The sequence below is a fragment of the Oryx dammah genome, unplaced genomic scaffold, assembly GCF_014754425.2.
Source record: "Oryx dammah isolate SB20612 unplaced genomic scaffold, SCBI_Odam_1.1 HiC_scaffold_29, whole genome shotgun sequence".
In the NCBI taxonomy this organism is placed as follows: Eukaryota; Metazoa; Chordata; class Mammalia; order Artiodactyla; family Bovidae; genus Oryx; species Oryx dammah.
Window position 1 is genome coordinate 103,652,431 of NW_024070213.1, and position 72,089 is coordinate 103,724,519.

Consider the following 72,089-nt stretch of genomic DNA (forward strand, 5'->3'; position numbering starts at 1 on the left):
AAAACCTTTACAGCTAACAAAGCTCAGACTCAAAGTGGTAAAACTTTGGAAATACCTGACATATTTTTAAAATATTTGAAATTTCGACCCTTCAGCAATATGTGAACCGTGAACTCCCTGATGTTCAAGCTGGTTTTAGACAAGGCAGAGGAACCAGAGATCAAATTGCCAACATCCACTGGATTATGGAAAAAGAAAGAGAGTTCCAGAAAAACATTTATTTCTGCTTTATTGACTATGCCAAAGCCTTTGACTGCGTGGATCACAATAAACTGTGGAAAATTCTGAAAGAGATGGGAATACCAGACCACCTAACCTGCCTCTTGAGAAATCTGTATGCAGGTCAGGAAGCAACAGTTAGAACTGGACATGGAACAACAGACTGGTTCCAAATAGGAAAAGGAGTACTTCAAGGCTGTATATTGTCACCCTGCTTATTTAACTTATATGCAGAGTACATCACGAGAAACGCTGGACTGGAAGAAACACAAGCTGGAATCAAGATTGCCGGGAGAAATATCAATCACCTCAGATATGCAGATGATACCTCCCTTATGGCAGAAAGTGAAGAGGAACTCAAAAGCCTCTTGATAAAAGTGAAAGAGGAGAGGGAAAAAGTTGACTTAAAGCTCAACATTCAGAAAACGAACATCATGGCACCGGTCCCATCACTGCATGGGAAATAGATGGGGAAACAGTGGAAACAGTGTCAGACTTCATTTTGGGGGGCTCCAAAATCACTGTAGATGGTGACTGCAGCCATGAAATTAAAAGACACTTTCTCCTTGGAAGAAAAGTTATGACCAACCTAGATAGCATATTCAAAAGCAGAGACATTACTTTGCCAACTAAGGTCCGTCTAGTCAAGGCTATGGTTTTTCCAGTGGTCATGTATGGATGTGAGAGCTGGACTGTGAAGAAGGCTGAGCGCCGAGGAACTGATGCTTTTGAACTATGGTGTTGGAGAAGACTCTTTACAGTCCCTTGGACTGCAAGGAGATCCAACCAGTCCATTCTGAAGGAGATCAACCCTGGGATTTCTTTGGAAGAAATGATGCTAAAGCTGAAGCTCCAGTACTTTGGCCACCTCATGTGAAGAGTTGACTCATTGGAAAAGACTCCAATGCTGGGAGAGATTGGGGGCAGGACGAGAAAGGGACGACCAAGGGTGAGATGGCCGGATGGCATCACTGACTCGATGGACATGAGTCTGAGTGAACTCCAGGAGTTGGTAATGGACAGGGAGGCCTGGTGTGCTGCGATTCATGGGGTCGCAAAGAGTCAGACATGACTGAGCGACTGAAGTGAACTGAACTGAACTGCTCTAATCCAAATAGTAGTTGATATAAATTAGTTTCTGATACCAGTAATGGCGGTAAAGAATGTAACATGCATAAATTGAAAAATAAATGAATATAAAATAAATGAACTATCGGTGTAACAAAAGAAATAATATTGCTTTGAATCTGACCAATTTGGTGTTCTTCTGTAACAATATTTCCAGTGATTAAGCCTGCTTCAAAATATTAATTTGAATCATAAATAATTCTATCAAGCATTACTGGATTAGCACTCATCACTTTGTAAATCTTCTTTTTCTAATTTAATTGGGGAAGCTGGTATTGACTCTAATTGGTTTTGGTTTTAGCATTTTTTTAATCCCTTAGCAGTCATGTGACTTTCAGGAAATCAATTTGTCTAAGTCTCAGGCTTCAGTTCTGTAAAGAAATGTGTCTAATTTCTTTTGGGAGATTGCCAGTTATGTCTATAACAGCTTCCTCTTTGCCTTCCTTTGTTTTTCCAGCTCATTCATATTGGTGGGGTTTTTTTATTTTAAATTTTATATAAAGTCATTAAGAGAGGGATTATATGGGGAGAAGTGGAAGATACAATGTGTATGATTAAATACCTACACACTAGCAAGTTCCTTGTACCAGTTTCTGGAGCAGGGAAAGTAGAGATTAGGTATATTTACAGGCAGAACTAAGAGAGGACTCAAACCTTTTGTTAGATCTGGGCCCTGAAAAGCTTGGGACCAATGTGATACTGGACACAGAAGAGACACCCCTCCCCCTCTACTTTTACATACCAGCACTATTTTGGTACCAGAAGGAATAGGAAGTTGGGTACCATCAATCCAACAACCGTACCTGAGATGTCAGCATTCTTCTGATGAGCCCTGATGATAATGAAGCTTCTTTTGTGAGCATCTAAGGCAGCAGGCATGAATCAGTGAGACCATAGGTGAATGAAGCATATCAGGCAAAATCTGAGCTGCGACATTAGACACGAAGGAGATTTGTAGATCTGTGTGTAACATCTGTAGGGGAAGTCTAAAAGTGATTCTGAATCCTCAGATTAAGAGGAAACTCTCTGCTTTGGGTCCTGATTGCATATTTGTTCAGAAGTCTGCCTTTCAGCACATCATGTATGCTTATATTCTCCATTTAACAAGAATGTTAGCGTCTGGAAGGCAGATTAGTTTCTTAAACTTTGAAGTCCCTTAATATCTAGGAAAGGGGAGAGAAAAGTTATATAATTTTGTATTTAAGTGTGGATATATTTTAAGGCAGCAACAATGAGATAACTTATTTTCACAGAAATGATATAGTGGCAAACACCAAACTGTAAACATTACGTTATGATTATTTTGTTAACCTGAGGAGAAAGTTCAAGGAGGGGAATATTGGATGGTGTTTGTGAAGGGAACAATAACATTGGTGCCTCAATCTAAAATCTAAAAATAATTACATGCCTGATTCATTCTAGCTGAGACTGTACACTCCTGAATTTATCTTGGCAATAGTATGAGAAAAAGAAAAACCCTAAAAGACAGATGTTTGAGATAGAAATGGAAATTTTTCTGGATTAAGAGAGAGATGTTTCAGTTACAATTTTAGCTGTGCATTTACTGTTCTCAGATCCTTGATAAATTTCTTTCCCTCATTACGTTAGGTTTTCTTTGTTTGAATTCATAATTCATTCTTAATTTGAATAATAATTAGCTGTGGCACAAGTCATCGCCAGTGGTATATAGGCCAAAAGGATTCAAGGATCTATTTTGACTATGTTCTGAACTTGTGGCTTGATATTAGATTAACTCTGTGTCTCCAACTGCAAAATGACCAAACCATGTCCAGATTAAAAATGATTACATATAACAAAAATGGGGCTTCCCAGGTGGCGCTGGTGGTAAAGGACCTGCCTGCCAGTGCAGGAGTCATAAGAGGCCCCAGTTTGATCCCTGGGTCAGGAAGATCCCCTGGAGGAGGACATGGCAACCCATTCCAGTATTCTTGCCTGGAGAATCCCGTGCACAGAGGAGCCTGGTGGGCTACAGTCCATGGTGTCTCCAAGAGTTGGACATCACTGAAGCAACTTACCATACATAACGAAAATAGTAGATAAGAGGATAAAGTTGTTTTGAAAATGTCTGTGCTCATATGAACAACAAAAATTGATTGACTCTACTTTTGAAATTTTTCTGAGTTGAAAATTAGAAAAGCAAAATAGATAGATATGATACTATATCTCCACACTACTGTTTGTCAGATATTTGGTATTATAATTATGTGTTAGTATACCTTTCTATTTAAAATTTGAATATAAAGGATACATGCATATTCGGGTCAGTTTAGATGTACTTTTTGACTTCTCAAACTGTTTAGAAAATTAAGAGGAATAATGTCAATCAACTTCCCAGTTGCTCCCTTAATGCCTAGAATTGTGCTTACTATTGAGTAGTAGTTTAGTATGAATGAGTAAATCTTTAAAGTCAGAAAGATGAGCAGGTTCATATATGGTGTATATTCATTATATGTAGCAACAGAAGGCATCTTTCTAAAGAGTAACCAAGTTGTGGAGTCCCTGATCCAATATATTTAGAAAACTAATTATTGTTAGTTAACATTCATGATATATTTCCAGCATATTTTAATGCTGAATTAATCAATAGAAACCTTCTATTTAAAGGAAACTGAGGTCATATAGTCTTGCTACATCATTTTGCAGCTGAAGCTGGAATCCAGTGCCAATATGTAACTTACATGCAATCATCCAGCTAATAGCAGTACCGAGAAAGGAGGCTCTTGTCCTCTTTTCCACTCCAGTGTTCTTTTTATTAACCAACACTATAGACAAGCTAATAGGCTCTCATTTTTCCTCTGATTCTAGCTTATCTCCTGTTGTCCTTTTCATTTTTCCACATAAGCCAGAATCACTTAAATGTTTGTTTGTTTGTTTGTTTGTTTTAATGGTCTTCAACTATGGATGTGAAAGTTGGACAATAAACAAAGCTGGGCACCGAAGAATTGATGCTTTTGAACTGTGGTGTTGGAGAAGGCTCTTGAGAGTCACTTGGACTGCAAGGAGAACAAACCAGTCCATCCTAAAAGAAATCAGTTCTGAATATTCATTGGAAGGACTGATGCTAAAGCTGAAACTCCAATACTTTGGCCACGTGATGCAAAGAACTGACTCATTGGAAAAGACCCTGATGCTGGGAAAGATCAAAGGCAGGAGAAGGGGATGACAGAGGATGAGATGGTTGGATGGCATCACCAACTCAATGGACATGAGTTTGAGTAAGCTCCGGGAGTTGGTGATAGACAGGAAAGCCTAGCATGCTGCAGTCCATGGGGTCATAAAGAGTCAGGCATGACTGAGTGATTGAACTGAAGTGAACTAATGGGCATCTAACTAAAGGAAGTTTAGCTGAAGTAGTTCTTGAAGTCAAAAGCACATGGCTATCATTTTTATTCCTAAACACTTACTGTAGGCAGACCCACTGTGAGGGACAGAATGTTACTTTTCTGTGACTTAATTCTCACTCTAACCATATGAAGTTAGTTCTACATCATCATCAACTTTTCAGCTAAAAGAAATTGAAACTGGCTGGGGAAAAGTTAAGTGGCTTTTCTGAAGTCCCTGTGAATAAAGGGAAGGTCCAGGGGATACGGTTAGTAGAGCCAGCTATTTCCTGAAGCATTTGAGTAGCTTTGTTTGTGTAGCTAGCTTGGTCATCAAGCCACAAGCCAGAGGTTTCACACCCTGAATGCATCCTAACCAGTTCCTCTAAGTGTTTCAGCCCAGCCCTCCACAGGATATTTGGGTGGCAGCTAATGCTATATTATTGAGAGCTATTTTAGAATAATATGTAACTTTTACACAGTTGGAATACAATGACTGTTATAGAATATCACATTTTAAGGTAAATTCATGAACTTTTATTATTTCAAACAAAATTTGCCCACCTGGTTCAATGTAAAGGAAGTTTAAAACACTTTATAAACTGGTTATTGACTTCTTGGACCTCACAGAGCTCTTACAAAACACCATTTAAATAAACCAAGCACAAATATACTGGAAACATATGAATTAAATTTCCCTTGAAATGCACTGGATTTAAAAATTGGGAGGAAGAGTGCTTGGCCAAGGCATTTTATGTTTTGCCAAACCCCAAATGTTTGAAAAACTAGTTTTAAAACATTTTATTGAATCAAAATGCTACCGAGTATACACTTTCCTTAAAAATCTGTGTTTACTTATTGAATCATGAGCCATATTACATTGGTACATATTAAGTGATTATGGAGCAATGTGTCAAACTATTCAGAATATTAATATAAAATGTTTGATAATTTAGCAGTGATCAGAGATTAACAGAGCTATACAACATGTCCTCTGCTCAACTTAGCCAGAGAACAGCACAGCCATAGAATTATTTTCCATAGAAGTAGCACGGATAATTATTTTAGAGAACAAAAACATGTTCTCAAACTTAATGACTTTAATAATTACAAAAAGAACTTCAATGTACTAAAGGGGAAAGGAATCAATTTTAAGAATGTGACCTGGTCACAGCAGAACATTGATCACTCTGTGTGTATGTGTGTATGTAGTTTACTCAAATTAGAACCAAACACATTTTTGTATAATAAAAATAATCAGCAGTTTTCCAATTCCTTCAGTATATAAGTCTCAATTTTATACGGACCCTAATGTGGAAAAGATTTACAAAACTAGCTTCTGTAACAGTGCTTGGCATGACCTACCCAACTCACTTTTTGCTGGGTGATCTGTTAGCACTTCACTCCTTTGAATCTGAATGGACTGATAGTCTTCTTGAGTCCGTTTTTAAAGTAGAATTACCTCTGAGTGTTAGGTCATTGCTATCTAGGTTCTTAGCAAGAATTGCTTGAAACTACTGGTGTTTGGGTTGACAACTAGCTGGAAACAAAGCTTGGTGGGAACAGGCTTCAACCCGAGAGTCAGATGGGAAATGGCTGAGACATCTAAAACTGCAAGAGTAAATGGTTACAATATGAACAAAACTTGCCTGGCTCTTTTAGTCAGAAATCCATCAAAACGTTCTCCATGTGCAACTCTTGGCTGTTTATGAGATATAGTACCTACTCATGACTACATCAGAGTACATGCTAAAATGCTTTTTCCCACCCAACACCCCTCTGAGGCAGCAACTTCATTCTGCTTTCACTTTTCAGATTGTTTTACCTCCTATGTAAATAGTTGGATGACTCCATTTTAAGTAGGTCCTTAGTGGTCTCAGTTATCTCCTGTTTTAACTCCTTCTTTGTTCCTTTTATATCATATACTAAAACTTTGAATGTTTATTGCTTAAGAACTTTAAATCTACCTCCTTCACCAGAGGAGTTCTATGGAGAGAGGCAATGCCTGTCGAACTCACAGTTGACTCCCAGTACCTAGTGTTGTGCTTGGCACTGGATGAATACTTTGGAATGAGTGAATAAATGTTTGATGGCAGAGAGATGAGCAGCCTCATATGTGGTATATTCACTGTGTTTAGCAATAGCAGTCATTTGTTAAAATTGAAACAAATTATGGTGTTAACTACAATGTAGGAGATAGCAAATTAACTGTAGATGAACTGAGCCAATGTCTGCTGATATGATATTATATTTCTTCACTCAGCACTCAGTATATGAGCTTATAAGTCTATTTCCTGGAAAGAGTTTTAAGAAGGCTAGAAGATTTCCTAACACTTTTTTTTTTAATTTAAAGATTTATTAACCTGATCACCTAATGCCTGGAGAGAAAAAGTGCATTGAGGCAGAGGCTGCTATAGACAGAGGTCTAAGAGCTGGTCTTAAGGAAAAACTTAAGGAAAAAACTGTTGGCCTTCCATTAAAAGGAAGAGAAGAGACTGAGTAGGGCAGAGGGAAAGCATGGGGATACACTTTCTTTAAAATTTCCTGTGTATTAGTCTATTTTTTATTTTTTTTAATTCAATTTTATTTTATTTTATTTTATTATATAATTTATTTTTTTTACTTTACAATTCTGTATTGGTTTTGGCATACATTGACATGAATCCACCATGGGTGTACATGCATTCCCAAACATGAACCCCCCTCCCACCCCCCTCCCCACAACATCTCTCTGGGTCATCCCCATGTACCAGCCCCAAGCGTGCCATATCCTGCATCAGACATAGACTGGCATTTCAATTCTTACATAATATTATACATGTTTCAATGTTATTCTCCAAAATCATCTCACCCTCTCCCTCTCCCACTGAGTCCAAAAGTCCGCTATACCCATCTGTGTCTTTTTTGCTGTCCTGTATACAGGGTCATCATTGCCATCTTTCTAAATTCCATATATATGTGTTAGTATTCTGTATTGGTGTTTTTCTTTCTGGCTTACTTCACTCTGTATAATCGGCTCCAGTTTCATCCATCTCATCAGAACTGATTTGAATGTATTCTTTTTAACGGCTGAGTAATACTCCATTGTGTATATGTACCACTGCTTTCTTATCCATTCATCTGCTGATGGACATCTAGGTTGTTTCCATGTCCTATTATAAACAGTGCTGCGATGAACATTGGGGTACATGTGTCTCTTTCAATTCTGGTTTCCTCCGTGTGTATGCCCAGCAGTGGGATTGCTGGGTCATAAGGCAGTTCTATTTGCAATTTTTTAAGGAATCTCCACACTGTTCTCCATAGTGGCTGTAAAGAATCAATATAGTGAAAATGAGTATACTACCCAAAGCAATTTACAAATTCAATGCAATCCCTATCAAGATACCGGCGATATTTTTCACAGAACTAGAACAAATAATTTCAAGATTTGTATGGAAATATAAAAAACCACGACTAGCCAAAGCAATCTTGAGAAAGAAGAATGGAACTGGAGGAATCAATCTGCCTGACTTCAGGCTCTACTACAAAGCCACAGTCATCAAGACAGTATGGTATTGGCACAAAGACAGAAATATAGATCAATGGAACAAAATAGAAAGCCCAGAGATAAATCCACACACATATGGACAACTTATCTTTGACAAAGAAGGCAAGAATATACAATGGAGTAAAGACAATCTCCTTAACAAGTGGTGCTGGGAAAACTGGTCAACCACCTGTAAAAGAATGAAACTAGATCACTTTTTAACACCGCACACAAAGATAAACTCAAAATGGATTAAAGATCTAAATGTAAGACCAGAAACTATAAAACTCCTAGAGGAGAACATAGGCAAAACACTCTCCGACATAAATCACAGCAGGATCCTCTATGATCCACCTCCCAGAAATCTGGAAATAAAAGCAAAAACAAACAAATGGGACCTAATTAAAATTAAAAGCTTCTGCACAACAAAGGAAAATATAAGCAAAGTGAAAAGACAGCCTTCCGAATGGGAGAAAATAATAGCAAATGAAGCAACTGACAAACAACTAATCTCGAAAATATACAAGCAACTCCTGCAGCTCAATTCCAGAAAAATAAACAACCCAATCAAAAAATGGGCCAAAGAATTAAATAGACATTTCTCCAAAGAAGACATACGGATGGCTAACAAACACATGAAAAGATGCTCAACATCACTCATTATTAGAGAAATGCAAATCAAAACCACAATGAGGTACCACTTCACACCAGTCAGAATGTCTGCGATCCAAAAATCTGCAAGCAATAAATGCTGGAGAGGGTGTGGAGAGAAGGGAACCCTCCTACACTGTTGGTGGGAATGCAAACTAGTCTATTTTTTAAAACATTAATATATGTCCCTTCTGACCTGAAATCAGGTCATTTTCTAAGCAAAGAGTTCATTGAACATGGTAGCCAAAAATAAGTGAGACTTTATGGATCTTTCTTGCATGAGAACAAATTCTGATTATTCTCTCAACACAAGAGGTCTATTTGGACATTCATCTGAAAAATTAATTCCCAGAATTCTTTTTTCTCTAATTACTACAGTAAAGATCTGTCTTCTAACTCTTTCTCCTATTGTTGTTGTTGTTCAGTCCCTAAGTTGTGTCCAGCTCTTCCTGGACACCATGGTGTCTGCTCGAACTCATGTCCATTAAGTCAGTGATGCCATCCAACCATCTCCTCCTTTGTTGTTCCCTTTTCCTCCTGCCTTCAATCTTTCCTAGCATAAGGGTCTTCTTCTATACTCACACCAATTTTATACTCATGTCTTATTTTCTCTCTTCCTTAGAAATATTATTTTAGCATCTAGTGTGTATCCAGAATTGGGAGTATAGAAGAAAACAAGAATCATTCCCTTTTCTCTTGGAGAATATACCTTTTCCTATGAACCTCCAAAACCTACCAGCATATTCATGGGTTGGAAAATATCCCAGTTGTTTTATAACTAAACTGGTTTTGAGGTAGGCCCTTGTACTTTTTTACACTGAAAGGGCTAGATGCAAAGAAAGGATCTGAGAGACTGCCAATTTCCCGCACAGTGTTCTGTCATTTATTTACCATAAAAGGGAAAAATAATAGCCTCAATGGGTGATGAGCAAGAGTATGGCAGGGACATGTCAGTGACTGCGTGAGGGGAAACGAGGTACCTGCTAGAACAAGTTGTCAGTGAAGCCAGAGGCCTCTCCAGAGTCAGCTGTTAGATTGCCAGCATCACATGTTTCTATCTTCAGTTTTTTCCCCCTAATTTACAATTTTTGGATACATTTGTCACACTGAGTTAGAAATTCAAATCTTGACATTTTCTAATGGAAAATGCTATAATTTCAGATTGAACTGAAACTGGCCCTTAGATTCTCCAGAGAATATCACACATTATTTTCCTGGTATGTTTTGAGATGCCTGATATCACATGGACAAGTGAGAGAAGAGGCCAAAAGCGTAAGAAAGAGGCAGGAATTCAATGGGTTCTCTATAGCAGATATAGTGAAAACTAAAAACCAGTTAAATGGAAAATATTTGTTTGACACATAAGAATACCTTTATAAAAGAGGAATTTACCAAATGTTTGATACTTCTGATTGGCTTGTAATTTATTGGTTGTATTAGCTCAACTGTAACATTTGTGTTAGCAAATATCAAAATGAGGAGAGTGATATAGTATAAACACATTTTTGGTGTAAGATGGTCATGTTGAAAAATAAACTATTTGAAAATCAGTTTCTTTGTATAGTCTTACAATCATTCTGCATCTTGCAAATACGTATATTGTTGCCACTGATTTTCTCATTGGCCCCATGAACTTGCTCAAATTGAAGTTCATTATAGCAGTAAAAGCCTTGACTTCCTTATTGTCTTGTTAACTAGTCTAAATTCATTACCCCCTGGAATGGAAGAATTTAATCATTTCTAGAACCATAACATAAAGGACTAACATGATGGGAAATTGCTACGGTATGCCTGACAGGTCCACATATATGTATTAAGTTTTCGTTAAAATTCACTTAAGTGTATTTTATCAATGCATGTTAGTCAGTAGGGAAACCACCTTTCTCCTCCACTCAGATTTCCAAGTAAAAGTACTTTCTGGCTCAGAGCAATTCTTGCCTCTTTCCCTGTTACTCACATGCTCATCTTCATAAAGAAAGGATGAATTATCTTTTAGGCTTTGTAGAAAGAATTGTATATATTCAATCTCTCCCCCTTTCTCTTCTCTGTTTTGGTGCCAACCGCAAAAATCACAAATTGTTGTGCCTTTAGTAAGACACTTGCCAGGAGAAGCTTTGAATTTTTCAGATCTATGCAAGCATGTTTAATGGTTTGAAATATTAATAAGCCATCTATGCTGCAGATTTGTAGTAAATTCTCTAAGTAGCCTTACTGTGATTAAAAACTTGATATTTTCAGCTCAATGTCTTTGACTCTTCAGCTGTTTATCGTAATGAATTCCCAACCCAAGAGGAAGAGAAAAAGATGTTATTCAACCTTAAAAACCCCAACACAAAAAAATAGATTTCAGTTTTAATTTTCATTTATAATAACATGGTGGATATTTCATATATTCACCTAAAGCACATGTGGAAACACTAAAAAGTATGTGTAAACATACTAGGCATCCACACACTTAGGAATCTACATAAAAACTTTCTGTGAGATAATATTTTTTCCATATTAAGGCAACTCTCAGTTGAACAATAAGTTGTAAGTTTCTATTCTGATTGAAACTTGATTTCCATAGATTTCAGTTATATATAGCTTAAAGGTGACTTTGTTTTGCTTTCATATGAAATGTTTAAGATCCTGAAAAGATTCTGCATATTTAAATTGTACTTAGATTATGAAGATAAGGCAAAAGAACTTAGATGAAAATATACTTAAGAAGAATTTCACAGAGAAAGTTGATTCATCAGTATAATCTTCATCTTTGTGAACTATTTTGACTAAATTTACTTAAATTATCTTACTTAATATCTACCTCTAGCTTTCAATAGAAAACATTAAAACCATTTATATTAATTCACAATGTTTTTCAAAGATAAATCTGTGTTTACATAAAGCAATTGTTTTGAAATTATTGAACCTCAAAGATTTGTATTCTTAATTCTCTCTCATAACTTTTTTCCTTGAAACCAGTTTACTAATGCTTAGATGCTGAAGAGCTGATGGAATTTACCATTAATTGTCCAGCATAACACTATTACAGTAAAAAATGCCAAAAATACATTAATAGGCTAAGTTGGAAACAAACATAAATATGTAATCTTCTTTATAACTAAATGAATATTTCAGGCCTCAACTTTTATTTTTAGCAGCATTTAACTTATTAAATGTTCTCTCATTTTGTATTCCTCTTTACCTAGTGCTATAATTGGTGGGATTATATCAGTTTTCCTCCTATATCTCTGGTATCTCCTAGGTCATTGACTTTGTAGACTCGATCTTTGCTACCTGGTCAATAAAACTGGAGTTTTGTAAATGTTAGTCCAAAGTCTGCTCTCTCCTTACTGTGCATTCTCTCTCTCAACCATATGAACTTCTCTAGCTGAGGAAGTTTGCTTTGTGTTACCAGCCCTAATCCTTCCTCTCAGAATGGATGGATACAGCCACCCCTTATTTGGTTTTACTGCCTGGTTATTTAAAATCACCTCACACCTCATTCGCTTTCAATTTTCTCCTCTTCATTATATTCTTTATCCAATCCTTTATCAAATCTCATCAAATGTCACTTTCAAATCTCTTTCATTTATTTGCTTTTTCATTGTGACTTTTCTAGTCCAAATTATCATTATTGCTGACATTAATAATGGTAGTTTAATATGGATATATTATTAATGTCTATTATAAATATTCATAAGTTAATTCCAGTAAAATCTAAAGAGAAAGCCTAGAAGACAGACAATTTTGGTCATGTAATACTATGTCATTAACATTATTTTAGTCAGGAAACTGGGGAATACTGATTGATTCATTTTACAAGAGTAAGGATTTCTATCGACCATAAATAATCAATAAATCATTTATTTTGGTGACTTCTTAGGCCAATATAATGTAATAAATTTACTTAAGTGAAGATCTTTTGGTTAGAATGTAATCGATAGTTCAATAAGGACCTTAAATATTATATTTTTTATTATTATTATTAGACTTTCTTCTCTCCATGTATTTGTGGCATTCCTTGGAGGACTTTGTGACTTAACAACAGTGTGTTTCAAGAGAAATCACAGAGGGACATGTTAAGTAGAGCAAAAGAGCTTTGCATTTGAATTAGGATCAGAATTTAAATCCTAACTGTGGTCACTTCAGTTCAGTTCAGTTCAGTCGCTCAGTCGTGTCCGACTCTTTGCGACCCCATGAATCTCAGCCCGCCAGGCCTCCCTGTCCATCACCATCTCCCGGAGTTCACTCAGACTCAGGTCCATGGAGTCCGTGATGCCATGCAGCCATCTCATCCTCGGTCGTCCCCTTCTCCTCCTGCCCCCAATCCCTCCCAGCATCAGAGTCTTTTCCAATGAGTCAACTCTTCGCATGAGGTGGCCAAAATACTGGAGTTTCAGTTTCAGCATCATTCCTTCCAAAGAAATCCTAGGGTTGATCTCCTTCAGAATGTACTGGTTGGATCTCCTTGCAGTCCAAGGGACTTTCAAGAGTCTTCTCCAATACCACAGTTCAAAATATGCATGCTTTCTTTGTTTCCCACCTCAATTTCCCATCTGTAAAAGGGGACAATAATACTTTCTCTTGGGTTATGAGGATTATCAACTAAGATACAGTTCATGAAACACATTATGTGGCTTAGAGCATGGCCTCATATGTTTTTGAACAACACAAACTATATGTTACGTGAAAAGTGAAAGTAACATCGCTCAGTCGCAGCCAACTTTTTGCGACATCATGGGCTGTAGCCCACCAGACTCCTCCATCCATGGGATTCTCCAGGCAAGAATACTGGAGTGGATTGCCATTTCCTTCTTCGGGGGATCTTCCCGCCCCTGGTATTGAACCGAGGTCTCCCACCTGCAGGCAGACGCCTTACCCTCTGAACTACCAGGGAAACCCTGTTATAGGAAATGTTATTTTAATTTTAAATGTGCTTTACATAAAGATTAGAACCTACATTTAGCTCTAAATAATTTTAATCCCATGAACAAAAGTATTTGTGTGGTTTACTTCATTAATATATATTTATAACACTTAATGGATGTGATCCTTTTATTTTAAGCTACCTTAAATTCTTTGTGGGAACTATTTAGTGCATCCACTGTAAAGTAATGTATTAGATAAAATCTTGCCCCTGGTTTATGTGTGATTCTTAATCTGTCACACCTGTGTTATAAGTTGCCATAGAAAGTATGCCTCCTGTAACACATGTTTATCATTACAAACCAATAGTAAAAGACCAATTATGTAGTTTTTTTCTAAATTTTTTTATCTCCTGAATTTTGAATCTGAAAATTTAAACCTAAAAAGACCAATTAAATATCTTTGTCTGTTCAGATGGAAAATTCATGCAATTGTTCTACTTACTTTTTTCTAAGTAGACAGTTTTGTGCCCAATTTTCTCCATTCAACACATTTTACACAGAGCATATGAAATAGTTTTTTTACATCTTCCATCAGGCATGTGGAGGTTGGTGAGAAAATAGATCATAAGAAAACATTAAAAAAAATACATGAAATACATTCAAGATGTGTAAGGAAAACCAAACACAGATTTTTCAAGGCCTGGCAAATTTAGGAGTGAGAAAAGCACTGGATTCAAAGTCGTGATCTCACTTTTGCTTGAACAATTAAATATGAGTAAATAGAAAAAGAAACATTTATTTTTTTATAATTTTCATGAGGTAAGAAAAAAAACCAATTGAGATTTGAGTTAAGCTATTGATTATATCTAACTTTTAAAGAATCTGGTAATATTTACATCAAGTAGAAAAAGAGAGTCTAAATTCCTTTGGAGCAACATCTATGTAAAAATCATATAGCATTATTGATTAGAAATGATAGATCTTACTATACAAATAATAAGAATAGAAGTAGAGGAGATGTAGGGGAAATTTAAAAAGTATTTCATGTTCCTTTAGCATGGTGTCTGAACATGTTAAATAATGCTTAAATGAACACTTCTGTAAAATAAATAGGATAATGAACTCATTATAACTTCTTAAGTTCAAAGTACTAAGGTACAATTAATAAAATTTCCTCATTTTCCAACTGAAGAAACTGAGGTTTAAAGGTAATAAGAATTATGTCTAACGTCACACTTTGATAAATTGATAGAATTGAAATTTTATTTGTTTTTGGTTTTGAGAGTTTAGTTTTTAAGTCACTAACATATGGAGAAGGGAATGGCTACCCACTCCAGTGTTCTTGCCTGGAGAATTCTATGGACAGAAGAGCTAGGTGGGCTATAGTCCATGGGGTTGCAAAGAGTCAGACATGACTGAATGACTAACACTAACTAACATATATTACTTTTTATATAAGAAGGTACTGATAACCTGAGAGAAGTTATTATTGTATCATTTTCACAAGCAGTGACATATCTATAATTACATATATATTGCCTTATTTTAGTTTTAAAATGATCTGTAATTCATCTAAGTTTTATAGATAACATAGTTTAAATTTTACGTTAGATTTGTTTTAGATCAAATAAAGAGTAAGTAACAGAGTTGAAATTAAAGTGCAAGAACTGATTATTCATGTCTTGGAATGGGTTTTATTCTTGTTGTATGAGTTGTTCAGTTTATAAGTTTATACTAATTGACATATATGTTTTTGTATATTTCTTCCTTTTGATTATGCTTGACATTTGAACATCACTAGATTATTAATCTTATAAGTGCATTCTATTTCAACAGAACTGTGTTTACTTCCAGATATATATTACTATGGTTAAAATTGTTTAAAAAAACTGAACCTAGCCTTCAAAATTTTAAAGCCCAATAAGAAAAACAAATAGAAATAAAAAACCAGTGGTAAAGCAGTAGGTTAAGTACTTTCCTTAGTAGTATTAAAAAAAACCATTATTAGAGAAATGCAAATAAAAACCACAATGAGGTACCACTTCACACCAGTCAGAATGTCTGCGGACCAAAAATCTGCAAGCAATAAATGCTGGAGAGGGTGTGGAGAGAAGGGAACCCTCCTACACTGTTGGTGGGAATGCAAACTAGTACAGCCACTATGGAGAACAGTGTGGAGATTCCTTAAAAATTTGCAAATAGAACTGCCTTATGACCCAGCAATCCCACTGCTGGGCATACACACAGAGGAAACCAGAATTGAAAGAGACACATATACCCCAATGTTCATCGCAGCACTGTTTATAATAGCCAGGACATGGAAACAACCTAGATGTCCATCAGCAGATGAATGGATAAGAAAGCAGTGGTACATATACACAAAGGAGTATTACTCAGCCATTAAAAAGAATACATTCGAATCAGTTCTGATGAGATGGATGAAACTGGAGCTGATTATACAGAGTGAAGTAAGCCAGAAAGAAAAATACCAATACAGTATACTAACACATATATATGGAATTTAGAAAGATGGCAATGATGACCCTGTATACAGGACAGCAAAAAAGACACAGATGTGTATAACGGACTTTTGGACTCAGAGGGAGAGGGAGAGGGTGAGATGATTTGGGAGAATGGCATTGAAACATGTATAATATCATGTAAGAATCGAATTGCCAGTCTATGTGCGATGCAGGATACGGCACGCTTGGGGCTGGTACACGGGGATGACCCAGAGAGATGTTGTGGGGAGGGAGTTGGGAGGGGGGTTCATGTTTGGGAACGCATGTACACCCATGGTGGATTCATTTCAATATATGGCAAAACCAATACAGAATTGTAAAGTAAAATAAAAAATAAAATTATAAAAGAACAATAAAGTAAAAAAAAAAAAAAAAAGAGTAGGGCACTTCTCATTCTGCCTAACTTTGGAACAGTATGGTAGAAGAGATTATACTGAAGCTCTAGCATAGAGTAGATCTAATTAATTACTAATTTGGTTTAATAGTAAGCCAAATGTTCCTATCCTTTGAGTTAATCAACTACAAGATTACTTAGTCAATAAATATGCTTTGGGAAGTGCTGAGAAATCATGACACTAGCTCTATCACTTGGCTGTTGGTCTATCACTTGGTTGCTGACCTCAAAGAGTTTACGGTGAAGCCAAAGAACAGGGAGGCCACAGTTCAAAAGGATCTTTATTCCATAAAGGAAAGGACTTTTCTGCTGCATCCATGAGTGTATCCCAAGCTTTTGTAAAGCCTGGTTCCTGATAAGCAGTCACATAATTATTGAATTCAGTTCAGTCGCTCAGTCATGTTTGACTCCTTGTGACACCATGAACTGTAGCACGCCAGGCCTCCCTGTCCATCACCAACTCCCGGAGTCCACCCAAACCATTGTACATTGAGTCAGTGATGCCATCCAACCATCTCATCCTCTGTCATCCCCTTCTCCTCCTGCTCCGATCCCTCCCAGCATCAATGTCTTTTCAAATGAGTCAGCTTTTCGCATTAGGTGGTCAAAGTATTGGAGTTTCAGCTTCAACATCAGTCCTTCCAATGAACACTCAGGACTGATCTCTTTAGGATGGACTGGTTGGATCTCCTTGCCGACCAAGGGATGCTCAAGAGTCTTCTCCAACAACACAGTTCAAAAACATCAATTTTTAGTCCAACTCTCACATCCATACATGACCACTGGAAAAACCATAGCCTTGACTAGATGGACCTTTGTTGGCAAAGAAATGCCTCTACTTTTTAATATGCTATCTAGGTTTGTCATAACCTTCCTTCCAAGGAGTAAGTGTCTTTTAATTTCATGGCTGCAATCAGCATCTGCAGTGATTTTGGAGCCCAGAAAAATAAAGACAGACACTGTTTCTACTGTTTCCCCATCTCTTTGCCATGAAGTGATGGCACCAGATGTCATGATCTTCGATTTCCGAATGTTGAACTTTAAGCCAACTTTTTCACTCTCCTCTTTCACTTTCATCAAGAGGCTTTTTAGTTCCTCTTCACTTTCTGCCATAAGGGTGGTGTCATCTGCATATCTAAGGTTATTTATATTTCTCCCAGCAATCATGATTCCAACTTATGCTTCCTCCAGTCCAGCTTTCTCATGATGTACTCTGCATAGAAGTTAAATAAGCAGGGTGACAATATACAGCCTTGATGTACTCTTTTTCCTATTTGAAACCAGTCTGTTGTTCCATGTCCAGTTCTAACTGTTGCTTCCTGACCTGCATACAGATTTCTCAAGAGGCAGGTGAGGTGGTCCGGTATTCCTATCCCTTTCAGAATTTTCCACAGTTTATCATGATCCACACACTCAAAGGCTTTGGCATATTCGATAAAGCAGAAATAGATGTTTTTCTGGAACTCTCTTGCTTTTTTGATGATCCAGAGGATGTTGGTAATTTGATCTCTGATTCTTCTGCCTTTTCTAAAACCAACTTGAGCATCTAGAAGTTCATGGTTCATGTAATGCTGAAGCCTGTCTTGGAGAATTTTAAACATTAATTTGCTAGTGTGTTAAATGAGTGCAATTGTGCAGTAGTTTGAGCATTCTTTGCCATTGCTTTTCTTTGGGACTGGAATGAAAAGTGATCTTTTCCAGTCCCATGGCCACTGCTGAATTTTCCAAATTTGCTGGCATATTGAGTACAGCACTTTCACAGCATCATCTTTCAGGATTTGAAATAGCTTAACTGGAATTCCATCACCTCCACTAGCTTTGTTCATAGTGATGCTTCCTAAAGCCCACTTGACTTCACATTCCAGAATGTTTGGCTCTAGGTGAGTGATCACACCATCGTGATTATCTTGGTCATGAAGATCTTTTTTGTACAGTTCTGTGTATTCCTGCCACCTCTTCTTAATATCTTCTGCTTCTGTTCTGTTCATACCATTTCTGTCCTTTATTGAGCCCATCTTTGCATGAAATGTTACCTTGGTATCTCTAATTTTCTTGAAGAGATCTCTAGTCTTTCCCATTCTGTTGTTTTCCTCGATTTCTTTGCATTGGTCACAGAGGAAGGCTTTCTTATCTCTCCTTGCTATTCTTTGGAACTCTGCATTCCAATGGTTATCTCTTTCCTTTTCTTGCTTGCTTTTCACTTCCCTTCTTTTCACAGCTATTGGTAAGGCCTCCTCAGACAGCCATTTTGCTTTTTTGCATTTCTTTTCCATGGGGATGGTCTTGATCCCTGTCTCCTGTACAATGTCACGAACCTCAGTCCATAGTTCATCAGGTACTCTATCTATCAGATCTAGTCCCTTAAATCTATTTTTCACTTCCACTGTATAGTCATAAGACTTATTTTATTGTTGTAAGGTTTGTTTATTTAGTAAAGGACTAAATGATTGAGTAAGTGTGAAGGAAAATGTGGACTTTGACATTGGGTTCAAACCATTGCATCCTCCAACTACTAACTTTGACTTAAGGGATTTGGAATATATGCATCTAATTTATGTAGTAGCTCTGATGATTAAAAATAATGTATGTGAATTAATAGATTTTTGGGTTATCAGCATATAAAAATTGTTCAGCAGTATCATGAGAAAATTGTAAACAAACCCCAATAAATTGTAGAGAGTTTAGTACTGATTGAGTTGAAGAGAGAATGGATGAACTGAACTTGAGCTATATGAATAGAATTTCTTTATGTTTCTGGTTTCTGAACTTCCTTCCTGTCTTTCAAGCACATTGTTTGACTTTCCTATAAAGCTTAGACATTAATACTTTTAGGGATTAAAGGCCTGGAGGCTGACTAAAATAGAGCCTTCTTAAATGTTATTGTCACCCTGCTTATTTAACTTATATGCAGAGTACATCATGAGAAACACTGGGTTGGAATAAGCACAAGCTGGAATCAAGATTGCGAGGAGAAATATCAATAACCTCAGATGTACAGATGACACCACCCTTATGGCAGAAAATGAAGAGGAACTAAAAAGCCTCTTGATGAAAGTGAAAGTGGAGAGTGAAAAAGTTAGCTTAAAGCTCAACATTCAGAAAACTAAAATGATGGCATCTGGTCCCATCACTTCATGGCAAATAGATGGGGAAACAGTGGAAACAGTGTCAGACTTTATTTTTCTGGGCTCCAAAATCACCGCAGATGGTGACTGCAGCCATGAAATTAAAAGACGTTTACTCCTTGGAAGGAAAGTTATGACCAACTTAGATAGCATATTAAAAAGCAGAGACATTACTTTGCCAACAAAGGTCCATCTAGTCAAGGATACGGTTTTTCCAGGAATCATGCATGGATGTGAGAGTTGGACTGGGAAGAAAGCTGATCGCTGAAGAATTGATGTTTTTGATCTGTGGTGTTGGAGAAGACTCTTGAGAGTCCCATGGACTTCAAAGAGAACCAACCAGTCCATTCTAAAGGAGATCAGCCCTAGGTGTTCTTTGGAAGGAATGATCCTAAAGCTGAAATTCCAGTACTTTGGCCACCTCATGCGAAGAGTTGACTCATTGGAAAACACGACTGAGTGACGGAACTGAATTGCACTGAAATGTTATCTAGCTAGTGATTATTGTAAAGTTAAGCAATCAAGGTAAGATTTACAGAGGAGAAAGAAAGGTAAACCAAACAAAAAGCAAACCAAACCACCAACAACACAACTAGAAAAGTAACAAATTGAAAATGGAGGCACATAATAAATTTAGCATCAGTTCAGTTCAGTTCAGTTGCTCAGTCGTGTCCGACTCTTTGCGACCCATGAATCGCAGCACACCAGGCTTCCCTGTTCATCACGATCTCCTGGAGTTCACTCAGACTCACGTCCATCGAGTCCATGATGCCATCCAAGCATCTCAGCCTCGGTTGTCCCCTTCTCCTCCTGCCCCCAATCCCTCCCAGCATCAGAGTCTTTTCCAATGAGTCAACTCTTCACATGAGGGGGCCAAAGTATTGCAGTTTCAGCTTTAGCATCATTCCTTCCAAAGAAATCCCAGAGTTGATCTCCTTCAGAATGGACTGGTTGGATCTCCTTGCAGTCCAAGGGACTCTCAAGAGTCTTCTCCAACACCACAGTTCAAGAGCATCAATTCTTCGGCACTCAGCCTTCTTCATGGTCCAACTCTCACATCCATACATGACCACAGGAAAAATCATAGCCTTGACTAGACGAACCTTAGTCGGCAAAGTAATGTCTCTGCTTTTGAATATACTATCTAGGTTGGTCATAGCATATTTGTATGGAAAAAAATATTTGGGCTTCCTTGGTGGCTCAGATGGTGAAGAATCTGCTTGCAATGCAGGAGACCTGGGTTCCATCCCTTGGTTGGGAAGATCCCATGGAGAAGGAAATGGCAACTCATTCCAGTATTCTGGCCTGAAGAATTCCATGGACAGAAGAGCCTGGCAGGCTACAGTCCATGGGGTTGCAAACAGTCAGATATGACTGAACAACTTTCATTTCATTTCAAAAGTTTGTGCTGCTTAAAAATTTATAGATGCTGCTGCTAAGTTGCTTCAGTCGTGTCCGACTCTGTGGGACCCCATAGACGGCAGCCCACCAGGCTCCCCCGTCCCTGGGACTCTCCAGGCAAGAACACTGGAGTGGGTTGCCATTTCCTTTTCCAATGCATGAAAGTGAAAAGTGAAAGTGAAGTCGTTCAGTCATGCCCGACTCTTAGTGACACCATGGACTGCAGCCTACCAGGCTCCTCCAACCATGGGATTTTCCAGGCAAGAGTACTGGAGTGGGTTGCCTTTGCCTTCTCCATTGTAGATGCTAAGAGGCAGCAATTTTACATGGTGGGACAACTACAGTTATACTGCAGCCATAGCTAACTTTGCTTGAAAGAAAGAATTAAAATGTATTAATTACTTCATGATTAGTACTTTTAAAGTGTAATTTATTTAATCTGTTTAAAGTTAAAGATATTATATATTTTTATTGTTATGTATGTTTTGTGGATTAAGAAAATGAGAGGTTAAATAATTTAAATAATGTCATGCATCTATTGAATGGATTTCCAGAAAGGATTTATCTACCAACCTGGCAATTCTCCAAGTAAGGTCACAGCTATACTTGCATTAGTCCCTATGGTGTTTTTAAAAATGCATAGTTCTGAGCTCATCCCAGATAGACTAAAGAAGCTTGAGATGGACCAGGAATCTGTATTTTTAATTAATCCAGGAGAATTACAAATATATATAATATTTTGATACATGTATATATAATATATAACATTTGAAAACTACTCCATTATATGTAAGAATTCAGATACTAATCTGTTTGTTTACATGATGTTATGTAAGTTAGCTAGGTTGGCTTCAGTTTCCTCAACTATAAAGCAGAGATTTCAATTGAAGTATTTGCTTCAATCAATCAGTTACTTTGAGGATTAAATAAATAAGCATGTAAGAGCCCTCAGAACAGAGTCCAGCAGGTTTTAGAATTTAATAATTTTAGTTACCATTATTATTTGTCATTTCCTTCAAGATTTCTTTGAGCTAGAATGGACTTCAGAGACCAATTTACTTGTTTTAATCATTACTCTTTTCACATTCATTTTCTAAGACTGAAGAGCCCTAATCTTCTGGTTTTTCATGGAGGCATTCCATCATCTTGGCCATTTAAATTACATCTTCCTGAGCAGCTTCTGTCTACATTATATCTTTCATTTCACTAGCAATCACAGAACAGAATATTGCAGATGGGGCCTTGCAATAATTTCACAGTAGGATAAGCTTATGTTTGCGTTAGTTCCCTACCCTTCCTAATGCTTCCCAACCTTTTTAGTCTTTTTGTGCACGTTAAATGGAGGAAAAAGCTAAATCATTCAGTTTCCTTTTCCTAGATTGGAACTAAGAGCTCAGAACTCATCATCTAAAAAAATAGTGTTTACATTTGTTTTCTCCAGCTGCATTATCCTAATTAAAATAATAACACTTTATATTCTTAGTGCTTTATGATTCAGAAATCCCATTTGATCAGAAGCCATAAAGGTACCATCTCATTATGTATCTTTACTGTTATATAGCATTTCTTAAGCACGATAGCCACCCACACAGACATAAAGCCAAACCTAATAAATTTTACACCTTATTCCAAATCTTACTCTACAACTAATATGAGGTAGGATTTAGAAATGGCTTCTCTAATGTGAATAGCTTTTTGAATCTTGGCAGTGTTTTTGAAATGTTAAGAATCAAATGTATGTATCACCAACTACTGCTGCTGCTGCTGTTGCTGCTAAGTCACTTCAGTCGTGTCCGAATCTGTGCAACCCCATAAACAGTAGCCCACCAGGCTCCGCCGTCCCTGGGATTCTCCAGGTAAGAACACTGGAGTGGGTTGCCATTTCCTTCTCTAACTACTAGTTTGGATTAAACCAGAATCTCCCAATAAACAGTTACATTTAAAAAATTGTGCTCAACTAAGTCTTGGTAGAGCCATTCAGACGCCCCTGGACAGGCCAGCCAATGGGGGTGGGTAGAGCAATGAACTCTGAGCACCCAAGCCCTCCAGCCCCTTTATCAAAACAAGCCAATTTCAATTGTTTTTACCTGGCTTACAATTTCACTTAAAAAAAAAAAAAAAAGATACCATGGTTAAAACTGGATTGAAAACTTCTATAGCATGTAATTGGAGAAGGAAATGGCAACTCACTCCAGTATTCTTGCCTGGAGAATCCTGTGGACAGAGGAGCCTGGTGGGCTGCTGTCCATAGAGTCGCCCAGAGTTGGACACGATTGAAGCAACTTAGCAGCAGCAGCAGCAGCAACATGGTGTATAATAGGTTTTTTAAAAATCTCCATCCTCAGAAATTAATGAAATTAACAAAATCAACAAAAATTTTAATAAATCTAATTAACTGACAACACTAAAAATCTCAGGGGCTTAAAATCATGAGACATATTCATCAGAAGGCTATGTTCCATTTTGCCCATGTTTAGAGATCTTCCAAGAGCAACTATGTCTAACAGAGAAAGTGTTAGTCACTCAGTCATGTCTGACTCTTACAACCCCATGGACTATAGCCCACCAGGTTCCTCTGTCCATGGAATTCCTCCAGACAAGAATACTGGAGTGGGTAGCCATTCCCTTTTCCAAGGGACTTCCTGACCCAGTCTCCTGCATGGTACACGGATTCTTTACCATCTGAGCCACCAATGATAGGGGAATCTAACAGAGAAAGATAACATGTCAAATAAGTCACTACCTTCTAGGGGTGACATTGCTGAGTGCATCTGTGGGCTTTTCATAAACCAAGCAAATAACATAGTCATGCCTAACTTCAAAAGATATGAAAGTGGGCTCCTCCTCTGTACCACGATGGATGAAAACTGGAGGTATCAGCAAACAGAAATAATGACCACCACAAGAGCCAACTTTCAGAGAGTATGCTGAATAAAATGGAAAATATAAATGTCTACACAATTCCTAGCCTCATATATCTTAGAGAAGCAATTCCATTCATACAGGATTTATAGTTAAATCATGTGCATTTCACTATAACACGGCAGCAAAATATCAACTAGAGACAAGATTTTTTTAAACAAGTGCTTCCTTAGTTTTAAAAACCACATTCTTAGGTTAACAATTTGTGTCTTAAGCAAGAAAATAATTGGCATTTTTTTCATATACTGTCTACAAATCTGTTATTAGTTGTTTATCATTTCCACAGATCTGAACCAAATGAACATGTTTTGTGATATCCAAGAAAAATTTTAAGAGTTATTCATTGATTGAAACTTCTTCCAACATTCTTCTAATTACCAGTCTTGAGGCAAGAAATGATATAATTGAGCATGATGGATTTTTCTTACAAACAAATATCTCATATGAACTTACTACAAAATTTTAAGAAAGGGAAGTTTGATCTCAGAGAGTGGAGGAAAGGTACTTCTGCTGGTAAGTTTCAGCAGAATTTGAAGATTCAACTTTTTTTAGACTTGTCTGTCTTCTCAGTTTTTCACATTCCAATCTTCGATCTCCTTCCATAGCAGTACCTAAATTTTAACATAAAAATCATAGCAAAGGTGAGCATTTTTGAGTTATGTTTTAATTCCACTATCAGCCTAATTTAGTGGTGCGTCAGACTTTGAGTCTTACCTGCCTAACAGTGACAAACTAAAAAAAGATACTTTAAAGCCACAGTGAAAAGGTCTCTCTTGTTCTCCAGTCTCTTGAGGTGAAATTCTGAGCTTATCTTTATACTTTTTAAGGTCTTCACAATTGTCAGAAGCAGCCAACAGATACTTAACACCTCAGAGCTTTTCCCTAATTGGCATTTAATCTCAAATAACTAAAAGTAATAATATGTGGTAATACAGATAACCTCGATGCATCTGCAAGCCACAGGTAATAGCATTGCATTTTCCATTAGGAAAAAAAGCTCTTATGTGATCAAGCTCCAAGAGGAGAGAAACCCAAACCCCAAACCCCATGTTGAAAATCTCTTGTGGAACTATTCCTGGTACTAGGTCTTTATTAGTAAAAGCTTACTTATCAAAACAGCCCATCCTAAGTAGCTCAGCAGAATGAATTAATTACAAAGAGATAGAGATGTGCTGGAAAGCTGAAGGATGGTGAGGCAACCAAAAATAAACAGCAAGAGACCACAATCTCTTTGGATTTGGAGAAGCCAGAGGGGGCAATGGTGTGATCAGAATCAGGTCCAGCTACTGGAAATTGGAATTATGGTGGAGGCTGCTTGAGGAGGGCTGGAAAAAAGGAGAAGCAGGAAGTACTGGTTATTTTCCTTCTTCAGATCCTCCAAACTCCTTGTTGTGTTTAAATTGGCTAAACTCACCTAGAAACATCTTGGTAAATGATCCTTAGAGAATTTGAAGGATTCAGTGCCCATCAATGCAAATTAAGTTAGAAGTTCAAGAAATGGATTGAAAGAAAATGGGGGAATTAATAGGCACACTCATTGTCATGACCACTCTTTGAAGAAGATAGTAAGGAATTTGAGTTTGTAAGAGATGTCCAGATAGAAAGAAGATTGCTTCAAAACTTTCCTTGGTAATTAGTTACATGGTCTAATCACAGCTCCTTGAATCAAGATGTTCTTAGTTCCATTTCTGATTTGTAATCATTTGAAACCAGTATCTATTTTTCTTTGTTAAGAAAAATGATTATGAAACACAGCCGTGTTCATTTTTATCCTTTAATTCTTAGTATTGGTACAGTAGTACTTTGCACACTTATCTGATGTATGTGTCATATCTTAATCAATATTGTGGAGGCTCCCATTTTCTCTCTAATGCTTTTCCTGTGCTATCTTTGATTTCCTATATTGATTCTAAATTACAGTATCTGCCTTTATGAAACAGACATCACTTGCATGAAATTTTTCAAATGGCAGTTTCAGTTGGTCTGGCAACTTTGAAACATGGCATAGCAGACTTACAACAGCTCAAAATAATCATACTTTATGACAAGCCATCTCACCACTCCATAATGTTCATTAAAAGACATGTGAAAGAAAGCTCACAGCAGTGTTATTTGTGGTAGCTCAAAATTGGAAATTATCCAAATGTCCATTAGTGATAGAACAGATAAATTGATTTAGCAACACAATTTATTGTTCAACAGTATGAGTGAATTATCTACAATGATAAAAGGCATTGTAGATGAAGTGAATTGAAAGAAGCTGAACATGAAAGCACATTTGATATATGATTCCATTAATATAAAATATAAGAGTAAAATACTGAATCTATGCAAATAGATATTAGCATAGATTTCCCTTGATCATATAGGGGTAGTGGCCAGAAGGGAAAATAAGAGTGGTTTCTGTGGTGCTGGCAATGGTGTGTGAAAATTTTATTAAACTCTTCATCTTGTTATAGACTGAATGGTGCCCCCTCTAAGTTTATATATTGAGGCCCTATCATCCTTAGAGGTCTCAGAAGAAACCAAACCTGCCAACACTTTGATATTCTAACTTCTAGAAATGTAAGAAAATAAATTTAGGTTGTTTGAGCCACCCAGCCTATAGTGTTTTGTTATAATAGCCCTAGGAATCTAATATACATGTGCTATTCTTTATATTATACTGCACTTTTATTTTTTGTTTTTTCTTTTTTTAAAATATAAATTTATTTAATTGGAGGTTAATTACAATATTGTATAGGTTTTGCCATACATCAACATGAATCTGGATACATGTTGATATACTACACTTTAAAAAAACTTATTATGACATATATATCACTTCAGTTCAGCTCAGTTCAGTCACTCAGTGGTGTCCAACTCTTTGCAACCCCATGAAACACAGCATGCCAGGCCTCCCTGTCCATCACCAACTCCCAGAGTTCACTCAGACTCATGTCCATCGAGTCAGTGATGCCATCCAGCCATCTCATCCTCGGTCGTCCCCTTCTCCTCCTGCCCCCAATCCCTCCAAGCATCAGAGTCTTTTCCAATGAGTCAACTCTTCACATGAGGTAGCCAAAGTACTGGAGTTTCAGCTTTAGCATCATTCCTACCAAAGAAATCCCAGAGTTGATCTCCTTTAGAATGGACTGGTTGGATCTCCAGTCCAAGGGACTCTCAAGAGTCTTCTCCAACACCACAGTTCAAAAGCATCATACTTTGGCACTCAGCTTTCTTCACAGTCCAACTCTCACATCTATACATGACCACTGGAAAAACCATAGCCTTGACTAGACGGACCTTTGTTGGCAAAGTAATGTCTCTGCTTTTGAATATGCTATCTAGGTTGGTCATAACTTTCCTTCCAAGGAGTAAGTGTCTTTTAATTACGTGGCTGCAGTCACCATCTGCAGTGTTTTGGAGCCCAAAAAGATAAAGTCTGACACTGTTTCCACTGTTTTCCCATCTATTTCCCATGAAATGATGGGACCAGATGGCATGATCACTATGTATTAGTAATATTCATCAGAGTCTAGGGTAATACTCTTTTGCCATATTGCTAAATCTATAGCAAACCATATAGCTATTCAGACTAAGTAGGATAAATAAAAATTACAAATAGCCTCACTTCCATTTGTGTCAGATTTAGCTGATCAGTGAGTTTTGGCATCAAACAAACAAACAAAATATTCCTTCAGTTTTTAGAGCTCTGTGGATTTGGAAATGTGGATAAGTCATTATGGAACTGATTTACAATAATTTTAAAATAAATGTATGATAATGTCTGTTTCTAACTGCCATTTTACACTGCAGTAACATCAGTCACCTTCTATAATAATCTTGGAAATTTCACATTGTCATTTGAACTCCAGGACCTTTAAAATGTTTTGCAGCTTGAATTAGAGGACAGTAAATATAAATACATTGTCTTTGTGAGGACTTAGGATCTACTGTGAACCTCATAGTATAATACAGCCAATATATTAAAAAGGCCAATAAAGTAAGGCTGAAAGAATAAAATAACTTATGAAGTACCATGAAATATGCCCTTGGAAATTATACTCCTATGAGTCCAACTTCAAGTTCTAGTAAAACCTTGGCATTAACATAAAATCATATTGGGAGTACTAAATAAATTTTAAAATATTATGAGTAAAATTTGATAGTCTTTCATAAAATTATAAAATGAAGCTGATAGAAAAACAAGACTTTTACACTTTTTCAGAAAGTCACTTGATGATGTTTCAGGGCAAATGTCCTGATCTTATTTCAGGCTAAAGAGGCATATGCCATCCTAAACACCAATAATTAATAAACCTTCTTCTAGTTTTATTTTCATCTTACATGGTCAAATCCATGTGATATTGAAAACATTTTTTAACTTTTTATTTACTGGACTGTATGGTTCCTGTATAAATAAAAATTTTCCACAAATCACATCAGCATTTTTGACAAGATACCAAATGCCTATGTGTCCAGCTCACAATCTGTGTACTTTGCATTTCCTTTGGGAAGTGAGACAGTGTTGAAAATATCTGTGAAGACTATTCTAAAACAGACGTGTTTAACATGGGAGGAGAATAGTAGAAATCCAAGTTAAAGAAAATTTCAAGGGAGCAAATGACCTTTTGAGGAAGAGAGATGATATTGTGAAGTTTTATCTAGTTTTTGTGACATTTTATTGTGAAGTTTAACAGGCATCTTTGAATGGCAAAATCGGAGTGTATGTTTATAGCAACAAATTTTTGGCTCATTTAAAAAGTTGGGCTCCAGGTGTAACATAAAAAATGTTGGGAGAATACATGATTAGGCAGAATCAAATAGCATATTCCTCGTGTATGTTTCATTTGGAATAGGGAAGACTTGACAGGGGTTGCCCTCCGTACCATATAGGTTGCTAATAACTGAGAAAGTTGTGAAGGCAGAGAACATTTTCCATCTTGCACTGGTGAGAGAACAAATTGCACATCTACAGTTGGTATTCCCTGTTATGTGTACTATGTACTGTGCATTGTACAGAGAATTTACATAGAATATGTTTATAAAATATGGATATTTAGAATAATTAAGCCTCTTGCCCATGTTTCCCAAGACTGTCACTGACAAACCTGGAATTTGAGCCTGGCTTTACTGTCTTTAAAACTCATGGTGAGAATAAATATAAGGGGAAGGGGCAGATTTTTTAAGAAAAAGCAGCTTATGGTACTCTGAAAAAGACAGCTATGGAGTCAATTCTAGCAAAGTGAACAAGAAAGAAAATTCAAGTTAAGAAAACTCAACATCAGGCACATTTGATCTCTAACAGAAACATTAGATCTGTAAGAGTACATTGAATTTGAAATCTAAAGATAATTGAGATATTCTTGAAGGTAAGGATTGCATCCTGTTTTATTCTATTTTTTTCTGATACTCTTTGGATATTTCATGTTCTCATGGAATGAATCAACAGGTTATGAGTATTTCATTGGAATATCAGGCATATATTTATTAAAAAAAACTCTGGAGATGCCAAATATTAGAGAATTTTAATGTTTTCCGTCCTTGGGATGAAATGTATTCTTATTATTGTTACAAATCAGAACATATTATTTCATGGTTTGATTCTCTGAGAAACCTCACAAATCCCCAATTATAAGTTTCACTTATTTCTCTATAGGTATCTAATATTTTTTTCTTTTTTCTTTTTTTATTATTTTACTTTACAATACTGTATTGGTTTTGCCATACATCAACATGAATCCACCACGGGTGTACATGAGTTCCCAATCCTGAACCCCCCTCCCACCTCCATCCCCATATCATCTCTCTGGGTCATCCCAGTGCACCAGCCCCAAGCATCCTGTATCCTGTATCGAACCTAGACTGGCGATTCGTTTCTTACATGATAGTATACGACTGGGGCCTTTTCTTCTATGTTATACTTTTTCCATCTCATTTATATTCCGAGTATGTAGAAGAATACTTGCTGTATAGTAAATATTAAAACTATCCAGAATATGGCCTCTACTTTTTAAAGTATTCTCTTCCATATTTCCAGTTTATGGTACGGAAGAGAGGTAAGCATAAATCTCTACAGTACTTCTGATTTGAAATGCAAACATAACTAAAAGAGGAAATGAATGAATTTGCTGAAGCCCTCACTTTTAGAAGGCTCTAGAAAGGCTATATATACATTTAATGTAAAAGGCTATATATACACTTAATGTGTACAACTCAATGAGTTTGTGGTTAAGGACGTGTGCGTGTGCTAGTCGCTCAGTCATGAATGACTCTTTGTGACACCATGGGGTGTAACCCACCAGGCTCTTCTGTCCATATGATTTTCCAGGCAAGAATACTGCAGTGGGTTGCCATTTCTTTCTCCAGGGGATCTTCCTGACCCAGGGATCAAACCTGGGTCTCCTTCATTGTAGACAGACGCTTTACCCTCTGAGCTTTACCAGGGAAGCTCAGGGATAAGGATACAGCCATAAAATCATCATCACTATCAAGGCCATAAACATACACATCACCTGCCAAAATTTTCTCCTATTCCCTTTATCATCATCCTTTTTATTGTTTCTTTGTGATAAGAACACTTAATATAAGATCTATGCTCTTAGAACACTCATTCTACATGTACAACAGAGCATTATTAACTATTTATCTTGCACAACTGAGACTTGTATCCTGTGACCATCACCTACCCAGAAACCCTCCCTACAGCCCCTGGCAGCCATAATTCTATTCTCTGCTTCTGAAAGAAGCAGATTCTACATATAAGTAAGATTATAGTGTCTCTTTGTGTCTGATTCTTTCACTTCACATAATATCCTCCATGTCCATCCATGCTGTTACAAGAGGCAAAATTTCCTTCCTTTTAAATGTTGAATAATACTCCGGGAGCTGACTGTGGCTTAGATCATGAACTCCTTATTGCCAAATTCAGACTAAATTGAAGAAAGTAGGGAAAACTGCTAGACCATTTAGGTATGACCTAAATCAAATCCCTTATGATTATACAGTGGAAGTGAGAAATAGATTGAAGGGCCTAGATCAGATAGATAGAGTGCCTGATGAACTATGGAATGAGGTCCGTGACATTGTACAGGAGAAAGGGATCAAGACCATCCCCATGGAAAAGAAATGCAAAAAAGCAAAATGGCTGTCCGGGGAGGCCTTACAAATAGCTGTGAAAAGGAGAGAAGTGAAAAGCAAAGGAGAAAAGGAAAGATATAAGCATGTGAATGCAGAATTCCAAAGAATAACAAGGAGAGATAAGAAAGCCTTCCTCAGCGACCAAGGCAAAGAAATAGAGGAAAACAACAGAATGGGAAAGACTAGAGATCCCTTCAAGAAAATTAGAGATACCAAGGGAACATTTCATGCAAAGATGGGCTCGATAAAGGACAGAAATGGTATGGACCTAACAGAAGCAGAAGATTTTAAGAAGAGGTGGCAAGAATACACAGAAGAATTGTACAAAAAAGATCTTCATGACCCAGATAATCACGATGGTGTGATCACTCATCTAGAGCCAGACATCCTGGAATGTGAAGTCAAGTGGGCCTTAAAAAACATCACTACGAACAAAGCTAGTGGAGGTGATGGAATTCCAGTTGAGCTCTTTCAAATCATGAAAGATGATGCTATGAAAGTGCTGCACTCAATATTCCAGCAAATTTGGAAAACTCAGCACTGGCCACAGGACTGGAAAAGGTCAGTTTTCATTCCAATCCCAAAGAAAGGCAATGCCAAAGAAGGCTCAAACTACTGCATAATTGCACTCATCTCACATGCTAGTAAAGTAATGCTCAAAATTCTCCAAGCCAGGCTTCAGCAATATGTGAATTGTGAACTTCCAGATGTTCAAGCTGGTTTTAGAAAAGGCAGAGGAACCAGAGATCAAATTGCCAACATCTGCCGGATCATCAAAAAAGCAAGAGAGTTCCAGAAAAATATCTATTTCTGTTTTATTGACTATGCCAAAGCCTTTGACTGTGTGGATTACAATAAACTGTGGAAAATTCTGAAAGAGATGGGAATATCAGAGCACCTGACCTGCCTCTTGAGAAATCTGTATGCAGGTCAGGAAGCAACAGTTAGAACTGGACATGGAACAACAGACTGGTTCCAAATAGGAAAAGGAGTGCGTCAAGGCTGTATATTGTCACCCTGCTTATTTAACTTCTATGCAGAGTACATCACGAGAAACGCTGGACTGGATGAAACACAAGCTGAAATCAAGATTGCCAGGAGAAATAACAATCACCTCAGATATGCAGATGACACTACCCTTATGGCAGAAAGTAAAGAGGAACTAAAAAGCCTCTTGATGAAAGTGAAAGAGGAGAGTGAAAAAGTTGGCTTAAAGCTCAACATTCAGAAAACGAAGATCATGGCATCTGCTCCCATCACTTCATGGGAAATAGATGGGGAAACAGTTGAAACAGTGTCAGACTTTATTTGGGGGGGCTCCAAAATCACTGCAGATGGTGATTGCAGCCATGAAATTCAAAGATGCTTACTCCTTGGAAGGAAAGTTATGACCAACCTAGACAGCATATTCAAAAGCAAAGACACTACTTTGCCGACTAAGGTCCTTCTAGTCAAGGCTATGGTTTTCCCAGTGGTCACGTATGGATGTGAGAGCTGGACTGTGAAGAAGGCTGAGCACCAAAGAATTGATGCTTTTGAACTGTGGTGTTGGAGAAGACTCTTGCGAGTCCCTTGGACTGCAAGGAGATCCAACCAGTTCATTCTGAGGGAGATCAACCCTGGGATTTCTTTGAAAGGAATGATGCTAAAGCCGAAACTCCAGTACTTTGGCCACCTCATGCAAAGAGTTGACTCATTGGAAAAGACTTTGATGCTGGGAGCGATTGGGGGCAGAAGGAGAAGGGGACGACAGAGGATGAGATGGCTGAATGGCATCACTGACTCGATGGACGTGAATCTGAATGAACTCCGGGAGTTGGTGATGGACAGGGAGGCCTGACGTGCTGCAATTCATGGGGTCACAAAGAGTCAGACACGACTGAGCAACTGAACTGAAGTGATCTATGAAAAGTGAAAATGAAAAGTGATTAAAATTTCACTCTCTTTTTATGGTCTGTGGAGCTCTAAAAATTTGTATATCTAAGAAAGAAGAGAGCTCATGGTTTAAGGAAAACGTTTTAATAAAGTAAAAACAAGTTGACCATTATAGGCAAAGATTCTAAGCATGCTGGGAAGAGATGCATATATGCTGGCATTAAATTTGAAAGAATGTTTGTGCAAAGATAGAATATAAATTAAAATGATTGAAATGTACAAATATAGGTAAGGTCAAAATGGAATCAGTGAGCTCTGAAACAAAATCACAAGATAATTTTTTGTATAAAAAATCAGAAATAGCTAAATAAAATGCACAAAACCTCTCACATATAGGATGATGTTTCTAAGACTTTCCTTAGATTGTCAGTGTCTTCTTAACAAACAAAAGCAAATTTTATTTCAGATGGAAAATACTTCAGAATTTTCTGAGATAAATAATAGGATTGTTAACAACAAAAAAGGAATTCAATGGAAATGACAGAATAAACTTACTGTTTAAGGAAACAGAATATTTCTGCTCTTTAGAGACTAAGTTTATAATTTATTCTTATTTTGCATGTAAAAAGAAGGACATGCACTATATGCATAATTTATTAGAATAGCAAAATATATTTTAAAATGCCAATATATGGGTATCAGATTGAAGTTTCTAATGAAAACAAAAGGCAACTTCAAAGTTTCCAAGAGCAATGTTGAGAACAACAGGTGTTAAATCTATTGGTTATCAAAACTCTGAAAAACTTGGACTTCAAATATATATATTTAGCACAATTGATAATGCCAAAATCAAGTTGCAATTACAGAAAAAAATATCCAAATTGAATATGAAAAATAGTAACCATTTACCAATGTGTTAGGAGACATCATTCTGTTGTATACTAAGAAATCCGACTCAAACTATTTTAAGCACACACAAAAAAGATTCACTGACATATAAATAAAATAAACCAAGGTACTACTTGAAGTCATATGAAATACTGGAATTCTAGTGATGACATCAGAATTTAGATTATGTCTCTTCTCTGTGTTAGATTTATTTTGCCCCCATAGGGAACCTGGCTACTACAGGTTTATATGGCCACCTTGTTCCACCGTATAAGAGAGCTTTTCCTTGTCAAGTTCCAGAAAAGACCTTTATATTACTATAATTCCTAAAGTTTAAACAATTAAAATTCTCAGTGCTGGCTACAGCCTAAAAAATTTCGTTGTTTATGAGAATGGAAATTAGCAGAACCGTTGCAGAGAGTAATTTGTCAGTATCTGAGAGGGAGGAAGGATACTATGAGGAACATGAGTAAACTTTTTGAAGTCAAATAGCATCTCTAAACTTAAGAATCTCTGGCCAAAATATTCAATTTCTGGAATGTAATCTTAAGAAATAATCAGAATAGAAATACTTTATTAATCAAAAGATTAATCAAAACCTTATTTATCATTGGATGAAAGAGTTTCAAAGATGTTTTTACTATTAATATTTTTCAGTTATGCTTATAAAAAGTTATAGCCATCTAAAAACATCCAAAACATTTTTAACTTCATATAAAACAAATAATCATCTAAAATAAAAATGTTAATATCTTTAAATAAAATACCTATAATTTCAAAAATCAGAAACATTCAATAATATGAAAACTTTAAATTGTAGTATATGCTTTCAAAAAAATCATCATAGCATTGAATATTATTTATCCTAATTTTTATTTTGCCATTTACCTAATACATATATAGGTATATTTGTGTTGCCTTTTAATCCAGTTCTGTAGTGTTATTTCTTTTATAACCTCCTTCCCTCTTGTGAATTTCTTTTCCTCCTTTCTCATATTTTCTATATTCTTTTATACTATGGAGCTCCTCAAACAGAACTTCTTTTCTATTTAGAAGTAGATTATATTCTGAGGATTTTTTTTAATATTTAGATTATCAAGTGCTTTGCCTGACATCTTTCCTCATAACTGTGGCACTTTTTGCTCAAGGACCCTATGTTTTGTGTTATTTTTCTTCTTACTCATTATTAGCAAAGACAGTGTTTGCCAAGAGAAAGAATGAAGAATTTTTTTTGATCAGTCTTCACTTGCATGGTGGTCCTTTTTCAGAGCTACAGTTGAACTGCTCAGTGGTCTATCCTACCACTTAGCAATTGCTGATTCAAAACAAGAAGTTTTTCTGGGTTTGGTTTTGTTATTTTTGTTTTCTAATTTGAAGTTTCTGCATGTGTGCAGCAGTCATTTCCATGAGAGCTGAAAATAACTAGAAATTGCACCATCTTCACCTAACAGTTGTTGAGGGATAGAAAGAAATACTTTGTTTTCCTGAGTTAAAAGTTGACTCCCAATCATGTACAATGTTTCCAGGTAATCCCTGTACATTAGTCTGTTTTTCTATGAAACAAACTACCTCAGATTCTCAGTGGTTTAAAGTAACATTTAATTCCCTTACTCTTTGATTCACTGGTCATCTGGGTGGTGCTGCTTCAGGTCTGTTGTACCTGGAATATGTCTTTTTCATGAAGACTGGCAGGAGTATAAAAGGAATAAGTAGAAACAGTATATTTCATAAGATCTAGGTCTACAAGTGTCACACTGTTGTTAACTGTCCACATTTCACTGGCCAAGGCATGTTACATGGCTAAGTTAAAAAAAAAAAATGGGGCAAAAAAAGTTGCCCATTCTAGTGAGAGCTACCTGCTGCAAAGTCAACTAGGAACATGCACCAATTAATTCTATTACAGAGAGGGAGTGAAGAATTGGTAATAAACTGGCAACACCTATCACATTCTGTTTCATGAAGCAAACCCAGAGTTTATCATATATTGAAGCATAAACAGATCTTATAGTTAAAAAATTCAATCTACTTTATAATGTATGTCAGTTTTTTCACATTCTCTCATTAATTTATCTGTCAATCTGGGCTTTTTATACTGCAAGTTTTTAATCTTATTCTGTGTCCAATGGTTTATTGGTGAGAAAATGAATGAGATCTTGTTGGAACTTTTTAGAAAGTCATAGTTTGAACTGATAACCTGCATTCTGTTTTGCTTTTCAAAACTAGAGTTGAATTAGACTTCTGCTTACAAAGGATACTAAAACAATTTTGAAGTTATATGTCAAAATATATAACTTTAATCCTATTGATAGTACAAAGCAACTTTGTAAACTTGGATAAGCCTGGATTCTCTTTCAGCTCCAGTAGTTTCATCTGTAGAGAAACAAAATTAGTTATTGAAGTCAAAACTTGAATAATGGTATATTTTTCAGTAATGTAGTAAACAAAATATTTTACATGTGCTATTAAACAAATGAACAGACATTTTATCCTATATCTTTGAAAACAACTCATAATTCTTCAGTTAGGCTAGTTATTAAAATGCACTGAAATTAAAATTCTAATTAAAATTAAAATAATATTATTTCTGATTTATCTCCTCTGGGAAGGGACTGGAGGGAACCCTATAGATTATGAAAATATTCTATGTCTTGATAGAGATGTGGGTTACATAGGTGTATGCATTCATCAAGAAAAAGTACATTTAAAATTTGAATATTTCACTATCTGTAAATTTTACGATTCAAAAAGAACTACAAACAATTTAAAATGCCTTTAAAAGGCATTTAAACTTAACTTAAAAGTCTAGGATATTTTGAACATCAAAATATATAAGTAACAATAAGAAATTAAAATCTATTGAATAAAACAAGAATCCATGGTGCCATGCAGACAGGAAAGAAAGAAGGGTTATTCCTTGAGGTAGACTGTTTACAAATAGAGAAATGATGGTCCAGAGGCAAAGGAATACTTAGCGAGTTTCACTGAGGCTACTGGTGTAGACTGTGAAATCCTGACTAGATGAAATGAAGGTAAAGAGGTAGGTAGTAGCCTAAAGTGTCCTATAGGCTGAGTTAAACATCTTGGACTTTTTTTCTTTGAGTCACGGAGACCCACTCAAGGACGTTAAGCAGGCTGTCGGCATGATTAAGCCTATGCTTTGTTGTCGTTCAGTTGTGTCCAACTCTTTGCAAGCCTGTGGACTGCAGCACGCCAGGCTTCCTTGTCCTTCACCATCTTCCGGAGCTTGCTCAAACTCGTCCATCGAGTTGACGATGCCATCCAACTATCTTGTCCTCTGTTGTCTCCTTCTCCTCCTGCCTTAAGTCTTCCCCAGCATCAGGGCCTCTACTTTAGGATGTACAAATCTGTACTTTAGGATGACCATATTCATGTCAACATGAAGCACAGAATATTCACTAAGAAGCTACTGCAGGAACATTGCTGATAGATGACAATGGCCTAAGTTAAACTAGTGGCAGTGTGAATGGGTGCATGGGGACATAGTTTGTGGCTGTTAGGCAGCTGGAATTTATAGGACTCGGCATCTAACTAGATGTAAGATAGCGGGAGAGATGTTAAAAATGTCTTTTGGTTTTCTGGTTTGGGCCGCTAGATGGACAGTGGTTACCACTCAAAAGATAGAAGACAGAGAACAAGGAATGTGCTTCTTAATCTGTTTCTTTATCTGTAAAGTTGCTATTGTTTTAATCATCTTGTAGGGTTGCCTGTACTACACTGAGACCTAAATCCCTGGCACAGAGATGTTTAATAAACAACCCTTATTTCTATGTACAAAGTTGCAGAGAAACAGGTAGCTATAGGTAGTAGGAGACAGAATTGTTACTAAACATGCCAGAAAGGCCCTGAGGGCTATAGACAGATAGGCAACAGGAAATCAAGGTAGATGCTTTTCCTCTGTGATCCCATAGTACCTAGGCATCCTTTCCTCTTTTCCTGTGAGATCTTTAGGACCAGGGTCTGTGGACTTATTCACTGATGTATCTGTACCTAACACAGTGCCTGCCATAGAATAATAATATGGAATAATCATTTGTTGAATGCCTGGATGAATGAATGGATGAATGAAAGCAAAACTAAAAATGCAGCTTGAAGTATTACAAGAGGATGAATTTAGATCTTGATCATAGACATCTGACTGCCTTTGTCCTTTAAGTCAAAATATATTATCCTTTCAGTTCTCCAACAGTACCACACTCTCTCCAATTGCAGGGCCTGTGCACCTGCCCAAAATGCTCTTTCCTCTCCCACCCAGAATTAATGCCCCCTTATCCTTCAGATTTCCGATCAGTCATCCTTTCAACAGGGAAGGATTCTTGCTAATGCAGTCAGCCCCTCTACTACATTACCCTCCTTGCACCAGGCATCTGTCCTGTGTCATTCTCACCAAAATAAAGCTCTATATTTATGTCTCTGACTGTTCATTTAGTAACTGTTTCCTTCAGTAGACAGAAAACTTCAAAGAACAGAATCATGTCTGTTTTTTATTCACTAATCACCCCGGACCTCAAGTATAGTGCCTGACACACAAAATAAAAGTTTGTTAAATAGATACATTAATTTAAAACTGTCTCATCAGTAGATAGTTGGTTCATTTCAGTACTGTGTATACAGTTGGACTCAATAAGTAAGAGTTGTTTGTTAAATGAAAGGTTAGAATTGGTTTTCTTTCCCAAGTTTGTAAACAGTTGTTAACTAGTATGCTTGAAGCAAATAAATTCATTTCTACAATTAAAAAATAGAAATAGTGATGGAATTAGAAAAATCAGTGAGTGTTTAAGTGATTGAGAGTACAATTTTGCTAAGAAAAATGACATTTACATAGTTTCAAAGTACTCCCCACAAAGTATTAATTATGAAGGGGAAAGGAAAATACAGTGACTTCATAGTAGACAAACTTTGAAGATAACCTTTTAACTATATGATCAAATTAATATCACATACCTTTTACCTTTGGTGATATTTTGTGATGCCTTCTGTCATATTCCTGATTCCTGTGATATTCCTGATGAAAATGTAATAGATGAAACTGATCATAAACATCAAATTCATACTGAGATATTTCACAAGATTATGAAATATGTGTGTGTATAGGGAATTATGTAAAATGTTAAACATCTTGGTGTTAATCATTAACCCATCATTATATAAGGGAATTTTTTTATTCTTAAGGTTTAAAAATTGAAGAATTTAGTGGTAAAATAACATGTTTTTAATTGATAAATAAGCTCTTACTATATAGCACAGGGAAATATATCTAATATCCCATGATAAACCATAATGGAAAAGAATATTAAAAGAATATGTGAATATATATAACTGAATCATTTTGCTGTATAGCAAAAATTAAACAAATTGTAAATCAACAATACTTCAATAAAAAAAAAGAACATGATTCTAATTGATACAAATACACCTGATTTATTCTGATCTCCATCTTAGACAAGACCCATGGCTTAAGGAATTTGAAGTAGGAGCAGAAACACAATCTACACTTTCATTCCTCCTTTTTTCTGCAACTGGCAAGAAATGATCAGACAGAGGGAGATAATAATGGTCGGCTAATGGTTGAGTGTGCCAGGGCTCACTGTATAGCCTCTTAACAAATCCTGAAAAGTAGTTATATCTCCAGTTGTTTGTTGGTCTCTTTAGAATATCTCTGTTTTCAGCTGGGACCCCATCTATCTATTAAGGAACAAGAAATAGCCTGTTTATTGTTCTGTGATCTCTTACATCTCTAACATTCAAAATCGTATTTATATCCTTACATATTGTGGGTAAATATAGATTCTTTACAATCTTTACAATCTTGAACTCACTGTTTACACTGACGCTTATCTAAACATCATCCCACATTCCTATATATGGGTAATCAAATTGTTATCCTTGGAACTAGAAATCTTTCATGAATTCTGTGCATGCAAGCATGCTCAGTTGTGTCCCACTCTTTGCAACCCCATTGACTGTAGCACACCAGGCTCCTTTGTCCATGGGAATTTTCTGGCAAGAATACTACAGTGGGTTGCCTTTTCCTTCTTTATATATGTATGTATGTATGTATGTATGTATGTATGTATGTATGTATGTATATGCGCTTTATTTTTAAAATATACAACCCAGGTCTGGTATTTGAGTCAATTAACTCTGCTACTAGAAATATTTATTCAGAAGGGTATAAAGCAAAGTTTGTGCTTCTTCATAGACATTACATTTCCCAGATATTCTCATGGTCCTTGGAGAGCTGCTAGCAAAAAGTATTACCAAGTAGGAAGAAATCTAAAGAAGTCACTGAAGCATAGTGTCAGAGAGCTCTACATAAACAAGGAAAACAAAGATTTATAGAGTAATTGTGGAAAGAGAATATGTGGGTGTGAAGAATAAAATTGGCCCTGGAGGTTTCACTACAAATATATTGCCATCAATTTTTCTGGAGAAGAGGTAGAAAATTGTCTGATGACATTAAAATGCAGTGCAGATTGAAAACAGCAAATGTGTAGGAGACCAAAATGACCCCAAGATAAAACTTTACCCCGTTCATAATATTTATATCTATATAGCTGTGAACCAGCAATTCTCTTGCCAACTGCATTTTCCTTTTGTAACCAAGTGATGTGTGTTACATAGACATCAAATTCCACCCAGAATTAAGTCATGTGACTTTACAATCAAATACATAATATTTAAAGCAGAAGAGGTTATGTTTGTCTTACATACAAAGAAAATAATGTTTCTCTGAAACAGTCATGTAATCATTCAGTATATAACATACAACAGCCATTGTGAAGAGAAAATGTGCTAAACAAATAGCTATTAAGGCAAGCAAAGTAATCTTTTTGAATTCTACCACTCATAATCCCAAGGTTGTAAAAAAGTAGCACTTTTTGTCTTAGTATACTTATTTGTAAAATAAGACAATATTTAGGGTCATTTTTGTTATTTCTAACAATTTTGAAATTCTGATTTCAAATACTTGTAGAAAATATCTTTCAGAGCCTCTTATTCCAGAGAGAAAAACAGTTGATTTAAAATTTTTATGTCATTATTAGTCTACTACAAACAGAAACTGGTTTCTTCAAAATTTAAAATATACAAAGTCCTCAAATGCTGCAGTTACTTTAAATATGATTCTTGTCATTCTTAAAACCTTACTTTTTCTTGTTTCTAGAGAAATAACTAGGGGCAAGTCTCTGCAAGGCCTCACTAAAGAAATATCATGTCCAGGGAAGGGAATGGGTATGTAGTTATTTTCTTTTCCTTGCCCCATCTGTTGAGATCTATAAGCAATTATACACCAATAACAATAAAAATATCTACAGGTAAAATATTGTTGTTTAGTCCCTAAGTCATGTCTGACTCTTTGCAACTCCATGGACTCTAGCCTTCCAGGCTCCTCTGTCCATGGGATTTTCCAGGCAAGAACACTGGAAAGGGTTGCCATTTCCTCCTCCAGGGGATCTTCCTGACCCAGGGGTCAATCCTAAATCTCTTGCTTCTCCTGCATTGGCTGGTGGATTCTTTACTGCTGAGCCACAGGGGAAGCCCTACAAGTCAAATATTTGTTTCTAAATATAACTTTCCACTAAAAGGAACCTGGTCTCATTAAGGGGAAAAAAACCTGATTTTAGGGTTGAGGAAGGGAAGGTACATGAGACTGGAATATTTTGCTTTTGCTAAAAAATAAGAACATGTTCTAAGAATAATGGGACATCTCAAAAGGACCCAGGGATTAGACTGGGGGACTTATGCTGGTCACTTTAGGAACATCAGAAAATAAACAATGATAGCAATAGATTTTAACTTATTCAAGAAACCATGATCCAAAAGTTCATACTGATTTACATGCAAACATGGATGTGTACTTTATTGAAGCTAAAATGTCAAGTAAAAATATAGAAAAACTTCTTGCTATGAGACCTCTACTTTTCACAAAAGTCATATTCAGAAGAGAGAAAACCTGTGGAACTCTTTCAGAGTAATGGAGACTAAGGAGGAAGAATACCTAAATGCAACATGTGTTCTTGTGTTTGATTCTGGACTGGAAAATATAACAGCTATGAAAAGTATTACTGAGATCACATTATGAACATGAAATATACTTATGGTCTCTAGATTAAATTAAAGAATTATATTATTGTCAATTTTTATTTTGAGATTATGGTTATTAAGAGAATGTCCTTGTTCTTAAGAAATAAACATCTAACATATCCATGGTAACATAAATATTTTATCTCCAACTTGCACTTAAATAATTCAGAAAAATTTCATACACACATGGAGAGAAAAAGACTATAAAAAATCAGTGAAAGCAAAATATAAACAATTGGGACAAACAAGAGAGCTTTATACTATCCTTGTAACTTTTTCTAAATTTTAAATAGTATGTCATGATTTTAAAAGTAAAAATATATCAAGAATGTAGATGATATATTTCACTATAGTGGAAAATAATGAAACCCTGCCCTAGTATTTACAGTTGTCTCAGTTCTCAGTCTTAGAGCCAATTAGTTAAAAGGGTGGCTGTGTTTTCTTGAGGAAGAGCCCTACAAAACCCAGCAAGTTTATGTAATACTGATCACTTCACATTTTCCTAAGGGACCTATGGCAGTTTACCAGAGTAACTCTTTGTGGAAAGAAGAATGATCAGATCATTCAAAGGCTATTGCTTATAAGAAACGAAGTGCTACACAGACACAGACACACACACACACACACGTGTATATGTGTGTATGTACTTTTAAAAGGAAGAGAATGGGTAGTGGTGTGCTAGTAGGCTGACTCTCTGGGGGAAAAAAAATCCTAATTTATAGTGTTTGCTGATTTCTGAGGCATATGTCCCCACCGTGGCCAATTTCAAGCTACCAAAAGTTTGACTTATGAATTTTAAAATGTTTTTCTAATTTTTCAAAAGTTTTATTATTAAGGTATAATTGATGTAAGGGCTTCCCTTGTGGCTCAGTTGGTAAAGAATCTGCCTGTCCATGCAGGAGACATGAGTTCCATGTCTGGGTTGGGAAGATTCCCCTGGAGAAGAAAATGGCAACCCACTCCGATGTTCTTGCCTGGGAAATTCCATGGACAGAGGAGCCTTGTGGGCTACAGTCCATGGAGTTGCAAAAGAGTTGGAGATGACAGAGACTAAAAAACAACAATAAATGACATAAACCACTATTAGTTTCAGATGTATAACATTAAGAATTAGATATTTGTAAATATGGCAAAATGATCTCCATAATAACTCTAGCTGACATCCGTCTGCATATATAGTTCAAAGTGTTTCCTGTGATACTTTTTAAAATTAATTTTTACTAGAGTACAATTGATTTACAGTGTTGCGTTAGTTTCTGCTAAACAGCAAAGTGAACCAGTTATACATGTACATGTATCCACTCTTTGTTAGATTCTATTCCCATATAGGTATTACAGAGTATTGAGTAGAGTTCCCTGTGCTATGCAGTAGGTTGCTATCAGTTATCTATTTTATATATAGTATTCCGTATATGTCAACCCCAGTCTCCCAATTTATCTTTCCCCCTCCCTTCCTCCTTGGTAATAAGTTTATTTTCTATATCTGTGACTCTATTTCTATTTTGTAAATAGATTCACTTGTAGCATTTCTTTAGCATCCACAGACAAGCAATATTATATAATATTTGTCTTTCTCTGTCTGACTTACTTCATTTAGTACGACAATGTATAGGTTCATATATGTTGCTTCAAACAGCATTATTTTGTTCTTTTTTTATGGCTGAGTAATCCATTGTATGGGAGAAGGAAATGGCAGCCCACTCCAGTATTCTTGCCTGGAGAATCCTGTGGACAGAGGAGTATGGTGGGCTGCTGTCTATAGGGTCACACAGAGTCGGACACGACTGAAGCACTTAGCATGCATGCATGCATTGGAGAAGGAAATGGCAACCCACTCCAGGATTCTTGCCTGGAGAATCGCAGGGACAGGGGAGCCTGGTGGGTTGCCATCGATGGGGTCTCACAGAATTGGACACGACTGAAGCAACTTAGCAGCAGCAGCAATCCATTGTATATATGTAGCACATCTTTATCCACTCCTCCGTCAATGGAAATTTAGATTGCTTCCATGTCCTGGCTATTGTAAATAGGGCTGCAATGAGTATCTGGATATATGTATCTTTTCTAATTATGGTTTTTTCTGGATATATACCCAGGAGTGGGATTGCTGGGTCATATGGTAGCTTATCTTTAGGTTCTTTAAAACAAGTTATTTATGTAGTTTAATTGGAGGATAATTACTTTAATATTGTGATGGCCCCTGCCATGCATCAACATGAATTGGCCACAGGCATACCTGTGATCTTCCATCCTAAAACCCCCTTCAACCTCCCTGCCCTCTCCATCCTTCCAGGTTGGCACAGAGCACCAGCATTGGGTTTTCTGCATCATACCTGAAACCTCCAGTGGTTCTCTATTTGAGTTAGTTAGTCTTAGTAATTCAGCCATTTCCCATTCTTTGTGACCCCATGGACTGTCACCCACTAGGCTCCTCTGTGCATGAAAATTATCCAGGCAAGAATACTTGGAGGGAGTAGCCATTTCCTTCTCAAGGGGATCTTCCCAACCCAGGGATTGAACATGGGTCTCTTTGCATTGCCTCAGATGCTTTACCATATGAGCCACCAGGGAAGCCCAAGGAAGTCATTTATATTACATATGGTAATAAGTTTCAATGCTATACTCTCAAATCATCCCACTTTCTCCTCCCATTGTGCCCAAAAGTCTGTTCTTTATGTCTGTGTCTCCTTTGCTGCCCTACATGTAGGACTGTCAGTATTATCATCCTAGATTCCATCAGTTCAGTTCACTCAGTCATGTCCGACCGACTGTTTGTGACCCCATGGACTGCAGCACACCAGGCTTCCCTGTCCATCACCAACTCCCGGAACCCTCAAACTCATGTTCATTGAGTCGGTGATGCCATCCAACCATCTCATCCTCCCACCTTCAATCTTTCCCAGCATCTAGATCTTTTCCAATGAGTCAATTCTTTGCATCAGGTGCCCAAAGTATTGGAGTTTCAGCTTCAGCATCAGTCCTTCCAATGAATATTCAGGACTGATTTCCTGTAGAATGGACTGGTTGGATCTCCTTGCAGTCTAATGGACTCTCAAGAGTCTCCTCCAACACCACAGTTCAAAAGTATCAATTCTTCAGTGCTCAGCTTCATTTATAGTCCAACTCTCACATGCATACATGATTACTGGAAAAACCATAGCCTTGACTAGATAGACCTTTGTTGGCAAAGTAATGTCTCTGCTTTTTGATATGCTATCTAGGTTGGTCATAGCTTTTCTTCCAAGGAGCAAGCATCTTTTAATTTCATGGCTACAGTCACCATCTGCAGTGATTTTGGAGCCCCAAAAGATAAAGTCTGTCACTGTTTCCATTGTTTCCCCATCTATTTGCCATGAACTGATGGGACCATATGCCATGATCTTAGTTTTCTGAATGTTGAGTTGTAAGCCAAATTTTTCACTCTCCTCTTTCACTTTCATCAAGAGGCTCTTAGTTTTTTCTTCTTCACATTCTGCCATAAGGGTGGTGTCATCTGCATATCTGAGGTTATTGATATTTCTCCCGGCAATCTTGATTCCAGCTTGTGCTTCTTCCAGCCCGTCATTTCGCATGATGTACTCTGCATATAAATTAAATAAGCAGGGTGACAATGTACAGCCTTGACGTACTTCTTTCCCTATTTGGATCCAGTTTGTTGTTCCCTGTCCAGTTCTAACTGTTGCTTCTTGACCTGCATACACATTCTCAGGAGGCAGGTCAGGTGATCTGGTATTCCCATCTCTTGAAGAATTTTCCAGTTTGTTTTGTTCCACCCCGTCAAAGGCTGGTGGGGGTGGTTTAGTCACAAAGTCATGTCAGACTCTTGCAACCCCATGGACTGTAGCCTGCCAGGCTCCTCTGTCCATGGGATTTTCCAGGCACGAATTCTGGAGTGGGTTGCCATTTCCTTCTCCAAGTCAAAGCCTGTGGCATAGTCAATAAAGCAAAATAGATGTTTTTCTGGACCCCCCTCCCCTTTCTGATGATCCAATGGATGTTGGCAATTTGATCTCTCGTTCCTCCGCCTTTTCGAAAACCAGCTTGAACAGCTGGAAATTCATGGTTCATGTACTTTTGAAGCCTGGCTTGGAGAATTTTGAGCATTACTTTGCTAACTTGTGGGAGGAGTGCAATTGAGCGGTAGTTTGAGAATTCTTTTGCATTGCCTTTCTTTGGGATTGGAATGAAAAATGACCCTTTCCAGTCCTGTGGCCACTGCTGACTTTTTCCAAATTTGCTGGCATATTGAGTGCGGCACCTTCATAGCATCATCTTTTAGGATTTGAAATAGCTCAACTGAATTCCATCATCTCCACTAACTTTGTTCATAGTGATGCTTCCTAAGGCCCACTTGATTTCACATTCCAGCATGTCTGGCTCTAGGTGAGTGATCACAGCATCATGATTATCTGGGTTATGAAGATCTTTTTTGTACAGTTCTTCTGTGTATTCTTGCCACCTTTCCATATATGTGCATTAATATATGATATTTGTTTTTCTCTTTCTGACTTACTTCACTCTGTATAATAGGCTCTAGGTTCATCCAGTTCTAAGGACTGACCCAAATGCATTCCTTTTTATAGTTGAGTAATATTACGTTGTGTATATGTACCACAACTTCCTTATCCATTTATCTGTTGATGGACATCTAGATGGCTTCCATGCCCTAGCTATTGTAAATAGTGCTGCAACAAACAGATGAACTTCGGAGTACATGTGTCTTTTTCAGTTATGGTTTCCTCAGGATATATGCTCAGCAGTGGGACTGCTGAGTCATATGTTAGTTTTATTCCTAGTTTTTTAAGGAATCTCAATACTGTTCTTCGTAGTGGTTGTATCAGTTTGCATTCCCTGCAATGGTATAAGAGGATTCCCTTTTCTCCACACCCAATCTGGCATTTACTATTTGGAGACATTTTTATGGTGGCCTTTCTGACCAGTGTGAGGTAGTACCTCACTGTAGTTTTGATTTGCATTTCTCTAGTAATGAGTGATGTTGAGCATCATTCATATGTTTAGTCATCTGTGTCTTCTTTGGAGAAATATCTGTCTAGGTTTTCTGCCCACATTTTGATTTGGTGGTTTGCCTTTCTGGTATTGAGTTGCATGAACTGCCTATATATTTTGGAGATTAATTCTTTGTTAGGTGTTTTGTTTGATATTTTCTCCCATTCTGAGGGTAGTCTTTTCACCTCACTTGTAGTTTCCTTCTTTGTGCAAGATCTTTTAAGTTTAATTAGGTCCCATTTGTTTATTTTTGTGTTTAGTTTCTTTGCTCTAGGAGGTATATCATAGAGGATTTTGCAATGATATATATTAGAGTGTTCTGCCTATGTTTTCCTCTAAGAATTTTATGGTTTCTGGTCTTACCTTTAGGTCTTTAATCCATTTTGAGTTTATTTTTGTGTTTGGTGTTAGGAAGTTTTCTAATTTCATTCTTTTTCATCTAGTTGAGCAGTTTTTTCTAGCAAAACTTGTTGAAGAGGCTGTCTTTTCTGCATTGTATATTGTTAACTCCTTTGTCAAAGATAAACTGTTTGTGGTGTGCAGGTTTATCTCTGGGCTTTCTATCTTGTTCCATTGGTCTATATTCTGTTTTTGTGCCAGTACCATACTGTCCTTTTAAAAATTTATTTATTTTTAATTGAAGGTTAATTGCTTTACAGAATTTTGTTGTTTTCTGCCAAACCTCAACATGAATCAGCCATAGGTATACAAATATCCCCCTCCCTCTTGAACCTCCCTCCCATCTTCTTCCCCATTCTCCCCTCTAGGTTGTTGCAGAGCCCCTGTTTGAGTTCTTTGAGCCATACAGCAAATTCTCATTGGCTATCTATTTTACGTGTGCTAACATAAGTTTGATGACTGTAGATCTGTAGTATAGTCTGAAGTTGGGAGGGCTGATTCCTCCAGTTCCTTTTTTTTTTTTTTTTTGCTTTGGTTATTCAGGGTATTTTGTCTTTCCATACAAACTGTGAAATTATTTGCTCTAGTTCTGTGAAAAATACTCTTGGCAATTTAATGGGGATTGCTTAGCAGCAGGAGCAGCATTGAATCAATAGGTTGTTTTGGGTAATACAGTCATTTTCACTATATTGATTCTTCCAATCCAAGAACATTGCATATCTGTCCATCTGTTTGTGTTGTCTTTGATTTCTTTCATCAGTGTCTTGTAGCTTTCTGCATACAGGTCTTTTTTCTCTTTGGGAAAATTTATTCCTAATTATTTTATTCTTTTTATTGTGTATGGGATTATTTCCTCAATTTGTATTTCTGATGTTTCATTGTTATTATATAGGGATGCAAGGGATTTCTGTGTATTAATTTTACATCATGTGACTTTACAATTTCACTAATTAGCTCTAATAATTTTTGGTGGCATCTTTAGGGTTTTCTGTGTAGAGAATCATGTCATCTGCAAAGAGTAAGTTTTACTTCTTTTCTGGTCTGGATTCCTTTTATATCTTTATCTTCTCTGATTGCTATGGCTAAGAGTTTCAAAACTATGTTGAATAATAGTGTCTTGTTCATGATTTTAAAGGAAATGCTTTCAGTTTTTCACCCTTGAGGATAATGTTTGTTGTGGGTTTGTCATATATGGCTTTTACTATGTTGAGGCATGTTCATTCTATATCTGTTTTTTGAGATTTTTTTTTTAATCATAAATGGGTGTTGAGTTTTGTCAAAAGCTTTCACTGCATCTTTTGAAATGATCATATGGTTTTTAATCTTTCAATTTGTTAGTATGATGTATCACATTAATTGATTTGCATATATTGAAGAATCTTTGCATCCCTGGGATAAAATCAACTTGGTGTGAGGTATGATCTTTTTAATATGTTGTTGGATCCTGTTTTTTTAGAATTTTTTGAGTATTTTTGCACCTGTATTCATCAGTGTTATTGGTCTGTAATTTTTTTGTGGCATCTTTGTCTGGTTTTGATATCAGGGTGATGGTGGCCTCGAAGAATGAGCTTGGGAGTTTTCCTTCCTCTCCAACTTTCTGGAAGAGTTTGAGCAGGATAAGTGTTAGCTCTTCTCAAAACTTTTGGTAGAATTCCATTTGTGATGCCATCTGGTCCTGGGCTTTTGTTTGTTGGAAGATCTTTTATTACAGTTTGGATTTCTGTGCTTGTGTTTGGTCTGTTCATATTTCCTATTTCTTCCTGGTTCAGTTTTGGAACTGAACTTATACTTTTCTAAGAATTTGCCCATTTCTTCCAAGTTGTCCATTTTATTGGCAAATAGTTTCTCCTGATAGTCTGTTATGCTTTGTATTTCTGTGTTGTCTGTTGTAACTCTCTCTCTCTCTCTCTCTTTTTTTTTTTTTTCTAATTTTACTGATTTGAGTCATCTCCCTTTTTTTCTTGATGAGTCTGGCTAAATGATTTGTCAGTGTTGTTTACCTTCTCAAAGAACCAGCTTTTAGCTGTATCGATCATTGTGTTTTTTAAGGTATCTCATACTGCACTCCATAGTGGCTATACCAATTTATGTCTCCACCAGTGGTATAATAGTGTTCCTGTTGCTTCACATCCTCTTCAACATTTCTTGGTTGTAGATTTTTTGATGGCCATTTTGGCCTGTGTGAGGCGATATGTCATTGTAGTTTTGATTTGCATTTCTCTGATGAAGAGTGACGTTGATGACCTGTTCATGTGCTTTTTTGTTCATCAGTATGTCTTCTTTGAAGAAATGTCTGTTTAGATCTTCTGCCCAGTTTTTGATTGGGTTGTTTGCTTTTTTTTTTTTTTTTTTTTAATATGGAGCTTCATGAGAATTTTATAAATTTTAGAGACTAATACCTTGTTGGTTACATTGTTTGCAAATATTTTCTCCCATTCTGTGGATTGTCTATTTGTTTATAGCCTTTGCTGTGCAAAAGCTTTTAAGTTTAACTAGGTCCCATTTGTTTATTTTTGTTTTTATTTCCTTTTCTCTAAGAGGTGGGTGAAAAAACAACTTGTGGCAATTTATGTCAATTTATATGTTCTGCCTATGCTTTCTTCTAGGCATTTTACAGTGTTCAGTCATACATTCAGGTGTTTAGTACATTTTGTGTTTATTTTTATGTGTGGTGTTGGGGGTATTCTAATTTCATTCTTTTACTATAGCTGTCCAGTTTTCTGAGAACTACTTATTGAAAAGACTGTCCCTTCTCTATTGCATTTTCTTGTCTCCTTTGTCATATATGAGGTGACCATAGGGGCAGGAGTTTAATATCTGGGCTACCTTGTTCCATTAATTTATTTTTCTGTTTTTGTGCCATGACTATATTCTCTATACTCTTTATAATATTTAGATTATTGAAGCTTTGTTGTATATCTGAAGTCAGGGATTTTAATTCCTTCTGCTCCATTCTTTTTGCTCAAGATTGCTTTGGCTATTCGGGGTCGTTGTGTTTCCCTACAAATTGTAGGAGTTTTGATCTAGTTCTGTGAAAAATCCCATTGGTAATTTGATAGCAATTGCATTGAATCTATAGATTGCTTTGGGTGGCATAGTTATTTTGACAATATTGATTCTTCCAATCCAAGAACATGGTAGATCTCTCCATCTGTTTGTGTCTTCTTTGATTTTTTCATCAGTATCTTAGTTTCCTGAGAACAGATCTTTTGCCTCATTAGCTAAGTTTATTCTTAGGTGTTTTATTCTTCTGATGGTAAATAAGATAGTTTCCTTAATCTCTTCTGTGATTTTTTCATTATTAATATATATGAGTTAGTTATTGAGTTAGCTAGTATTTAGTTATTTAGTTAGTTAGTATATACAAGAGAGTTCTTTGTATTACTTTTGTGTCCTGAAACTTTGCCAAATTTATTGATGAGTTCTAGTAGTTTTCTTATAGCATATTTAGCATATCCTAAATATGCTATCTATCTATAGTATCACGTCATCTGCAAACAGTGACAGTTTACTTCTTTTCCAATTTGGATTCCTTTTATTGCCTTTTCTTCTCTAGTACCTGTGGCCAGGACTTCCTAAATGAAGTTGAATAAAAGTGGCAAGAGTGAACACCCTGTCTTGTTCCTGATCTTCGAGGAACAGCTCTCAGTTTTTCACCTTTAAGAATTGCATTTGCTGTGGGTTTGTCCTATATGGCTTTTATTATGTTGACTTATATTCCCTCTATGCCCACTTTTTGTCAAGTTTTTATCATAAATGGGTGTTGAAATTTGTCAAATACTTTTTCTAGATAAAGATTTTTAGATCCATCTCTTCAGCTCAGTTCAGTTGCTCAGTCATGTCTATTTGTGACCCCATAGACTTCAGGGAAGCATGCCAGGCTTCCCTGTCCATCACGAATTCCCAGAGCTTACTCAAACCCATGTCCATTGAGTTGGTGATGCTGTGATCCAGTCAATGATGGTGATCCAACCATCTCATCTTCTGTCATCCCCTTTTCCTTCCTCCTTCAATCTTTCCCAGCATTAGGGTATTTTCCAGTGAGTCAGTTCTTTGCATCAGGTGGCCAAAGTATTAGAGTTTCAGCTTCAGCATCAGTCCTTCCAATGAATATTCAGGACTGATTTCCTTTAGGATGGATTGGTTGGATCTCCTTGCTGTCCAGGGAACTGTCAAGTGTTTTCTCCAACACCACAGTTCAAAAGCATCAATTCTTTGGTGCTCAGCTTCATTTATAGTCCAATTCTCACATCCATACATGACTACTGGAAAAACCATTGCTTTGACTAGATGGACCTTTGTTGGCAATGTCTCTGCTTTTAAATATGCTCTCTAGGTTAGTCATAGCTATTCTTCAAAGGAGCAAACGTCTTTTAATTTCATGGCTTCAGTCACTATCTGCAGTGATTTTGGAGCACCCCCTTCAAAAAAGTATCTTATTGTTTCCATTGTTTCCCCATCTATTTGCCATGAAGTGATGGGACTGGATGCCATGATCTTTGATTTCTGAATGTTGAGTTTTAAGCCAACTTTTTCACTCTCCTCTTTTGTTTTCATCAAGAGGCTCTTCAGTTCTTCACTTTCTGCCATATCTTACCAACATTCTTTGGTTTCTGATCCATCTCTTAGGAACATTCAAATATGATATCAGATCAGTTCAGTTCAATTCAGTTCAGTCACTCAGTCGTGTCCAACTCTTTGCGATCCCATGAATCACAGCACGCCAGGCCTCCCTGTCCATCACCAACTACATAGCTTTGACTAGACAGACCTTAGTTGGCAAAGTAATGTCTCTGTTTTGAATATGCTATAGCATACGATATATACTATACATTGTACAGCATTACAGAATATTTAGTGAAGTTGACTCTTCTTGAAAAACACAGTTTTAAAATATGTAGGTCTACTTATCCATGAATTTTTCAATAGTAAATGGAACAGTACTATTGTGGTTGATCAAATCAAAGATAAGGAGATGGGGATACAAGGAACTACAGATATGAAGAGTTGAAGGCTACACATGGATTTTGAACTACATAGGGTTTTGGCACACATGCCCCTCACTTTGTTCAAGAATCATCTGTGTAGTTCCCATGCATTGCATCACATCACCATGGTTTATTTCATCACTGAAAGTTTCTACCATTTGATTCCCTTTCCCTATTTTACTTAACACCTATACTCCACCTCTGTGTCTTAGAGGATGTTTGGTTTTTTAAGATTCCGTATACGAGATCAGAAGATAGTTTTATGACTTTATCTGACATTTCACTTGGCATAATACTCAAGGTCTATCCATGTTGTCACAAATAGCAATGTTTCCTTCTTATTATGACTGAATAATATTTCATCACACACACACACACACACACACACATATGCCACATTTTCTGTATCCATTCATGAAGTGATAAGTAATTTCTGTTATCTTGGCTCTTGTAAAAATACTACAAATTGTGACTGTGCATGTGTCCTTTAGAGTTAGTTTTTTTTTTTTTTCATCTTATTTTGATACTAAGAAATGTAATTGCATCATGTAGTAGTATCTATTCTTATTTAATCTTCACACGGTTTTCCATGATGGCTGCACAAATTTAAATTCCCACCAACACTGCACAGTTCACTTCAGTTCAGCTCAGCCGTTCAGTCGTGTCTCTTTGCGACCCCATGAATCGTAGCATGCCAGGCCTCCCTTCCATCACCAACTCCTGCAGTTCACTCAAATTCACGTCCATCAAGTCCATGATGCCATCCAGCCATCTCATCCTCGGTCGTCCCCTTCTCCTCCTGCCCCCAATCCCTCCCAGCATCAGAGTCTTTTCCAATGAGTCAACTCTTCTCATGAGGTGGCCAAAGTACCAGAGTTTCAGCTTCAGCATCATTCCTTCCAAAGAAGTCCCAGGGCTGATCTCCTTCAGAATGGACTAGTTGGATCTCCTTGCAATCCAAGGAACTCTCAAGAGTCTTCTCCAACACCACAGTTAAAAAGCATCAATTCTTCAGCACTCAGGTTTCTTCAGAGTCCAACTCTCACATCCATACATGACCACTGGAAAAACCATAGCCTTGACTAGACGGACCTTTGTTGGCAAAGTAATGTCTCTGCTTTTTAATATGCTATGTTGGTCATAACTTTTCTTCCAAGGAGTAAGCATCTTTTAATTTCATGGCTGCAGTCACCATCTGCAGTGATTTTGGAGCCCAGAAAAATAAAGTCTGCCTGGTTCCACTGTTTCCCCATCTATTTCCCATGAAGTGATGGGACCAGATGCCATGATTTTCGTTTTCTGAATGTTGAGCTTAAGCCAACTTTTTCACTCTCCACTTTCACTTTCATCAAGAGGCTTTTTAGCTCCTCTTCACTTTCTGCCATAAGGGTGGTGTTATCTGCATATCAAAGAGCTCCCTTTTCTCCACATTTTCACTAATACTTACTGCTTCCTGATAGCCATTCTAACAGGTGAGGTAACATCTCATTGTGGTTTTGATTTGCATTTCTCTGAGGATTATGGATGTTGAGTATCTTTTTTATGGCCCTTTTGGCCATTTGTATTTCTTCTTTGGAGAAATGTCTATTCAGATCTTCTGCCTAATTTTTCATCATATTATTTCTGCTATTGATGTTATTGACTTATACAAGTTCTTTGGATATCAATTCTTTATCATTATTTTCTCTCATTCAGTAAGGTTAACTTTTGAATTTGTTATGTTCTTTGATGAGCTGTCTCTGTTTCTTGAACTGAGGATTAGAGCTATTAATACAAAAATCCAAGTGGAAAACCTTAAAATGCACATATTCCCTTTGTCAAATAGTGAGTAAGAAGTACATCTGACTCTTAAACCACAAGGGTTAACCCATACATAATGTAGAATTGGCCCTTCATATCTGCAGTTTGTCACATTTGCCAATTAAACCAACCATGGACTGTGTGCACTGTAATATTTACTACCGAAAAACATCTGCATATAACTGGACCACACAATCATAGCAGCATTAAAATGTCAACTGTGATATCATATTCCAGATATAATGGCAGAGATTTATCACCCTGTAAGGTGTCACTAATTATACATGTATAATTGTCCCTATCATCATCCTCTTAATTTACTAGTATAAACTCTTCCAAAGCTAGAAGAATAATGGTAGTAATGGTGAATGTGTTATTTACTGCTGCAAGACAAATATCCAAAAACCTAGTTTCTAAAACAACACACATGTATTATCCACAATTTCTGTCAGCAGTCTGGGCACAGGTTACCTGGGACACAGGAGACTACAACCCACATGCAGGCTGGAGAATCGATTGTGGAAACATCTGCTTTAGAGCCACTTTAGGTTGTTGGCAGTATTCAAGTATTTGCATTACTGAGGTTTCAGTTTTTCCTGGAGAATGCTTTTGCACAAAAAGGCTACCCAGATTTCTTTTGACATGAGATTTCTAATTTGGCCTTTACTTCATGGCAGCTTTAGGGTCTCTCTAGTACATTGGTTAGGGTTAGGGTCAGCCATGAAATTAAAAGACGCTTACTCCTTGGAAGGAAAGTTGTGACCAACCTAGACAGTATATTAAAAAGCAGAGACATTACTTTGTCAACAAAGGTCTGTCCAGTCAAGGCTATGGTTTTTCTAGTAGCCATGTATGGATAGGAGAGTTGGACTATAAATGAAGCTGAGCACTAAAGAATTGAGGCTTTTGAACTGTGGCATTGGAGAAAACTCTTGAGAGTCCTTTGCACTGCAAAGAGATCAAACCAGTGCATCCTAAAGGAGATCAGTCCTGGGTGTTCATTGGAAGGACTCATGTTGAAGCTGAATCTCCAATACTTTGGCCACCTCATGTGAAGAGCTGACTCACTGGAAAAGACCCTAATGCTGGGAAAGATTGGGGACAGGAGGAGAAGGGGATGACAGAGGGTGAGATGGTTGAATACATCACCGACTCAATGGACATGAGTTTGGGTAGGCTCCGGGAGTTGGTCATAGACAGGGAGGCCTGACATGCTGCAGTTCATGGGGTCACAAAGAGTCGTACACGACTGAGCAACTGAACTGAACTGAACTGAAGTACCTTGGTTAGTAAGATGGAATTCACATACATCATAATTACAGTAGTGACAATCCAATATCTTTGCCATGTTTCATTGATTAGAAGCAGGTAATGGAAAAACATTGTATAAGATCATGAATATCAGTAAGCAGGAAACACTGGGAGTTATCTTTGTGTCTGTTCACTAGAGTGGACATCTGTAAACTTTCTTATTCATAACTGCTGTCATTCTAGCTACAATAAAATTACTCAAACAGACAACAGACAGGGATATTTCTAAATAATAAAGGAATTTTCTTTTAGGAAAATGTTATAGTGCTTAATCTTTATGTACCTGATAACATAGCTTTAAGCTGAAACCCAAAATTCTTATAAACAACAGAATGGTTAAATTATGGCATAGTCACACAATGGAATACTACAATGCAATGAGACTGAACAAACTCCAATGTGGTATACTTCAAAACATTTCTAAAAACCTATCTAGAATACTTACACGTGTGCTTTTTTATAGAAATGAGAGAACAAAAACATTGACTTCATATGAAACAGAAAAACAGACAAAAAATTACATATACTTCATTTTTATTGCTAAAATTAGGGACTATCATGAATATTTATGTTTTGTTTGTGAAGACCAAACAACTTCATAAGAACAGCAGCAGATTCAAAACATAACAGCTAATAGTATACCAGAATTAAAACCAATTTAAATTTTAATTACTAGGAAAAATTTTAAATACTTTTAAACTTTTGTTTTAACAAATAGAAAAAGAATGTTTCTTCACACAATGTCAAGCAAAACATACAAACAGAAAATATAAAATGTAGAGAATATAGTAAATAATTATATAACAAAATGCTATGTAATAAAAAAAATATTGTCAGACTTTCATTTAACTAAGAAATAAATGTTGAAATTTATACTCTAAAAATAGAGCATATTTAATTTATATCTTCTACTTAACATGAGATTTATAGTAAAACCACAGAGAAAATGTATGTCTAACATTTGAGCAGTATTTAATATAGGAGAAATTAAGTTGCATCCATAGACAAATATTTATATTATTGACATATGTAACCATGAGCCTTTTAAAGGTGAAAATTATAGCTTTTATATTAGTGAGTGAGCTCAGTCGTGTCCAACTCTTTGCGAACCCATGGACTGTAGCCCACCAGGCTCTTCCATCTATGGGATTCTCCAGGCAAGAATACTGGAGTGGGTTGCCATTTCCTTCTCCATTTATAATAGTAGTTACCATGATATAATTATTAGTATTTACATTTCTTATATTTTAAATCTTTTTCATATGATTTAAAGCTATAAAAGAGTACATTTTAATCCATTATTTACTTAGTTTAATAATAGGTGGAGAAGAATAAACATAAGCAGTATAAGAAGAAATGGAGGAGGAGAAATTGTGCTACAACAACTGATGCCAATAAATGTCACTCTGATGGATACACACACTAGGTCAGGCACTGCAGCTTATGTGTGTGAATGTAATTAGTGAAAGTGTTAGTCAGTCAATTGTGTCCCAGTCTTTGTGACCCCGTGGACTATAGCCTGCCAGGCTCCTCTGTCCATGGAACTCTCTAGGCAAGAATACTGGAATGGGCAGCCACTCTCTTCTCCAGGGGATCTTTCCAACCCAAGGATCAAACCCAGGTCTCTTGAATTGCAGGCAGATTTTTTACTGTCTGAGTGACCAGGGAAACCCCAAATGTAATTAGTGTCCCCCTGAAATGAGAAGAGAATGCCATAACTATCAGTTCAGTTCAGTCACTCAGCTGTGTCCAACTCTTTGCTACCCCATGAATCACAGCACATCAGGCCTCCCTTTTCATCACCATCTCCCAGAGTTTACTCAGAGTCACGTCCATTGAGTCCGTGATGCCATCCAGTCATCTCATCCTTGGTCGTCCCCTTCTCCTCCTGCCCCCAATCCCTCCCAGCATTGGAGTCTTTTCCAATGAGTCAACTCTTCTCATGAGGTGGAAAAGTACTGGAGTTTCAGCTTTAGCATCATTCCTTCCAAAGAAATCCCAGGGTTGATCTCCTTCAGAATGGACCGATTGGATCTCCTTGCAGTCCAAGGGACTCTCAAGAGTCTTCTCCAACACTACAGTTCAAAAGCATCAATTCTTCAGCGCTCAGCCTTCTTCACAGTCCAACTCTCACATCCATACATGACCACAGGAAAAACCATAGCCTTGACTAGACGGACCTTAGTCGGTAAAGTAATGTCTCTGCTTTTGAATATGCTATCTAGGTTGGTCATAACTGTTCTTCCAAGGAGTAAGTGTCTTTTAATTTGATGGCTGCAGTCACCATCTGCAGTGATTCTGGAGCCCAAAAAAATAAAGTCTGACACTGTTTCCACTGTTTCCACACCTATTTCCCATGAAGTGATGGGACCAGATGCCATGATCTTCGTTTTCTGAATGTTGAGCTTTAAGCTACTTTTTCGCTCTCCTCTTTCACTTTCATCAAGAGGCTTTTTAGCTCCTCTTCACTTTCTGCCATAAGGGTGGTGTCATCTGCATATCTGAGGTTATTGATATTTCTCCTGGCAATCTTGATTCCAGCTTGTGTTTCTTCCAGGCCAGCGTTTCTCGTGATGTACTCTGCATAGAAGTTAAATAAGCAGGGTGACAATATACAGCCTTGATATACTCCTTTTCCTATTTGGAACCAGTCTGTTGTTCCATGTCCAGTTCTAACTGTTGCTTCCTGATCTGCATATAGATTTCTCAAGAGGTAGGTTAGGTGGTCTAGTATTCCCAACTCTTGAAGAATTTTCCATAGTTTATTATGATCTACACAGTCGAAGGCTTTGGCATAGTCAATCAAGCAGAAATAGATGTTTTTCTGGAACTCTCTTTCTTTTTCCATGATCCAGTGGATGTTGGCAATTTGATCTCTGGTTCCTCTGCTTTTTCTAAAACCAGCTTGAACATCTGGAAGTTCACCGTTCACATATTGCTTAAGCCTGGCTTGGAGATTTTTGAGCATTACTTTACTAGCATGTGAGATGAGTGCAATTGTGCAGTAGTTTGAGCATTCTTTTCCATTGCCTTTCTTTGGAATTGGAATGAAAACTGACATTTTCCAGTCCTGTGGCCAGTGCTGAGTTTTCCAAATTTGCTGGCATATTGAGTGTACCCCTTTCACAGCATCATCTTTCAGGATTTGAAACAGCTCAACTGGAATTCCATCACCTCCACTAGCTTTGTTCGTAGTGATGATTTCTAAGGCCCACTTGAGTTCACTTTCCAAGATGTCTGGCTCTAGATTAGTGATCACATCATCATGATTATCTGGGTCGTGAAGATTTTTTTTTGTATAGTTCTTCCATGTATTCTTGCCACCTCTTCTTAATATCTTCTGCTTCTGTTAGATCCATACCATTTCTGTCCTTTATCAAGCCCATCTTTGCATGAAATGTTCCCTTGGTATCTCTAATTTTCTTGAAGAGATCTCTAGTCTTTCCCATTCTGTTGTTTTCCTCTATTTCTTTGCATTGATCGCTGAGGAAGGCTTTCTTATCTCTCCTTGCTATTCTTTGGAACTCTGCATTCAGATGCTTATATCTTTCCTTTTCTCCTTTGCTTTCCGCCTCTCTTCTTTTCACAGTTATTTGTAAGGCCGTTCAAATAAATATGCAGAAACTGTTAAATATCACTGCTGCTGCTGCTGCTGTTGCTACTAAGTTGCTTCAGTTGTGTCCGACTCTGTGTGACCCCATCGACGGCAGCCCACCAGGCTCCCCTGTCCCTGCGATTCTCCAGGCAAGAACACTGGAGTGGGTTGCCATTTCCGTCTCCAATGCATGAAAGTGAAAGTGAAGTCACTCAGTTGTGTCCGACTCTTAGCCACCCCATGGACTTCAGCCCACCAGGCTCCTCCATCCATGGGATTTTCCAGACAAGAGTACTGGAGTGGGGTGCCATTGCCTTCTCAGGTTACATCACTAGCAACATAAAAATAAATACTAATATTTAACGATAAATTAGAACAAACTGCCCAATATTTCTATTTCTGTGAAAAATGACTTGGGAATTTTGATAAGAATTGCTTTGAATCTGTATATTGCTTTTGGTAGTATGGTCATTTTAACAATATTAATTCTTTCAGTCCGTGAACTCAGGATATCTTGTATATATGTCCTCTTCACTTTCTTTCATCAGTGTCTTATAGTTTTCAGTGTATAGTTTTCATCTCCTTGGCTAAACTAATTCCAAGGTATTTTATTTTATTTATGATGCAATGGTAAATGGAACTGTTTTCTTAATTTCTCTGTCTGATATTTTATTATTATTATTATATATGTAGGCAAAAGATTTTTATATAATGACTTAATCTTGCAACTTACTGAATTCATCTTCTAATAGTTTTTTGCTGGAATTTTTCTATATATAATATGCTATCAGTATAATGCTGGCCTTGTAGAAAGAGTTTGGAACTGCTCCCTTTCCTTCTAATATTTGGAAGAGTTTGAGAAGAATTGGTATTAATTATTTTCTAATGTTTGGTATAATTCATCAGTGAAGTTCTCTGGTTCTGGGTTTCAGTTTGTTGTGATATTTTGATGACCAATTTAATTCCCTTACTAGTAATCAGTCTACTCAGATCTATTTCCTTATAATTGTCTTGATAGGTTATATGTATCAAGAAACATACCTATTTCTCCTAGATTGTCCAATTTGTTGTACATAATTGTTCATACCTGTCTCTGATGATCCTCTGTATATCTTTAGTGTCAGTTGTAATGTCTCCCCTTTCATTTTTGATTTTGAGTTTTATCTTTTTCTCTTGATGAGCTTAGTCAAAAGTTTGCAAATTTTATTTTTGCAGGAATTGGCTCTTAGTTTCATTGACCTTTTAATTGTCTTTTAAAAAAATTTGCACTGTGATCTTTATTTATCTGATTTCTCTTCTCCCTCTAGGACCCGTATGGTGCAAATATTGTTTCATTTGATGTTGGTTCCTCAGCCCTTAAGCTATTTTCACTGTTTTATTTTTTTCTTTTGGCTTCACTGATTAGGTAAGTTCCCTGATTAGTTAATTTACAATGTAATGGAAGAAAATTGTGACCAACCTAGATGGCATATCAAAAAGCAGAGACATTACTTTGCCAACAAAGGTCCATCTAGTCAAGACTATGGTTTTTCCAGTAGTCATGTATGGATGCTAGAGTTGGATTGCGAAGAAAGCTGAGCACTGAAGAAATGATGCTTCTGAACTGTGGTGTTGGAGAAGACTCTTGAGAGTCCCTTGGACTGCAAGGAGATACAACCAATCCATTCTGAAGGAGATCAGCCCTAGGATTTCCATGGGGTCGCTGAGGGTTGGACATGACTGAGCGACTTCACTTTCACTTTTCATTATCATGCATTGGAGAAGGAAATGGCACCCCACTCCAGTGTTTGTGCCTGGAGAATCCCAGGGACAGGGGAGCCTGGTTGGCTGCCGTCTATGGGGTCACATAGAGTCGGACACGACTGAAGCAACTTAGCAGCAGCAGCAGCAGCAGCAGCAGTATTTTGTTGAGGGTTTTTGCATCTATCTTCATGAGAAGTCTCACTCCTGCAGGAGAACCTCTGTGATACAATTTTTATTCCAGTCTGTGGGTCTCCCATCTGCCAACAATTGTGAAAACACCCATCCTATCATCTTGTTGCTGTTTCGTCTTTGCCTTTGGATGTAGAACATCTTTTTTGGAAGTTTCCAGACTTTATATTGATGGCTGTTAAGCAGCTAGTTGTGATTTTGTGTTTTAATGAGTGGAGGTAGGCTCAAGTTAAGTTCCACTCTGCCATCTTATCTGCCTTCCTCTCTTCTTTGGTACTCTCAGATTTTCTTTGCTAACCAACTTCTGCAGAAGAATGGATGAACTGTTTAATGACCATTATTTTAAACTTTTTGTCAGCTAATAACTTCTGTTTCATTTTTTTCTTTTCTTTTTTTAAAAATTTTTATTTTTACTTTATTTTACTTTACAATACTGTATTGGCCTTGCAATACAATGACATGAATTTGCCACGTGTGCACATGAGTTTCCAATCCCTAACCCTCCACCCACCTCCCACTCCATATCATCTCTCTGGATCGTCCCTGCACACCACCCCCAAGCATCTTGCATTCTATATCGAACATAAACTGGCGATTCGTTTATTACATGATACTATACATGTTTCAATGCCATTCTCCCAAATCATCCCACCCTCTCCCTCTCCCTCAGAGTCCAAAAGTCCGTTCTATACATCTGTGTCTCTTTTGCTGTCTCGCATACAGGGTTATCATTACCATCTTTCTAAATTCCATATATATGTGTTAGTGTACTGTGTTGGTGTTTTTCTTTCTGGTTTCCTTCACTCTGTATAATCGGCTCCAGTTTCATCCATCTCATTAGAACTTATTCAAATGTATTCTTTTTTGGCTGAGTAATACTCCATTGTGTATATGTGCCACAGCTTATCCATTCATCTGCTGATGGACATGTAGGTTGCTTCCATGTCCTGGCTATTATAAACAGTGCTGCAATGAACATTGGGGTACCTGTGTCTCTTTCAATTCTGGTTTCCTTGGTGTGTATGCCCAGCAGTGGGATTGCTGGGTCATAAGGCAGTTCTATTTGCAATTTTTTAAGGAATCTCCACATTGTTCTCCATAATGGCTGTACTAGTTTGCATTCCCACCAACAGTGTAGAAGGGCTCCCTTTTCTCCACACCCTCTCCAGAATTTATTGCTTGTAGACTTTTGGATCGCAGCCATTCTGACTAGTGTGAAGTGGTACCTCATTGTGGTCCTGATTTGCATTTCTCTGATAATGAGTGATGTTGAGCATCTTTTCATGTGTTTGTTAGCCATCTGTATGTCTTCTTTGGAGAAATGTCTATTTTAGTTTTTGGCCCATTTTTTTATTGGGTGGTTTATTTTTCTGGAATTGACCTGCATAAGTTGCTTGTATATTTTTGAAATTAGTTGTCAGTTGCTTCATTTACTATTATCTTCTCCCATTCAGAAGGCTATCTTTTCACCTTGCTTATAGTTTCCTTTGTTGTGCAGAAGCTTTTAATTTTAATTAGATCCCATTTGTTTATTTTTGTTTTTATTTCCCATATTCTGGGAGATGGATCATAGAGGATCCTGCTGTGATGTATGTCAGAGAGGGTTTTGCCTATGTTCTCCTCGAGGAGTTTTATACTTTCTGGTCTTACATTTAGATCTTTAATCCATTTTGAGTTTATTTTTCTGTATGGTGTTAGAAAGTGATCTAGTTTCATTCTTTTACAAGTGGTTGACCAGTTTTCCCAGCACCACTTCTTAAAGAGATTGTCTTTATTCCATTGTATATTCTTGCCTCCTTTGTCGAAGATAAGGTGTCCATAGGTGTGTGGATTTATCTCTGGGCTTTCTATTTTGTTCCATTGATCTATATTTCTGTCTTTGTGCCAGTACCATACTGTCTTGATGACTGTGGCTTTGTAGTAGAGCCTGAAGTCAGGCAAGTTGATTCCCCCAGTTCCATTCTTCTTTCTCAAGATTGCTTTGGCTAGTCAAGGTTTTTTGTATTTCCATACAAATCTTGAAGTTATGTGTTCTAGTTCTGTGAAAAATGCCGCTGGTAGCTTGGTAGGGATTGCATTGAATCTGTAGATTGCTTTGGGTAGTATACTCATATTCACTATATTGATTCTTTTGATCCATGAACATGGTATATTTCTCCATCTATTAGTGCCCTCTTTAGTCCTCTCCATCATTAGTATCCACTGATGATTTCTTTCATCAGTGTTTTATAGTTTTCTATATATAGGTCTTTAGTTTATTTAGGTAGATATATTCCTAAGTATTTTATTCTTTTCGTTGCGATGGTGAATGGAATTGTTTCCATAATTTCTTTTTCTACTTTCTCATTATTAGTGTATAGGAATGGTAGGGATTTCTGTGTGTTTGTTTTATATCCTGAAACTTTACTATATTCATTGATTAGCTCTAGTAATTTTCTGGTGGAGTCTTTAGGGTTTTCTATGTAGAGGATCATGTCATCTGCAAACAATGAGAGTTTTACTTCTTTTATTTTCCAATTTGGATTCCTTTTATTTCTTTTTCTGCTCTGATTGCTGTGGCTAAAACTTTCAGAACTATGTTGAATAGTAGTGGTGAAAGTGGGCACCCTTGTCTTGTTCCTGACTTTAGGGGAAATGCTTTCAATTTTTCACCATTGAGGATAATATTTGCTGTGGGTTTGTCATATATAGCTTTTATTATGTTGAGGTATGTTCCTTCTATTCCTGTGTTCTGAAGAGTTTTTATCATAAATGGATGTTGAATTTTGTCAAAGGCCTTCTCTGCATCTATAGAGATAATGTTATGGCTTTTATTTTTCAATTTGTTAATGTGGTGAATTACATTGATTGATTTGTGGATATTGAAGAATCCTTTCATCCCTGGGATAAAGCCCACTTGGTCATGGTGTATGATCTTTTTAATGTGTTGTTGGATTCTGATTGCTAGAATTTTGTGAAGGATTTTTGCATCTATGTTCATCAGTGATATTTGCCTATAGTTTTCTTTTGTGGCATCTTTGTCAGGTTTTGGTATTAGGGTGATGATGGCCTCATAGAATGAGTTTGGAAGTTTACCTTCCTCTGCAACTTTCTGGAAGAGTTTGAGTAGGATAGATGTTAGGGCTTCTCTAAATTTTTGGTAGAATTCAGCTGTGAAACCGTCTGGACCTGGGCTTTTGTTTGCTGGAAGATATCTGATTACAGTTTCAATTTCCATGCTTGTGATGGGTCTGTTAAGACTTTCTATTTCTTCCTGGTTCAGTTTTGGAAAGTTGTACTTTTCTAAGAATTTGTCCATTTCTTCCAAGTTGTCCATTTTATTGGCATATAATTGCTGATAGTAGTCTCTTATGATCCTTTGTATTTCTGTGTTGTCTGTTGTGATCTCTCCATTTTCATTTCTAATTTTATTGATTTGATTTTTCTCTCTTTGTTTCTTGATGAGTCTGGCTAATGGTTTGTGAATTTTATTTATCCTTTCAAAGAACCAGCTTTTGGCTTTGTTGATTTTTGCTATGGTCTCTTTTGTTTCTTTTGCATTTATTTCTGCCCTAATTTTTAAGATTTGTTTCCTTCTACTAACTCTGGGGTTCTCCATTTCTTCCTTTTCTAGTTGCTTTAGGTGTAGAGTTACGTTATTTATTTGACTTTTTTCTTGTTTCTTGAGGTATGCCTGTATTGCTATGAACTTTCCTCTTAGCACTGCTTTTATAGTGTCCCACAGGTTTTGGGTTGTTGTGTTTACATTTTCATTTGTTTCTATGCATATTTTGATTTCTTTTTTTTATTTCTTCTGTGATTTGTTGGTTATTCAGAAGCATGTTGTTCAGCCTCCATATGTTGGAATTTTTAATAGTTTTTCTCCTGTAATTAAGATCTAATCTTAATGCATTATGGTCAGAAAAAAATGCTTGAAATGATTTCAATTTTTTGAATTTATCAAGGTTAGATGTATGGCCCAGTATGTGATCTATCCTGGAGAAGGTTCCATGAGCACTTGAGAAAAAGTTGAAATTCACTGTTTTGGGGTGAAATGTCCTATAGATATCAATTAGGTCTAACTGGTCTACTGTATCATTTAAAGTTTGTGTTTCTTTGTTAATTTTCTGTTTAGTTGATCTGTCCATAGGTGTTAGTGGGGTATTAAAGTCTCCCACTATTATTGTGTTATTGTTAATTTCATCTTTTATACTTGTTAGCATTTGTCTTATGTATTGTGGTCCTCTTATGTTGGGTGTATCTATATTTATAATTGTTACATCTTCTTCTTGGATTGATCCTTTGCTCGTTATGTAGTGTTCTTCTTTGTCTCTTTTCACAGCCTTTGTTTTAAAGTCTATTTTATTGGCTGTGAGTATTGCTACTCCTGCTTTCTTTTGGTCTCTATTTTCGTGGAATACCTTTTTCCAGCCCTTCACTTTCAGTCTGTATGTGTCCCTTGTTTTGAGGTGGGTCTCTTGTAGACAGCATATATAGGGGTCTTGTTTTTATATCCATTCAGCCAGTCTTTGCCCATTGGTTGGGGCATTCAACCCATTTACGTTTAAGGTAATTGTTGATAAGTATGATCCCGTTGCCATTTACTTTATTGTTTTGGGTTCAGGTTTATACACCCTGTTTGTGTTTCTTGTCTAGAGAATATCCTTTAGCATTTGTTGGAGAGCTGGTTTGGTGGTGCTGAATTCTCTCAGTTCTTGCTTGTCTGTAAAGCTTTTGATTTCTCCTTCATATTTGAATGAGATCCTTGCTGGGTACAGTAATCCGGGCTGTAGGTTATTTTCTTTCATCACTTTAAGTATGTCTTGCCATTCCTTCCTGGCCTGAAGAGTTTCTATTGAAAGATCTGCAGTTATCCTTATAGGAATCCCCTTGTGTGTTATTTGTTGTTTTTCTCTCGCTGCTTTTAATATTTGTTCTTTGTGTTTGATCTTTGTTAATTTGATTAATATGTGTCTTGGGGTGTTTTGTCTTGGGTTTATCCTGTTTGTAACTCTCTGGGTTTCTTGGACTTGAGTGATTATTTCCTTCCCCATTTTAGGGAAGTTTTCAACTATTATCTCCTCAAGTATGTTCTCATGGTCTTTCTTTTTGTCTTCTTCTGGGACTCCTATAATGCGAATGTTGGAGCATTTCATAGTGTCCTGGAGGTCTCTGAGATTGTCCTCATTTCTTTTAATTCAGTTTTCTTTTTTCCTCTGATTCATTTATTTCTACCATTCTATGTTTTATTTCACTAATCCTATCTTCTGCCTCCTTTATTCTACTATTTGTTGCCTCCATAGTGTTTCTGATCTCATTTATTGCATTATTCATTATATATTGACTCTTTTTTTTTCTTCTAGGTCCTTGTTAAACCTTTCTTGCATCTTCTCAATCCTTGTCTCCAGGCTATTTATCTGTGCTTCCATTTTTATTTAAAGATTTTGGATCATTTTCACTATCAATATTTGGAATTCTTTCTCAGGTAGATTCCCTATCTCTTCCTCTTTTGTTTGGTTTGGTGGGCATTTCTCCTGTTCCTTTACCTGCTGTGTATTCCTCTCTCTCTTCATCTTGGTTATATTGCTGCGTTTGGGGTGGCCTTTCTATATTCTGGGAATTTGTGGAGTTCTCTTTATTATGGAGTTTCCTCACTGTGGGTGGGGTTGTATCAGTGGTTTGTCAAGGTTTCTTGGTTAGGGAGGCTTGTGTTGGAGTTCTGGTGGGTGGAGCTGGATTTCTTCTCTCTGGAATGCAATGAAGTGACCAGTAATGGTTTATGAGACGTCAATGGTTTTGGAGTAACTTTGAGCTGCCTGTATATTGAAGCTCAGGGGTGTATTCCTGTGTTGCTGGAGAATTTGCACAGTATGTTTTGCTCTGGAACTTTTTGGGTGTTGGGTGTTGCTTGGTTTCAGTGTAGTTATGGAGGCATTTGATCAGCTCCTATTGATTAATGATTCAGGAGTTCTGTGATGTTCTCAGGATTTGGACTTAAGCCTCCTGCTTCTGGTTTTCAGTTTTATTTTTACAGTAGCCTCAAGACTTCTCCATCTATACGGCACCGATGATAAAACGTCTAGGTTAAAGATGAAAAGTTTCTCAACATTGAGGGACACCCAGAGAGGTTCACTGAGTTACACGGATATGAGAAGAGGTAGGGGATAGTTAGAGGTGACTGGAATGAGATGAGGTGGGATCAAAAGAGGAGAGAGCAAGCTAGCCAGTTATCACTTCCTTATGTGCACTCCACAGTCTGGACTGAACAGAGGTATTCACGGAGTTATACAGGGAAGAGGAGAGGGAGGAAGTAGACAGAGGTGGCCAGGAGGATAAAAGAGGTAAATGAAAAGGAGAGAGACAGATCCAGCCAGTAACCAGTTCCCTAAGTGTTCTCCACAGTCTGGAACACACAGAGATTCACAGAGTTGGGTAGAGAAGAGAAGGGGGAGGGAAGAGACAGAGGCTACCTGGTGGAGAAAAAGGAGAGTCCAAAGGAGGAGAGAGTGGTCAAGCCAGTAATCTCACTCTCAGGTAAAATTGGGTACTGAAGGTTGGGTTTTTAAATGAACAAAATTGACAACAAATACCAAAAAGGAAAGATTAAAAATCTAGATTAGAGGTTTGATTTTCAAAAATACAATATTAAAGAAAAGAAGAAGAAGAAAAAAAAAAGCCATAAAAATTATTAAAAAAAAAAAAAAAAACAACCACAAAAAGACTATACATGGCGTTTGCTTTAAAAATATGGTCTTTTTTTTTTTTTTGAAAAGTAATAGTAGGTTATAAAAATAAAAATTAAAGGAGAAATAGAGGACTTAAAAAATTTAAAAAAGTTTAAAAAAAAAACAAGAAAAAAGAAGAAAAAATAATCACACAACAACATCAACAACAACAAAAAAAGGAATGATGGTAAAAATAGTAAAGATATATCTGGCCCTTTCTCTGGTGTTGTGGGCAGAGTGGGGTCACCTCCAAGGTGGTTCCCTCTGTTTAACTTCTTCTGTTTGCTGGTCTCTTCAGTGTCTGATTTGTGCCCTGACACAGTGGGGGTGGTGGTGGACACTTTTTTTTTTTTTTTAGGCTCACTTGTTCAGTTGCACTGTGGGGAGGGAGGGATGCTGCAAACAAATAACACTGGCATGTGCTCACAGTGTCTCAGCCCCACTGGGCCTGCCTCTGTTCGTGGTGCACACCGCTCAGGCTCTATGTTGCTCTGCCAGGAACTGTCTGAGGCCGGCCCTAGGATGCATGTACCTCCCTGGTCTAAGCCACTCAGGCTCGGCGCTCAGGTAGCCCTCAGAGGCGTGGATTCGGTTGGGCCTCCCAGGTCCGAGTAGCTCAGGTGTTTGGTGAGAGCGGTCACTGCGACTTATCACCTTTCCCATCTCTGCTGCTCAGTTTTCTAGGTGTACCACTGGCGTCCCTTCTCAGGCAGATGATGACTGTCTAGAACCCCCAGAAGTCTTAGTTAGCAAAGAAGCCTGCTTACATTTTGATAGGTAATGTCTCTCTTGGGCTGCAATTGCCCCTTCCAGCCCTTACAGCTCTGGCTGCCTGTCCCCGGCAGGGGATGGTCTACAGCTGGCTATTTCTGTTCTGTCCTTTGTTCTGTGTGTGGTCCTGGTGGTGTCTTATGTTTGAGCTTTTCACATGGTAGCTATCCCACAGTCTGGTTTGCTAGCCCAAGTTAGTTCATTCTGGTTACGTGCAGGGCATTCCAGCCCGAGTCTTAAAAGCACTGCAGCCTGCACCTCCCATCCTCCCTGCCCAGCGCCCACTTGCTAGTGGCGGATGCAGGCATCTGCGCTGCTTCTCCGCTGTGGGAATTACTGTTGGGCTGGTAATCTGTTGGTTTTATTTATTTATTTTTCCTTCCTGTTATGTTGCCCTCTGTGCTTCCAAGGCTCACCACAGACTCGGCAGTGAGAGTGCTTCCTGGTTTTTGGAAACCTCTCTTCTTAAGATTTCCTTCCTGGGACGGGACATCCTTCCCAGGATGCAGCTCCCTTCCTACCTCCTTTGTCTCTTTTTTCATCCTTTATATTTTTTCCTACCTGTTTTTGAAGATAATGATCTGCTTTTCTGGGTGCCTGATGTCCTCTGCCAGCATTCAGAAGTTGTTCTGTGGAATTTACTCAGCACTGAAATCTTCTTTTGATGAATTTGTGAGGGAGAAAGTGGTCTCCCCATCCTATTCCTCCGCCATCTTAGGATCGCCCCCTCATTTTTTTTCTCTAAAATTTTATTCTTAGTTTGGAACATATTACTCTATTTACTTTTCTTTATGTGGCTTATATGCATTAGTTAAGAGAGCCACCTCTCCTAATTGTGAACAAGTTCTTTCATGTAGGATATAAACTTTACCTTTCAGTGGTGCCCTAGCTCTTGGTTGCCTTTTAAACCTCTGTGATTTTCCAAACAGTCTATTTATAGTGACTCCTAGTAGATGAAGGTGTGCTAAGACCTGTCAGTGTCCCAAAGGAGAGGATTTTAGTTAGTACCTAGGTTACTTTTCTATATTTTCAGAATTATTACCAACAAATATTTATTATTAAAGTATTTATTCCTTTAAATATATTCTTCCCATTCACTAAATAAGATCTTCATTCTTGCTTAAATGCAAAAGACATTTACATACATTTACTGCTATTTTAATCTCAAACTACAAATATTAATGTCTGTTTAATATAATTATTGAAAATTAAAAGATGCTTGCTCCTTGGAAGAAAAATTATGACCAATCTAGACAGCATAGTAAAAAGCAGAGACACTACTTTGCCAACAAAGTTCTGTCTAGTCAAAGCTATGGTTTTTACAGTAGTCATGTATGGATGTAAGAGTTGGACTTTAAAGAAAGCTGAGTGCCAAAGAATTGATGCTTTTGAACTGTGGTGTTGGAGAATACTCTTGAGAGTCCCTTGGACTGCAAGGAGATCCAACCAGTCTATCCTAAAGGGAATCAGTCCTGAATATTCATTGGAAGGACTGATGCCAAAGCTGAAACTCCAATACTTTGGCTACCTGATGTGAAGAACTGACTCATTGGAAAAGACTGTGATGCTGGGAAAGACTGAAGGTGGGAGGAGAAGGGGAAAACAGAGGATGAGATGGTTGGATGATATCACTGACTTGATGAACACGAGTTTGAGTAAGCTCCGGGAGTTGACGATGGACAGGGAAGCCTGGTGTGCTGCAGTCAGCCCAGGGGGTTTCAAAGAGTCAGACACGACTGAGGGAATGAACTGAACTGAACAGAATTTATTGACTCAAACACAGGTTTCCTATAAATGACTGCACAGCACCTGACTTCTTTAACATAATATTCACTATGAAACTAAATTGACAACAAAATAGGACAAATTGGTTCATATCAGAAAGTACTAAAAATATCTAACATTATACTTACAAGAATGAGAACATTTCAATGTCACAAAACAACAGCATTTTTTATTTGAAAGGGTTGCATTCTAGTAGGTAATTTATAAATTGAGTTATTTTCACAGTTAATAGTATTTCATTCCAAAGATACATCAGTATCTTCAATATTCTTTAAGTACTCTGATATTAAAAATCCTTATCTATTTGTTTGGCTACTATACTCACTTGAGGAATTGCTCATAGAATACCTTTAGAGTATTTAGCTATCAATAAGAAAATCAGGCTGAGCCTCTGAATTTCCTTTCTGATATAAAATTGTCAAGTCCGCAGGAGTAAATTTATGTCAACTAGGATGTGCTTTTATGCTTCCACAGGGAACAGAAATAAAGACATCAAGTGTTAGCTATTTAAGGTATGTGACAGTGAAGAATACTATTAGAGTTCCCTTTGACTCACTGAATGGTTGCTTACAAAAAAAAGATCTGATATGTTTAGCTGCACAAAAAATAGATGAATTAGTCACATAATCTTGTTTATAATACTTCACACCCAAAGGTAAGACACCAGTAACATTTTAGTTAAATCAATTGTAAAAACTTTAATGGAAAACTCTGTACTTCAAGGAATATTAGTTATACTGGAGCAGATTAGATTTGCTAGTAAAAATAATACCTATTATAGCTAATATTTGAGTGCTTACTATCTGTAGACATGATTATGTCTTACTATTACCTATTTAAACATTATATATATAAAAAAAGAAATCATCAAGGTAAAGGGAAGTCAGAATTTGTTCCAGGTCACGCAGCTTCAAACCTGAACATATTCACTCCACAGCTGGGTCTGAAAATGGGAATCCTATATGCAAAGCTACAAAAACAGGATTATAAAACTTGGGTATGGAATAAGATGATTTTTTTCCCTCAGTCATATGTATTTTATATAGGGGAGTTAAAAATATAGGGACATGAGTTTGGTTGAGCCAACATTATGGTGAACCAATTATGGATTCTGGAAAATAATAGGGACCACAGAAAGCTTTCCAGCAGAGGAATAGCAAAACCTAAATGGTGCCTTAAGGAGAAAGAAGATTAACATTTAATGTCAACTATTAAACAGCTGTTAAACTATAACTATTGAATCACATAAGATGCGGGAGTATTGAGTTTGCTTTAGAGAAACAGCATTACTCCCTGGTTCAACTCATAGATTTATAATGAGTAATGAATCCAGTTTTGTCATTTGTTAGGTATCTCATGATAAAACCACTATCATACCCCCCAAATAAATTTTAAAAACCTATTAAACCTAAAAAAGACCCATAATCTGGGACTGTATAAATTACTTGTATGAACTGCTTGGGTAACCAACATATAATGTAAATTCAAACTAATAATAATATACTGATAACACATTAAAATTTTTCTTAAAAAATTTAAATATCCTAAAAGTCCTATTGCTTTCCATTTCTATTATAACTAACTTAATTCAGGATGCTACAACCTCATGCACCAAAATGGTGCATCAGTCTCCCTAGTAGTCTCTAAGTTTCTATTTACTATTTATCTCTGCAACTAAAAATCACACCCTTCTCCTCAAAAATTTTCAGTGACCCTTAATAACTTAA